This window comes from Leptodactylus fuscus, chromosome 8, assembly GCF_031893055.1.
Source record: "Leptodactylus fuscus isolate aLepFus1 chromosome 8, aLepFus1.hap2, whole genome shotgun sequence".
NCBI lineage: Eukaryota > Metazoa > Chordata > Amphibia > Anura > Leptodactylidae > Leptodactylus > Leptodactylus fuscus.
The window spans coordinates 26,082,669-26,154,757 of NC_134272.1; positions in this window are offsets into that span (position 1 = coordinate 26,082,669).

Sequence of the window (72,089 nt, forward strand, 5' to 3'; positions counted from 1 at the left end):
TATATAAGTGTGTGCAGCACATAGGCTAAGTGTATATATAAGTGTGTGCAGCACATAGGCTAAGTGTATATATAAGTGTGTGCAGCACATAGGCTAAGTGTATACAGTATATAAGTGTGTGCAGCACATAGACTAAGTGTATATATAAGTGTGTGCAGCACATAGACTAAGTGTATATATAAGTATGTGCAGCACATAGGCTAAGTGTATATATAAGTGTGTGCAGCACATAGGCTAAGTGTATATATAAGTGTGTGCAGTACATAGGCTAAGTGTATATATAAGTGTGTGCAGCACATAGGCTAAGTGTATATATAAGTGTGTGCAGCACATAGGCTAAGTGTATATATAAGTGTGTGCAGTACATAGGCTAAGTGTATATATAAGTGTGTGCAGCACATAGGCTAAGTGTATATATAAGTGTGTGCAGCACATAGGCTAAGTGTGTATATAAGTGCGTGCAGCACATAGGCTAAGTGTATATATAAGTGTGTGCAGCACATAGGCTAAGTGTATATATAAGTGCGTGCAGCACATAGGCTAAGTGTATATATAAGTGTGTACAGCACATAGGCTAAGTGTATATATAAGTGTGTGTAGCACATAGACTAAGTGTATATATAAGTGTGTGCAGCACATAGGCTAAGTGTATATATAAGTGTGTGCAGCACATAGGCTAAGTGTATATATAAGTGTGTGCAGCACTTAGGCTAAGTGTATATATAAGTGTGTGCAGCACATAGGCTAAGTGTATACAGTATATAAGTGTGTGCAGCACATAGACTAAGTGTATATATAAGTGTGTGCAGCACATAGGCTAAGTGTATATATAAGTGTGTGCAGCACATAGGCTAAGTGTATATATAAGTGTGTGCAGCACATAGGCTAAGTGTATATATAAGTGTGTGTAGCACATAGGCTAAGTGTATATATAAGTGTGTGCAGTACATGCACTAAGTGTATATATAAGTGTGTGCAGCACATAGACTAAGTGTATATATAAGTGTGTGCAGCACATAGGCTAAGTGTATATATAAGTGTGTGCAGCACATAGGCTAAGTGAATATATAAGTGTGTGCAGCACATAGGCTAAGTGTATATATGTGTGTGCAGCACATAGGCTAAGTGTATATATAAGTGTGTGCAGCACATAGGCTAAGTGTATATATGTGTGTGCAGCACATAGGCTAAGTGTATATATAAGTGTGTGCAGCACATAGGCTGAGTGTATATATAAGTGTGTGCAGCACATAGACTAAGTGTATATATAAGTATGTGCAGCACATAGGCTAAGTGTATATATGTGTGTGCAGCACATAGGCTAAGTGTATATATAAGTGTGTGCAGCACATAGGCAAAGTGTATATATAAGTGTGTGTAGCACATAGGCTAAGTGTATATATAAGTGTGTGCAGCACATAGGCTAAGTGTATACAGTATATAAGTGTGTGCAGCACATAGACTAAGTGTATATATAAGTGTGTGCAGCACATAGGCTAAGTGTATATATAAGTGTGTGCAGCACATAGGCTAAGTGTATATATAAGTGTGTGCAGCACATAGGCTAAGTGTATACAGTATATAAGTGTGTGCAGCACATAGACTAAGTGTATATATAAGTGTGTGCAGCACATAGACTAAGTGTATATATAAGTATGTGCAGCACATAGGCTAAGTGTATATATAAGTGTGTGCAGCACATAGGCTAAGTGTATATATAAGTGTGTGCAGTACATAGGCTAAGTGTATATATAAGTGTGTGCAGCACATAGGCTAAGTGTATATATAAGTGTGTGCAGCACATAGGCTAAGTGTATATATAAGTGTGTGCAGTACATAGGCTAAGTGTATATATAAGTGTGTGCAGCACATAGGCTAAGTGTATATATAAGTGTGTGCAGCACATAGGCTAAGTGTATATATAAGTGCGTGCAGCACATAGGCTAAGTGTATATATAAGTGTGTGTAGCACATAGGCTAAGTGTATATATAAGTGCGTGCAGCACATAGGCTAAGTGTATATATAAGTGTGTGCAGTACATGGACTAAGTGTATATATAAGTGTGTGCAGCACATAGACTAAGTGTATATATAAGTGTGTGCAGCACATAGGCTAAGTGTATATATAAGTGTGTGCAGCACATAGGCTAAGTGTATATATAAGTGTGTGCAGCACATAGGCTAAGTGTATATATAAGTGTGTGCAGCACATAGGCTAAGTGTATACAGTATATAAGTGTGTGCAGCACATAGACTAAGTGTATTTATAAGTGTGTGCAGCACATAGGCTAAGTGTATATATAAGTGTGTGCAGCACATAGGTAAGTGTATATATAAGTGTGTGCAGCACATAGGCTAAGTGTATATATAAGTGTGTGCAGCACTTAGGCTAAGTGTATATATAAGTGTGTGCAGCACATAGGCTAAGTGTATATATAAGTGTGTGCAGCACATAGGCTAAGTGTATATATAAGTGTGTGCAGCACATAGGCTAAGTGTATATATAAGTGTGTGTAGCACATAGGCTAAGTGTATATATAAGTGTGTGCAGTACATGCACTAAGTGTATATATAAGTGTGTGCAGCACATAGACTAAGTGTATATATAAGTGTGTGCAGCACATAGGCTAAGTGTATATATAAGTGTGTGCAGCACATAGACTAAGTGTATATATAAGTGTGTGCAGCACATAGGCTAAGTGTATATATAAGTGTGTGCAGCACATAGGCTAAGTGTATATTTAAGTGTGTGCAGCACATAGACTAAGTGTATATATAAGTGTGTGCAGCACATAGACTAAGTGTATATATAAGTGTGTGCAGCACATAGGCTAAGTGTATATATAAGTGTGTGCAGCACATAGGCTAAGTGTATATATAAGTGTGTGCAGCACATAGGCTAAGTGTATATATAAGTGTGTGCAGCACATAGGCTAAGTGTATATATAAGTGTGTGCAGCACATAGGCTAAGTGTATATATAAGTGTGTGCAGCACATAGGCTAAGTGTATATATAAGTGTGTGCAGCACATAGGCTAAGTGTATATATAAGTGCGTGCAGCACATAGGCTAAGTGTATATATAAGTGTGTGCAGCACATAGGCTAAGTGTATATATAAGTGTGTGCAGCACATAGGCTAAGTGTATATATAAGTGCGTGCAGCACATAGGCTAAGTGTATATATAAGTGTGTGCAGCACATAGGCTAAGTGTATATATAAGTGTGTGCAGCACATAGGCTAAGTGTATATATAAGTGTGTGCAGCACATAGGCTAAGTGTATATATAAGTGTGTGCAGCACATAGGCTAAGTGTATATATATATATAGCACATAGGCTAAGTGTATATATATATATAAGTGTATATATAAGTGTGTGCAGCACATAGGCTAAGTGTATATATAAGTGTGTGCAGCACATAGGCTAAGTGTATATATCTCATCTCTTCTCTCTCCAGCAACCCTAAAAGGCTTTTTGAAACCTTTCACTCCTTACTCACACCCAAGGTGCAGACGCCATTCACAGACCTTAGTGCTGATGACCTGGCCATGTATTTCCATGATAAAATTGATAAGATCCGTCAGGAAATTACTGCCCAAGCCCCAGGTGGCATTGACTCCCACACCTACGATAGTACTGATCCCCTCACCAGCCGCACTTTAGACTGTCCATTCTCATCTTTTGAACCTGTCACAGAAGAGGAAGTTTCCCAGCTACTTTCTTCATCTCGCCCCACAACCTGCAGTAGTGACCCCTTCCCCTCACACCTTCTCCAATCTCTGTCCCCTGCTGTCACTACTTACCTTACTAAAATATTTAACCTCTCTCTCTCTTCTGGAATCTTCCCATCCTCCCTCAAGCATGCTGTTATAATCCCGCTACTGAAAAAACCCTCCCTGGACCCATCCTGTGCTGCTAACTATCGACCCGTCTCTAACCTCCCCTTCATCTCTAAACTTTTGGAACGCCTGGTTTATTCTCGGTTAATCCGTTATCTCTCTGCTAACTCTCTGCTTGACCCCTTACAATCTGGTTTCCGCGCTCTGCACTCTACTGAAACAGCTCTCACAAAAGTCTCTAATGATCTACTAAAGGCTAAATCCAATGGTGACTTCTCTCTTCTTATTCTTCTGGACCTCTCTGCAGCTTTTGACACTGTTGACCATCAACTTCTCCTCACTATGCTCCGCTCAGTTGGCCTCAATGACACTGCGCTCTCCTGGTTCTCCTCTTATCTCTCAGGCCGCACTTTCAGTGTATCATTTGCGGGCTCTGTTTCCTCTCCTCTTTCCCTTGCTGTTGGGGTTCCTCAGGGCTCGGTCCTCGGCCCCCTGCTCTTTTCTCTCTACACAGCCCCCATTGGACAAACCATCGCCAGATTTGGCTTCAGGTACCATCTTTATGCTGATGACACCCAATTATACACATCTTCCCGTGACATCACCCCTGCACTCATTCAGAACACCAGTGACTGTCTCTCTGCTGTCTCTAATATCATGTCCTCGCTCTATCTGAAACTAAATCTCTCTAAGACTGAACTGCTACTGTTTCCACCATCTAACAGATCTGTCCCTGATATATCCATTGCAGTCTCAGGCCTTACTATAACTCCTAGGCAGCATGCCCGCTGCCTTGGGGTCATATTTGACGCAGACCTTTCCTTCACCCCTCATATTGAATCACTCGCACGTTCATGTCACCTCCACCTCAAAAACATCTCCAGAATACGCCCTTTCCTTACCAGAGATACACTAAAGACACTTATTGTCTCTCTGATTCATTCTCGCCTTGACTACTGTAATTCCTTACTAATCGGTCTTCCCCTCACTAAACTCTCTCCTCTACAATCTATTCTGAATGCAGCGGCCAGGCTCATCTATCAGGCTAGACGCTACAGCGATGCCTCCGGTCTGTGCCAGTCGCTACATTGGCTGCCTATTCATTATAGAATAAAATATAACGTTATTACTCTCATCCACAAGGCTCTCCATAATGCCGCACCTCCCTACATTTCTTCCCTCATCTCTGTCTACCGCCCAACCCGTGCTCTCCGCTCACTCAATGACCTAACACTTACATCCTCTATTATCAGAACCTCCCATGCTCGTATACAAGACTTCTCCCGAGCTGCACCACTTCTCTGGAATGCTCTACCCCGGACAATCAGATTAACTCCCAACTTCTACAGTTTCAAACGCAAACTAAAGACGCATCTTTTCAGACAAGCCTATCACAATTCCTAATGCACAAAATTGTCTGAACACTGTATAAGCAATGCCGCCCCTGCTACCTCTTGTGTCACCCTCTCTACCTCATAGATTGTAAGCTCTTTTGAGCAGGGCCCTCAGTCCCATTGTGTGAAATGACGTTCTTTGTTATGTATGTCTGTATCTGAACCCTATAAATTGTACAGCGCTGCGGAGTATGTTGGCGCTATATAAATAAAATGTATTATTATTATTATTATTATTATATTAAGTGTATATATAAGTGTGTGCAGCACATAGACTAAGTGTATATATAAATGTGTGCAGCACATAGGCTAAGTGTATATATAAGTGTGTGCAGCACATAGGCTAAGTGTATATATAAGTGTGTGCAGCAAATAGGGTAAGTGTATATATAAGTGTGTGCAGCACATAGGCTAAGTGTATATATAAGTGTGTGCAGTACATAGGCTAAGTGTATATATAAGTGTGTGCAGCACATAGGCTAAGTGTATATATAAGTGTGTGCAGCACATAGGCTAAGTGTATATATAAGTGTGTGCAGCACATAGGCTAAGTGTATATATAAGTGTGTGCAGCACATAGACTAAGTGTATATATAAGTGCGTGCAGCACATAGGCTAAGTGTATATATAAGTGTGTGCAGCACATAGGCTAAGTGTATATATAAGTGTGTGCAGCACATAGGCTAAGTGTATATATAAGTGTGTGCAGCACATAGACTAAGTGTATATATAAGTGCGTGCAGCACATAGGCTAAGTGTATATATAAGTGTGTGCAGCACATAGACTAAGTGTATATATAAGTGCGTGCAGCACATAGACTAAGTGTATATATAATTGTGTGCAGCACATAGGCTAAGTGTATATATAAGTGCATGCAGCACATAGGCTAAGTGTATATATAAGTGTGTGCAACACATAGGCTGAATATATATATATATATATGTGTGTGCAGCACATAGACTAAGTGTATATATAAGTGCATGCAGCACATAGGCTAAGTGTATATATAAGTGTGTGCAGCACATAGACTAAGTGTATATATAAGTGTGTGCAGCACATAGACTAAGTGTATATATAAGTGTGTGCAGCACATAGGCTAAGTGTATATATAAGTGTGTGCAGCTCATAGGCTAAGTGTATATATAAGTGCATGCAGCACATAGGCTAAGTGTATATATAAGTGCGTGCAGCACATAGGCTAAGTGTATATATAAGTGTGTGCAGCACATAGGCTAAGTGTATATATAAGTGTGTGCAGCACATAGACTAAGTGTATATATAAATGTGTGCAGCACATAGGCTAAGTGTATATATAAGTGTGTGCAGTACATAGGCTAAGTGTATATATAAGTGTGTGCAGCACATAGGCTAAGTGTATATATAAGTGTGTGCAGCACATAGGCTAAGTGTATATATAAGTGTGTGCAGTACATAGGCTAAGTGTATATATAAGTGTGTGCAGCACATAGGCTAAGTGTATATATAAGTGTGTGCAGCACATAGGCTAAGTGTATATATAAGTGTGTGCAGCACATAGGCTAAGTGTATATATAAGTGTGTGCAGTACATAGGCTAAGTGTATATATAAGTGTGTGCAGTACATAGGCTAAGTGTATATATAAGTGTGTGCAGCACATAGGCTAAGTGTATATATAAGTGTGTGCAGCACATAGACTAAGTGTATATATAAGTGCGTGCAGCACATAGGCTAAGTGTATATATAAGTGTGTGCAGCACATAGACTAAGTGTATATATAAGTGTGTGCAGCACATAGACTAAGTGTATATATAATTGTGTGCAGCACATAGGCTAAGTGTATATATAAGTGCATGCAGCACGTAGGCTAAGTGTATATATAAGTGCGTGCAGCACATAGGCTAAGTGTATATATAAGTGTGTGCAGCACATAGACTAAGTGTATATATAATTGTGTGCAGCACATAGGCTAAGTGTATATATAAGTGCATGCAGCACGTAGGCTAAGTGTATATATAAGTGTGTGCAGCACATAGGCTAAGTGTATATATAAGTGTGTGCAACACATAGACTAAGTGTATATATAAGTGCGTGCAGCACATAGGCTAAGTGTATATATAAGTGCGTGCAGCACATAGGCTAAGTGTATATATAAGTGTGTGCAGCACATAGACTAAGTGTATATATAAGTGTGTGCAGCACATAGGCTAAGTGTATATATAAGTGTGTGCAGCACATAGGCTAAGTGTATATATAAGTGTGTGCAGTACAAAGGGTAAGTGTATATATAAGTGTGTGCAGCACATAGGCTAAGTGTATATATAAGTGTGTGCAGCACATAGGCTAAGTGTATATATAAGTGTGTGCAGCACATAGGCTAAGTGTATATATAAGTGTGTGCAGCATATAGGCTAAGTGTATATATAAGTGTGTGCAGCACATAGGCTGAGTGTATATATAAGTGTGTGCAGCACATAGACTAAGTGTATATATAAGTGCGTGCAGCACATAGACTAAGTGTATATATAAGTGTGTGCAGCAAATAGGGTAAGTGTATATATAAGTGTGTGCAGCACATAGGCTAAGTGTATATATAAGTGTGTGCAGTACATAGGCAAAGTGTATATATAAGTGTGTGCAGTACATAGGCAAAGTGTATATATAAGTGTGTGAAGCACATAGGCTAAGTGTATATATAAGTGTGTGCAGCACATAGGCTAAGTGTATATATAAGTGTGTGCAGCAAATAGGCTAAGTGTATATATAAGTGTGTGCAGCACATAGTCTAAGTGTATATATAAGTGTGTGCAGTACATAGACTAAGTGTATATATAAGTGTGTGCAGCACATAGGCTAAGTGTATATATAAGTGTGTGCAGCACATAGACTAAGTGTATATATAAGTGTGTGTAGCACATAGGCTAAGTGTATATATAAGTGTGTGCAGTACATAGGCAAAGTGTATATATAAGTGTGTGAAGCACATAGGCTAAGTGTATATATAAGTGTGTGCAGCACATAGGCTAAGTGTATATATAAGTGTGTGCAGCACATAGGCTAAGTGTATATATGAATATGTGCAGCTCATAGGGTAATTCTATATCACAGTTTGTGCAGCAGATAGAGCAGTTGTATATAAGAGTGTGCAGCACATAGGGTAAGTGTATATGTGTATCTGCTGCACTTAGAATAAGGATATGTATTCTCTTCGCTGTCCAAAGTGTAAGCTTGTCTATTAATGTGTACAGCACGTAAGTTAAGTTCTTGTTTGTTTTCAGCACATAGGTTAAGTCAAATCAAATCAAATCAAAAAGCTTTATTGGCACGTCCGAATAGATATTTGGCATTGCCAAAGCTAGTAAAGTGTGTGTGTGTGGGGGGGGAGTTGGACTCGGGTGGGTGAGTGGTGGGTATGGTGGGGGTGGGGGGTGGTTTGGGGTATAACAGTCCGTGGAGTCTCATCTTCCTCTTCGTTGGTGACCGCTATATGGGGAGGTGGGGTGGGGCGGGGCAGTTGGTTTGGGGTATAACAGTCCGTGGAGTCTCATCTTCCTCTTCGTTGGTGACTGTTATATGGGGAGGTGAGGTCGGGTGGGGCGGGGCAGTTGGTTTGGGGTATAACAGTCCGTGGAGTCTCATCTTCCTCTTCGTTGGTGACTGCTATATGGGGAGGTGGGGGTGGGGTGGGGAGGGTGTGTTGGTATAAATATAACAGTCCGTGGAGTCTCATCTTCCTCTTGCTTGGTGTCAGATGGACACGTATTGGGCAGCGATCGCCACAGTGGCCTCTTCTTCTCCCAGTAGGATGTAGAGTTTCCTCTTCTCGTCTGCAGATATGAAGTCTGGGATGTGGGCAGAGAGTCTTTGGTAGTAGACGGCCCTCACAGCTGAGTATTTGGTGCAGTGTAGCAGGAAGTGGGTCTCGTCTTCTAGGGCCCCCTGGTCACAGTGCTGGCACAGTCTGTTCTCCCGTGGCTTGTACGTCTGCCTGTATCGCCCCGTCTCTATCTCTAGGTTGTGGGCGCTCAGTCTGTACCGGCTCAGGGTCTGTCTGTGTTTGGGGTGGCGTATTCTCTCCAGGTAGGTGGCCATGGTGTAGTCCCTTGGTAGGGATTGGTACACGGTGAGTTTCTTGGAGTTATTTATATCGTTTCTCCATTCTTCAGTGTACCGCTCTCTGTTTGCCTCTGTGGTCACCTTTATTTCGGCCTTGGTTATCATCTGTTGGTGTTTTTGGTTTGGTGGTTGGCTGTTGTTTGGTTGGGGGGTGTCTGGTTTGCTCAGGTGGCTTAGCCAAGCTTGGTGGTGGTAGGAGTCATGCTTGCTCCCCTGCATGTGTGCCTGGAAAGCTAGCGCCCTCTTCTGTATGGTGAGCCATAGGGGGAGTCTGCCTAGCTCTGCCCTGCAGGCCATGTTGGAGGTATTGCGATGGACATTAAGCAGGTATTTGCAAAACTCCAGGTGGAAGTTCTCTGTTGGGCTGGAATCCCACTTTGATTGGTCTGGGTAGGAGGCTGGGCCCCAAACCTCGCTGCCATAGAGAAGGATCGGGGAGATGACTGCGTCAAATATCTTCAGCCAGACCCTCACCGGTGGTTTGAGATGGTACAGTTGTCTTCTGATGGCGTAGAAGGTTCTACAGGCTTTTGCTTTCGGTTTCTATTGCTGCTTTGAAGCTTCCTGATTGGCTGAGCTCCAGCCCCAGGTAGGAATTGTGGGGTGGAGGCTTTATTGTGGCCCTTCTTCTGAAATACCATGACTTTGGTCTTCTTGTGGATGATGGGTAGGGCCCAAGTTTATGTATGAGTGTGTGCAGTACATAGGGTAATTGTATGCGCAGCACATTGGATACGTTTATATATAGGTGTGTGCTCTACATAGGTAACTGTATACATGACTGTGTACTGCATATGATGTAAGTGTATATACAGGGCCGGCGTCAGCGCACGGCATAGTCGGGCAAGTGCCGGGGCCCACAGAGCCTCTGGGGGCCCCCCGGCACTTGCCTGTCACGATTCCAGCTCATCGGCGTCCGTCCGCCGATGAGCTGGAATACATACACGATGCAGGAGCTGTGAGATCAGCTCCTGCTTTAAAGCTCCGGCCCGGCTTGCGTGTGTAGGCGTGATGACGTCATCGCATCACGCCTACACACGCAAGCCGGTCCGGAGCTAAGCAGGAGCTGATCTCACAGCTCCTGCATCGCGTATGTGATTGGAGGGAGAGAGAGAGGAGCGTCGGGGGAACGATGGAAGGTGAGTGATAGAAGGTGAGTGTAAGTGTTTGTTTTGTATTACATATTAAGGTGAAACATAATGAAGGGGGCCCATGAAACTGGGGGGCAAATGAAGGGGAGGGGGGGAACGGCATGACACTGGAGAAGATGAAGGGGGTGGGGAGAGAACGGCATGAAACTGGGGACAGAGATGGAGGGGGCCCAAAGAAACTGGGGGCAAATGAAGGGGGGGGGAGAACGGCATGACACTGGGGAAGATGAAGGGGGTGGGGAGAGAACGGCATGAAACTGAGGACAGAGATGGAGGGGGCCCAATGAAACTGAAGGGGCAAATGAAGGGGAGGGGGGGAACGGCATGACACTGGGGCAGAGACGGGGGACATGAAACTGTGGGCAGATGAAGGGGGAGAACGTGATGAAACTGGGGACAGAGATGGAGGGGGGACATATAATTTACAGGTGACTGTAGGAGGATTATACTGTGTGGGAGCACATAATAAATGAATGAGAATGGGTGGAATCAACATAAAAGTGGGTGGAGCTAAATTTGCAGCGGCGCGCAGAGCGCGCCGCACATTTTACCCCTCTTTCTGCTCTTTAAAAGATTGGGAGGTATGGCGTTGGTGACGCCACACTCCTGCATGACGTCACTCGCTTCATCTGCAACGCACAGTGTCTCGACTCCCCCACCTCCTTTACAAGGGGGCCCACTGAGGCTCTGTCGCCCAAGGGCCCATAAAAACCTGGAGCCGGCCCTGTGTATATAAGAATGTATATAAGAGTGCGTGCAGTGCATAAAGAATTGTATATAAGAGTGTGTGCTGCACATAGGGTAACTATATATGAGTTTATGCTGTAAATATGTGAAGTGTATATATGACTGTGTGCGGCACATAAAATAAATGTATATATTAGTGTGTGCAGCCCATATAGTAAGTGTTTATGGGAGTATCTGCGGCACTTAGAGTAAGTGTATTTTTCATCAGGTATGTGAGTCTGTGCAACACATAAGTTAAGAGTTTTTAGGTGTTCAGCACGTAGGGTAAGAGTATATAGGAGTGTGTACCGAACATAGAGTAAATGGATATATGAGTATATACAGTTCATAGATAAAAGCGTATGTAGGAAACTTTGCAGCATGTAGATTAAGTGTATATATGGATGTGTGCAGTTCATAATTGTATATATATATATAATATAATTGTATACATGGGTATGCGCAGCAGATATGGTAAGTATATATATGAATGTGTGCTGCACATCGATTAAAAAATCGTTAGAGCACAATTTTTACTTTATACATAGGGCTAGAGATAATGTTCTAACATATTCATTGTTACAGTGCAGTCTGTACTATCTTGATCTCTGGGGTCTTGTCTATAGGGGGAGTATAACCTTTCCTATATACATATAGTCTTAGTGTAGGGACCCATCTGAATGAGGTCGCCGTGACGTGGCAGATGGGCTCGCACAATTCATAAAACTGTGCGCTAAGAACCTCACATTATCTATGACAATAAAGCTCAGTGGAAGTACAAGCAAGGGGTTTGGCGGTGTTGTGTGAGGGGTCTCCCATGTTTCTCAAACGTGTCTCTGGGAAAGCTGATAGTATCCTATAGCTAACCATGTTTACTAGGCTGCAGGGGTGTAACTACCGGGGTAGCAGCGGTAGCGGCTGCCACAGGGCCCGGGAAACTAGGGGGCGCGGTGGCAGCTACTACCGCTGCAGACTTTTTTTTTTAATAGTCCATTACCCTCTGGAGTAACTCTAGCAGGTAACGGGCCCTACTTAATCTAACTCCACTCTCTTCTACTTTGACTCTATTCCCATCTATTTCTCTTTGTGCCCTCACACAGTATAATGGTGGGTTAGTATAGGTGACGTTCCGTTCCCCGCTTCTGGGGACATGGAATTGGAAAATGTGCCTGGGGCGGACACATGAAAGCCCCGATGATCTTGGTAACTATTGATTTTTAATACCCTAAGTAGTTTAGAAGGTAGGCGTGGGGAAGGAGGGGGTTCGCATAAATTAGAGAGATCAATTTACCACAGACAACTCCTTTAATATACTCCTGCATCTGTCTCCAGTTTACTGTCTCTTTCTAGTTGCCCCCAGTTTAATGTTCCCCTTCATCTACCACCTGGTTAATGTCTTCCTCCAGTTGTCCCGACTTTACTGTACCCTCCAGCTGCCCTCAGCTTAATGTCCCCCTCTTGCTGTCCCCAGTTTAATGTTCCCCTCTGGCTCCCTCCGCAGTGACTGTCCCTGAGATGAAGCTGGAAATACCTCTGGCTGACCAGGACAGCAGACAGGACCCGGAATCCCAGCCTGTCCCACTGAATATGGGTCGGTTGGGAGGTACGGGATACTGAGTCCAAAATGACATGTAGGCATTATGAGGAGTGCTGATCTTATATCCTGGTGGTTACACATGTTATATAGGAGGAGGAGGACTACAAGTCCCAGCAGTTCTATCACCTCATCCACGATATGGAGTCCAGGAAGACATGCAGGCAGTGTGGGGTGTGCTGATACATGATATTGTGTGATATAAGAGGCAGTATGGTCTATGTCCAGCCTGTTGTCTCCAGTATATATACAGTCCTATGAAAAAGTTTGGGCACCCCTATTAATCTTAATCATTTTTAGTTCTAAATATTTTGGTGTTTGCAACAGCCATTTCAGTTTGATATATCTAATAACTGATGGACACAGTAATATTTCAGGATTGAAATGAGGTTTATTGTACTAACAGAAAATGCGCAATATGCATTAAACCAAAATTTGACCGGTGCAAAAATATGGGCACCTCAACAGAAAAGTGACATTAATATTTAGTACATCCTCCTTTTGCAAAGATAACAGCCTCTAGTCGCTTCCTGTAGCTTTTAATCAGTTCCTGGATCCTGGATGAAGGTATTTTGGACCATTTCTTTCTACAAAACAATTCAAGTTCAGTTAAGTTTGATGGTCGCCGAACATGGACAGCCCGCTCTCAAATGATCTGAAAACAAAGATTGTTCAACATAGTTGTTCAGGGGAAGGATACAAAACGTTGTCTCAGAGATTTAACCTGTCAGTTTCCACTGTGAGGAACATAGTAAGGAAATGGAAGACCACAGGGACAGTTCTTGTTAAGCCCAGAAGTGGCAGGCCAAGAAAAATATCAGAAAGGCAGAGAAGAAGAATGGTGAGAACAGTCAAGGACAATCCACAGACCACCTCCAAAGAGCTGCAGCATCATCTTGCTGCAGATGGTGTCACTGTGCATCGGTCAACTATACAGCGCACTTTGCACAAATAGAAGCTGTATGGGAGAGTGATGAGAAAGAAGCCGTTTCTGCACGTACGCCACAAATAGAGTTGCCTGAGGTATGAAAAAGCACATTTGGACAAGGCAGCTTCATTTTGGAAACAAAAATTGAGTTGTTTGGTTATAAAAAAAGGCGTTATGCATGGCGTCCAAAAAGAAACAGCATTCCAAGAAAAACACATGCTACCCACTGTAAAATTTGGTGAAGGTTCCATCATGCTTTGGGGCTGTGTGGCCAATGCCGGCATCGGGAATCTTGTTAAAGTTGAGGGTCGCATGGATTCCACTCAGTATCAGCAGATTCTTGAGAATAATGTTCAAGAATCAGTGACGAAGTTGAAGTTATGCCGGGGATGGATATTTCAGCAAGACAATGATCCAAAACACCGCTCCAAATCCTCAGGCATTCATGCAGAGGAACAATTACAATGTTCTGGAATGGCCATCCCAGTCCCCAGACCTGAATATCATTGAACATCTGTGGGATGATTTGAAGCGGGCTGTCCATGCTCGGCGACCATCTAACTTAACTGAACTTGAATTGTTTGTCCAAAATACCTTTATCCAGGATCCAGGAACTGATTAAAAGCTACAGGAAGCGACTAGAGGCTGTTATCTTTGCAAAAGGAGGATCTACTAAATATTAATGTCACTTTTCTGTTGAGGTGTCCATACTTTTGCACCGGTCAAATTTTGGTTTAATGCATATTGCACATTTTCTGTTAGTACAATAAACCTTATTTCAATCCTGAAATATTACTGTGTCCATCAGTTATTAGATATATCAAACTGAAATGGCTGCTGCAAACACCAAAATATTTAGAACTAAAAATGATTAAGATTAATAGGGGTGCCCAAACTTTTTCATAGGACTGTATATAGGTAGTGTGGAGATGTATAAGACTTATATACTGGTAATAATGAACAGACGAATTTAATTGAGAAAAATATATCTAAATATTTATTTGTAATAATTGAAATAGTAAAGCCAATTGTATGATGAGATCCTAAAAGGACCAGTAATATCCCAACCCCTGACTCACTAAGAGTCATCCACCAGCACTCAGGAGAGGAAAAACCCCCTGTGGAGGAAACCTCTGGGGAACCATGGCTGACGGACTGCCCTTCCCTCTGGGCATTAGGGGGTTGGAGAAAACAAACAGACAAACTGGTTTATAGCAGCCAATGTTAGAGATGGTAGAGCATAAACTTGTATAAGCTTTCTGAGACAGCCTTCCCAAACCCCTCCTAAGTGACTGTCTGAGACAGCCTTCCCAAACGCCTCCTCAGTGACTGTCCGAGACAGCCTTCCCAAACGCCTAGTAAGTGACTGTCTGAGACAGCCTTCCCAAACGCATTTTTAGTGACTGTCCGAGACAGCCTTCCCAAACATCTCCTAAGTGACTGTCCGAGACAGCCTTCCCAAACACCTCCAAAGTGACTGTCTGAGACAGCCTTCCCAAACGCCTCCTCAGTGACTGTCCGAGACAGCCTTCCCAAACGCCTAGTAAGTGACTGTCTGAGACAGCCTTCCCAAACGCATTTTTAGTGACTGTCCGAGACAGCCTTCCCAAACATCTCCTAAGTGACTGTCCGAGACAGCCTTCCCAAACACCTCCAAAGTGACTGTCTGAGACAGCCTTCCCAAACGCCTCCTCAGTGACTGTCCGAGACAGCCTTCCCAAACACCTCCAAAGTGACTGTCTGAGACAGCCTTCCCAAACGCCTCCTCAGTGACTGTCCGAGACAGCCTTCCCAAACGCCTCCAAAGTGACTGTCTGAGACAGCCTTCCCAAACATCTCCTAAGTGACTGTCCGAGACAGCCTTCCCAAACGCCTCCTCAGTGACTGTCCGAGACAGCCTTCCCAAATGCCTCCTCAGTGACTGTCCGAGACAGCCTTCCCAAATGCCTCCTCAGTGACTGTCCGAGACAGCCTTCCCAAATGCATTATTAGTGACTGTCCGAGACAGCCTTCGCAAACACCTCCGCAGTGACTGTCCGAGACAGCCTTCGCAAACGCCTCCTCAGTGACTGTCCGAGACAGCCTTCCCAAACGCCTCTGCCGTGACTGTCTGAGACAGCCTTCCCAAACCCCTCCTAAGTGACTGTCTGAGACAGCCTTCCCAAACGCCTCCTCAGTGACTGTCCGAGACAGCCTTCCCAAATGCATTTTTAGTGACTGTCCGAGACAGCCTTCCCAAACACCTCCGCAGTGACTGTCTGAGACAGCCTTCCCAAACGCCTCCTAAGTGACTGTCCGAGACAGCCTTCCCAAACGCCTAGTAAGTGGCTGTCTGAGACAGCCTTCCCAAACGCGTTTTTAGCGACTGTCCGAGACAGCCTTCCCAAACGCATTTTTAGTGACTGTCCAAGACAGCCTTCCCAAACGCCTCCAAAGTGACTGTCTGAGACAGCCTTCCTAAACGCCTCCGCAGTGACTGTCCAAGACAGCCTTTCCAAACGCCTTCTTAGTGACTGTCTGAGACAGCCTTCTGAAACTCCTCCTCAGTGACTGTCTGAGACAGCCTTCCCAATTTCCTCTGCAGTGACTGCCCAAGACAGCCTTCCCAAACGCCTCCTCAGTGACTGTCCGAGACAGCCTTCCCAAATGCCTAGTAAGTGACTGTCTGAGACAGCCTTCCCAAACGCATTTTTAGTGACTGTCCGAGACAGCCTTCCCAAACACCTCCGCAGTGACTGTCCAAAACAGCCTTCCCAAACGCCTTCTCAGTGACTGTCTGAGACAGCCTTCTGAAACTCCTCCTCAGTGACTGTCTGAGACAGCCTTCCAAAATGCCCCTTCAATGACTGTCCAAGACAGCCTTCCCAAACGGCTCATCAGTTACTGTCCGAGACAGCCTTCCCAAACGCCTTTTTAGTGACTATCCGAGACAGCCTTTCCACACTCCTCCTTAGCGACTGTCCGAGACAGCCTTCCCAATTTCCTCTGCAGTGACTGCCCAAGACAGACTTCCCAAACGTCTCCTCAATGACTGTCCGAGACAGCCTTCCCAAACACCTGCGCAGTGACTGTCCAAGACAGCCTTCCCAATTGCCTCCACAGTGACTGTCTGAGACAGCCTTCCCAAACGTCTCCGTAGTGACTGTCCGAGACAGCCTTTCCAAAATGTCTACACAGTGACTGTCCGAGACAGCCTTCCCAAACGTCTCCATAGTGACTGTCCGAGACAGCCTTCCCAAACGCCTCCTAAGTGACTGTCTGAGACAGCCTTCCCCAACGCCTCCTCAGTGACTGTCCGAGTCAGCCTTCCCAAACCCCTCCTAAGTGACTGTCTGAGACAGCCTTCCCAAACACCTCCTCAGTGACTGTCCGAGACAGACTTCCCAAATGCCTCCTCAGTGACTGTCCGAGACAGCCTTCCCAAATACATTTTTAGTGACTGTCCAAGACAGCCTTCCCAAACGCCTCCTCAGTGACTGTCCGAGACAGCCTTCCCAAACGCCTAGTAAGTGACCGTCTGAGACAGCCTTCCCAAACGACTACAGTGACTGTCCAAAACAACCTTCCCCAACGCCTCCTCAGTGACTGTCCGAGACAGCCTTCCCAAATGCCTCCTCAGTGACTGTCCGAGACAGCCTTCCCAAATACATTTTTAGTGACTGTCCGAGACAGCCTTCCCAAACGCCTCCTCAGTGACTGTCCGAGACAGCCTTCCCAAAAGCCTAGTAAGTGACTGTCTGAGACAGCCTTCCCAAACGCATTTTTAGTGACTGTCCGAGACAGCCTTCCCAAATGCCTCCTCAGTGACTGTCTGAGACAGCCTTCCGAAACACCTCCGCAGTGACTGTCTGAGACAGCCTTCCCAAACGCCTCCTAAGTGACTGTCTGAGACAGCCTTCCCAAACGCCTCCTAAGTGACTGTCTGAGACAGCCTTCCCAAACGCCTCCAAAGTGACTGTCTGAGACAGCCTTCCCAAACGCCTCCTCAGTGACTGTCCGAGACAGCCTTCCCAAACCCCTCCTAAGTGACTGTCTGATACAGCCTTCCCAAACGCCTCCTCAGTGACTGTCCGAGACAGCCTTCCCAAATGCCTCCTCAGTAACTGTCCGAGACAGCCTTCCCAAATGCCTCCTCAGTGACTGTCCGAGACAGCCTTCCCAAATGCATTTTTAGTGACTGTCCGAGACAGCCTTCGCAAACACCTCCGCAGTGACTGTCCGAGACAGCCTTCGCAAACGCCTCCTCAGTGACTGTCCAAGACAGCCTTCCCAAACGTCTCCATAGTGACTGTCCGAGACAGCCTTCCCCAACGCCTCCTCAGTGACTGTCCGAGTCAGCCTTCCCAAACCCCTCCTAAGTGACTGTCTGAGACAGCCTTCCCAAACACCTCCTCAGTGACTGTCCGAGACAGCCTTCCCAAATGCCTCCTCAGTGACTGTCCGAGACAGCCTTCCCAAATACATTTTTAGTGACTGTCCAAGACAGCCTTCCCAAACGCCTCCTCAGTGACTGTCCGAGACAGCCTTCCCAAACGCCTAGTAAGTGACCGTCTGAGACAGCCTTCCCAAACGACTACAGTGACTGTCCAAAACAACCTTCCCCAACGCCTCCTCAGTGACTGTCCGAGACAGCCTTCCCAAATGCCTCCTCAGTGACTGTCCGAGACAGCCTTCCCAAATACATTTTTAGTGACTGTCCGAGACAGCCTTCCCAAACGCCTCCTCAGTGACTGTCCGAGACAGCCTTCCCAAAAGCCTAGTAAGTGACTGTCTGAGACAGCCTTCCCAAACGCATTTTTAGTGACTGTCCGAGACAGCCTTCCCAAATGCCTCCTCAGTGACTGTCTGAGACAGCCTTCCGAAACACCTCCGCAGTGACTGTCTGAGACAGCCTTCCCAAACGCCTCCTAAGTGACTGTCTGAGACAGCCTTCCCAAACGCCTCCTAAGTGACTGTCTGAGACAGCCTTCCCAAACGCCTCCAAAGTGACTGTCTGAGACAGCCTTCCCAAACGCCTCCTCAGTGACTGTCCGAGACAGCCTTCCCAAACCCCTCCTAAGTGACTGTCTGATACAGCCTTCCCAAACGCCTCCTCAGTGACTGTCCGAGACAGCCTTCCCAAATGCCTCCTCAGTAACTGTCCGAGACAGCCTTCCCAAATGCCTCCTCAGTGACTGTCCGAGACAGTCTTCCCAAATGCATTTTTAGTGACTGTCCGAGACAGCCTTCGCAAACACCTCCGCAGTGACTGTCCGAGACAGCCTTCGCAAACGCCTCCTCAGTGACTGTCCGAGACAGCCTTCCCAAACGCCTCCTAAGTGACTGTCCGAGACAGCCTTCCCAAACGCCTAGTAAGTGGCTGTCTGAGACAGCCTTCCCAAACGCGTTTTTAGCGACTGTCCGAGACAGCCTTCCCAAACGCATTTTTAGTGACTGTCCGAGACAGCCTTCCCAAACGCCTCCAAAGTGACTGTCTGAGACAGCCTTCCTAAACGCCTCCGCAGTGACTGTCCAAGACAGCCTTTCCAAACGCCTTCTTAGTGACTGTCTGAGACAGCCTTCTGAAACTCCTCCTCAGTGACTGTCTGAGACAGCCTTCCCAATTTCCTCTGCAGTGACTGCCCAAGACAGCCTTCCCAAACGCCTCCTCAGTGACTGTCCAAGACAGCCTTCCCAAACGTCTCCATAGTGACTGTCCGAGACAGCCTTCCCAAATGCCTCCTAAGTGACTGTCTGAGACAGCCTTCCCCAACGCCTCCTCAGTGACTGTCCGAGACAGCCTTCCCAAACCCCTCCTAAGTGACTGTCTGAGACAGCCTTCCCAAACACCTCCTCAGTGACTGTCCGAGACAGCCTTCCCAAATGCCTCCTCAGTGACTGTCCGAGACAGCCTTCCCAAAAGACTACAGTGACTGTCCAAAACAACCTTCCCAAACGCCTCCTCAGTGACTGTCCGAGACAGCCTTCCCAAACGCCTCCTCAGTGACTGTCCGAGACAGCCTTCCCAAACGACTACAGTGACTGTCCAAAACAACCTTCCCAAACGCCTCCTCAGTGACTGTCCGAGACAGCCTTCCCAATTTCCTCTGCAGTGACTGCCCAAGACAGACTTCCCAAACGTCTCCTCAATGACTGTCCGAGACAGCCTTCCCAAACACCTGCACAGTGACTGTCCAAGACAGCCTTCCCAAACGTCTCCATAGTGACTGTCCGAGACAGCCTTCCCAAACGCCTCCTAAGTGACTGTCTGAGACAGCCTTCCCCAACGCCTCCTCAGTGACTGTCCGAGACAGCCTTCCCAAATGCCTCCTCAGTGACTGTCCGAGACAGCCTTCCTAAATACATTTTTAGTGACTGTCCGAGACAGCCTTCCCAAACGCCTCCTCAGTGACTGTCCGAGACAGCCTTCCCAAACGCCTAGTAAGTGACCGTCTGAGACAGCCTTCCCAAACGACTACAGTGACTGTCCGAGACAACCTTCCCAAACGCCTCCTCAGTGACTGTCCGAGACAGCCTTCCCAAACGCCTAGTAAGTGACTGTCTGAGACAGCCTTCCCAAACGCATTTTTAGTGACTGTCCGAGACAGCCTTCCAAAACACCTCCGCAGTGACTGTCTGAGACAGCCTTCCCAAACGCCTCCTAAGTGACTGTCTGAGACAGCCTTTCCAAACGCCTCCTAAGTGACTGTCTGAGACAGCCTTCCCAAACGCATTTTTAGTGACTGTCCGAGACAGCCTTCCCAAACACCTCCGCAGTGAATGCCAAGACAGCCTTCCCAAACGCCTCCAAAGTGACTGTCTGAGACAGCCTTCCCAAACGCCTCCGCAGTGACTGTCCAAGACAGCCATCCCAAACGCCTCCTCAGTGACTGTCCGAGACAGCCTATCCAAATGCCTATGAGACAGCCTTCCCAAACCCCTCCTAAGTGACTGTCTGAGACAGCCTTCCCAAACCCCTCCTAAGTGACTGTCTGAGACAGCCTTCCCAAACATCTTCTAAGTGACTGTCCGAGACAGCCTTCCCAAACGCCTCCTAAGTGACTGTCTGAGACAGCCTTCCCAAATGCCTCCTCAGTGACTGTCTGAGACAGCCTTCCCAAATGCCTCCTCAGTGACTGTCCGAGACAGCCTTCCCAAACGCATTTTTAGTGACTGTCCGAGACAGCCTTCCCAAACGCCTCCTCAGTGACTGTCTGAGACAGCCTTCCCAAATGCCTCCTCAGTGACTGTCCGAGACAGCCTTCCCAAACGCATTTTTAGTGACTGTCCGAGACAGCCTTCCCAAACGCCTCCTCAGTGACTGTCTGAGACAGCCTTCCCAAACGCCTCCTCAGTGACTGTCTGATACAGCCTTCCCAAACGCATTTTTAGTGACTGTCCGAGACAGCCTTCCCAAACGCCTCCTCAGTGACTGTCTGAGACAGCCTTCCCAAACGCATTTTTAGCGACTGTCCGAGACAGCCTTCCCAAACGCCTCCTCAGTGACTGTCCGAGACAGCCTTCCCAAACGTCTCCTAAGTGACTGTCAGAGACAGCCTTCCCAAACCCCTCCTAAGTGACTGTCCGAGACAGCCTTCCCAAATGCATTTTTAGTGACTGTCCGAGACAGCCTTCCCGAACGCCTCGGTAGTGACTGACCTTTTCTTAGGTCACATACTGTGTTCTTATCTAATAGTGAAGATCTCTTGTGTCTTCCTAGTGATCTTAGTGTCCTCCCGTCCTTGTGATTATCTGAAATATAGAATGACAGGTTACAATATTACATTCAGTTTAGTAGAATTCTGTCTGGTAATATATACAGTGATTCTAGGATCTCATTGTTCCATATACAGCTACTATACTGGTTGTTTATGTTCAGAACCACAGCTATTATGTCACACTGTTGTAACAAAGAGTTCCATGCTTGTCATCGCAACCAGTCACACCAATGCTTTATCTAAACAGCTGTCCTCAGAAAGTAATGCTGGATTCTGATTGGTCGCTATAATACAGGGACATTTTCTTACACCAGTATTTACACTTTTGACAATATTTTACTTAATTACAATGTTTATCTGATGGTAAATGGTAAAAGTCATAAACACTGAATTCCCAGTAAGGGAGTCAAGACTCGGGGTCCAGCCCTAAGATTTTTTATAGACTTCAGTAGATAATGACCCCTCAGGAGATCCACTATCCACAGGCCCCATGTGAATGACCAGACCCGAGGTCACATCTGTAGGGTTGGGAGGAAGCGAATACGGAGCTGTATCTAAACGTTCCTGCACTGGGACTAAAGATGGATTCCACCTCCCTAACCCTCTGCCTAAATATTCTGACCAGTGGACTGTTACTTTCTGCCCTCACTGTCTACCTGGCAGCCACTAGCCCGGGCACATGAACTGAAAGCCCCACTTATTCCTTCACCTATTTCATATTCTTTAGTTTACTTACCTCGCGTTCCTCACTATATTTGGGGATATCTCGGCCCTTGTATGTGAATTTGGATGGATCACAGGAACAGCAGCTGAAGGGTGCGCATCTCTGTGCCATCAGGAGAAGACTGCAGCAGGTGCACTGTGCGTGTGGAATACAAGTGGTGGCATTATGACATCACAGCATGACCTCACAGTTGATCATGTTCTTAGTAGCTGAGCTCTGATTGGTCACTGTGAGCAGTATTCTCTTCTTAACTGAGCTCTGATTGGTCACTGGGAGCAGTATACACTTCTTAGCCGAGCTCGGATTGGTCTTTGCAGACCCCCGAGTATAATGATCGGTGGACTGGGAGAGGTATTAGGCTGTATTCACACAGAGTAACGCCAGCCGTTTTTTGTGTGCTTTTTGCACATAGCACCGCGTTAACGCCGCGTATATGCCGCGTTAATTCCGGGCAACGCCACCGCTAAATAGCACGGCGTTAACGCGGCGCTATGTGCAAAAAGCACACAAAAAACGGCTGGCGTTACTCTGTGTGAATACAGCCTTAAACATAAAAAATACAGTTACTTACCTCTCCACGATCCTGCCAGGCCTCCTTCCTGATGTCCTTTCTGACGTCTCTGACGTCACATGAACCCAGCCTGCGTCCCTGGTCATGTGACGTCTGACGTCATTTCAGAAGAACGGCAGTGGAGAAGACAGCATAGGAGCCGGGGACAGGTAAGAAACAGTAATTTTTTATGTTTTTATTCCCCCGGGTCTCCGATTATTATACTCTGGGGTCTGAAAAGGGGGGGGGACCATGTCAAAAGTTCGCCATGGGGCCCCGCCGTTCCTAGTTACGCCACTGTTCCATACGTGTAAGGAGTCGCACTACTACATGGATTATTGAGATATTTACTCAAAACTTTATTATAGACTTATTTGGTAACAAATCGGGCAATCTTCAGCATTCTCTTTTTCACCTGTGTGGGAATGGCAGGCATTAGTACATGTAAATCTGATGCAGTGACAGACGGTAGTGGTGGTACTTGTAGTCCGCCGCCTGATTTGTCAATAATAGGAGGTCCAATCAGAAATAAACGTGGTCCAAATGGAGTTTTCACCTTCCAGTACGAGCGTTTAGCGTCCCAGACAACAGAATAAATTTCCATATTGGAAGTAAAAAGCCAGATCTGTAAGCCACAGTCCCCTTTTTGAAGCCCAAAAATCTTTGGTGGAGAATCCGATGTATTTGCATGGTTAATGCGCTCCCATATCATCATTATTGGCCAACAAGCCTCTTGAAACTCTGCAATTGGCAATCCATCCATCTCTTTATTGGTAGCCAACATGGAATCTTCTTTCCACAAAGTCTTTTGAATCGTAGGCCCAAAACTGAAACTTTCTATAGTGGCGATAAATCTGAAACATAGAACAGAATTCACATTTACAACATGTGTTATGTACGGGGACCAGAAAGCAGGCATACTATTCCAAACATGCAATGAAATATATGATGGGACAATCCTGTTCCACTCAGGCTAACGTACATAAATCGGAACATCTCACCCAGTCTGGATATGTTTCTCTTGGGTACATGCGGTTTTATATACTGCTAGAAAGCCGACAGTGTCCGGAATTCAGTTCACTATCGGCTTTCACGATCTGTGCCCCCGGTGAAGAGCTATTGGATGCCGGCACTGTAGCTCTTCACCGTCAGAAGGGCGTTCCTGACAATCAGGAACGCCCTTCCTCACAGCAGCGCTTATGGCACTGTACTGTGAGCGTACAAGAGATATCGGTGCCTTTACCATATCTCTATATATCCTCAAGATCATGTGACAGGATTTATAGGATATAAATAGACAAAATTAGGTTTTCATAAAACACAATATAATAAATGTCGTAAATAACTATAGCTTTGCAGCAAACACAAAAGCGTATCTTTTACCTCTGTGATAGAAATATGGTTGTTAAACAAGCATGGAAGAGGAACAAACACAGAGAATGGAAGTGAAGGGGGGAGAGGAAGGAGAAGTAGTATAAGGGAGGATGAGGAAAGCAGGATATGATGTGTATCTATGTATTCATTATACAGTAGATCTGATAGATGGGATTGAAAGCTTCATCCACTGTATAGCTGCCCGCCATCTTCACTGCAGCTCAGCTCCCACTGACTTCAATAAGTGCTGAGATGAAGTGAAGGTGCCGGCTGATATACAGTAGACAGAGCTTTGGGATCAGCAGATGGGTTTGAGGGCTGGGTGTCGCCCCCTACAGATCAGTTATGTATGGCCTATCATGAGAATAAACCATAAAAAATATGCCTGGACAACCCCTTTAATATAATCCCTAATGCCCCACACTTTAAGGGTATGTTGACATGGCGGATAATGGATTCCACGTGTGAACATACCGCGCACCGGCATAATACATAATAGTACACATGTACAGAAGAAAACACAGAAAAACACTCATATGCTGGATATACTAAGGTCCGATTCACATCTGTATTCATTAATCTGTTCGGGGAGTCCGCATGGTGACCCCCCCACACACACAGAATACCAAACGCATTGACAAGCGGTGAGCTTATGAAAGCACACGGACACCATAGACTATACTGGGGTCTGTGTGTTTTCCATGGGGGGTCCGCCGCATCGAACATGCATGGAACATGCGGACAGAAAAGTACTTCATGTTCTACTTACCTCTCTGACTTGTGCGGACACCGCATGGAAAGCACATGGAGCCCATTATAGTCTATGGGGTCTGTGTGTTTTCATTGCCCACCACTTGTCAATGTGTTTGGTATTCTGTTCGGTGGAGTCTCCATGTAGACTCCCCTAATGGATTACCGAATGTAGATGTGAACCAGGCCTTAGACATATACCATATATTTACACACACATACATTCATATACAATATATACACACACACCTGTCTACAAATAGAGCTGATTCAAATACAAGATTCGAATACCTCGCTCCATAGGAAGGCATGTTAGCATTAGCTATTTGCTCATCTCTGTCTACAAACATACAGGACTCATACAATATACAAGACACTGTAAACAAATATACACATATTAAATATACATATTTTACCCCAAAATGTACTTACATTTGGCTGAATTGTTGGGTGCACTGGACATGGAGAAAACACGTCAGCTCTGTCTGGCAGTAGAGGAAGCAACTACAAGGCAGCAGCCAGCAGACTTCTCCCTGCACACTACGATCTGTGTGGAGGAGGGGAAGGGGCAGCACAGCTCCTTAATATTGTTATGCTAAATACTATACTCTGGAATGACCTGCTCCTTATCAGTGACAGTATTTAGCCCGCTCAGTGTGAACTATTTCCCATTACAGGTCAGGACCTTTTGCCCCCTAGTGGTCGGGTCCTTAACTGAAGTAGTATTTGGCCAGCTCACAGAGAATTGACTAAATCCCCCACTCCAGAAGGACCAGGTCCTCACCAGAGATAGTGTGTGTATATATATATATATATATATATATATATATATATATATATATATATATATGGAAAATGTTTGTTTTGGTACCGTGTTAGCCAGTGGTTATGAAATATAAAAAACAAAAAAACTTTGCAAGTCTTCAGTAGGTGATACCTTTTTAATGGCTAACTCATAATGATGACAGAATATGACGTTTCGAAGCTTCCTCTGAGCTCCTTTTTCAGATATATCCATATATATATATATATATATATATATATATATGAAGATATATATATGATATATATATATATCTGAAGAAGGAGCTCAGAGGAAGCTTCGAAACGTCATATTCTGTCATCATTATGAGTTAGCCATTAAAAAGGTATCACCTACTGAAGACTTGCAAAGTTTTTTTGTTATATATATATATATATATATATATATATATATATACAGCCAGGTCCTAACAGAGACAGTATTTAGCCAACTCTATGTGAGCCGTCTATTTCCCATCATTTGTAGGGACCATTTCTGCCCCCTATTGGTAGGTCCTGATCTCTTATGATGTGTCGCCGCTCAAAACCGTTCAGTGCTTCATATCAGCTAGTAGCAGCCGAGTGAGGAACCAGCTCGGCATCAGATCGCTGAGCAGCACATAGTGATGTCACTTACGGTTAGCGGACCCCCCACCTTCACAGTGGGCCCAGGGCTGCCACCCCCTTGCCCTCCGCTTGCTACGCCTCTTCCACTACAGCGAGCAGCAGATTTCTTCACAGTATGGTCACATTATCATTACCTGTCCCCGTTGCTAGCCATCAGTATCAGAAACCAGATCACTGCACTGACCCTTTTAATGAAATGAATATGTTATAAAGCAGGCAAACAAGGCAACATGTACATGACTACATAAATGGCAGAATGGCTGTTGTCTCACATTGCACTCCCTAGAAAGAGTTAATAAACGTTCCTCAGTAAGTAATATGGACGTCATCCTGCAATAAACAATCTGCATACAGCAATGTCTATGGAACATGTCACCATGCTAACTGCATCCACCTGCAACCAATAGGATTGCTGGATCTGACTGTGAAATGACAGTTGTCTGACGTCAGTTACTTGTCAGTGATGGCGGGAGAAGATGGACATGTGTGTGCGGATCTGCAGCAGTGATACCTTCAGTAAGTGAGCGGGATCTCATCTATATACTGAAGAACTTAAGACATGACTGATCATTACACAGACATGTGATTGTGTAATAGGAGCCGAAATCTATGCACTTGTGAGGAATATAGTCTCATGCAATGGAAACATCTACCAGAGGTTTATGTCAGACATGTATATATTGTAATGTGAATAGAGACTAACCACCGGTAATTTTGGCCTCCCACTGACGGGGACTGCTGGACGGGACCCACAATCCAGGACTGTCCCGCAGAATCCAGGATGGTTGGGAGGTATGGTTATAGGGCCAGTGCAGACTATATTCTCTATGGCACAAAGACTGATCATTCTTGATCCTTCCAACACCTGACCCTGATAGAAATGATGAGTTTATAGTTTATTATATCTCATTATATTACTTTTTTAAATAATAAAGTACAATGTCACTTTGGGATCTGTGAGCCCACTGGAGAAAATTATTCTCAATGCATATTTACTATGACTTCTATCATAAACCTTGTTATTATCTAACTTACACAGTATTAATTTTATATCTACACAGGAAGACATGGAATGAAAGAATCAGATGCATTGAGGTGCCATGTATGAAGTGTCCATGTGTAATGTCTTTATATAATGTGCTATATATATATATATACACGTCTGTAATTAGTGACTACTAAAGAACTTACTAAATATGTGATCAGCCTGTGATGTTGTGTTGCACTACCAGGCAGTTCATGTGAATTACTGAATAGTCCTTACATGTGATTGAATTGCAGGGTCATATTGTGCCAACTTTAAGTTACACTTGATCTTAAAGAGGATGTAAAAATCATTGTGCGCTTCGCATGGTGTAAGCATATCTATGAGTGTGTGCTGCACATTGAGTAAGCGTATCTATGAGTGTGTGCTGCACATTGAGTAAGCGTATCTATGAGTGTGTGCTGCACATTGAGTAAGTGTATCTATGAGTGTGTGCTGCACATTGAGTATGTGTATATATAAGTGAGTGATGCACATAGGAAAATGTGTATAAAGATTTGTGCACCTCATAGTTCAAGAGTATGTGTGAGTATGTGCAGGATATCTGGTAAGTTTATATAAGTGGGTGTTCTTCATATATGGTAAGTGTATATATGAGTAAACACTAGCTCATAGTTTAAGTGTATATATGGGTATGTGTAGCACATACAGTAACATAAGTACCCGCTCGACCGATTTGGCTGAAAGTTTCCACAAACATAGTTAATACACCCAATTGCGCAATAGGCTACTTTTCGTCGCAATAGCACACATACGTTTGTGCCAGGATCCCCGCAAAACCCAAACTCACATCACCATCTCTGCAATCTCACACAGTTTGGACCATAGCAAGCCCCAAAATTCATATTGCCCTCTACAGCCTAGCCCCTAACCCCACACAATCACATATACAAATACTTTACCACTTTGCCCCTCACCTTAACGATACTCCAGGGGGCTCTCTTTAACGCTCCGGAGCAGCCATGTTTGCCGACCCCCACTGCTCTGACAATCCGCGACACCGCCCACCCATGTCAATACCCCTAGGAGGTCTAATAAATGCAAAAACAAAAAAAAAGTAAAAAAAAAAAAAAAGTATTACAAATTCAAATCCCCCCATTTCCCTAGAACACATATAAAAGTAGTTAAATACACATACATGGTAGGTATCCCTGTGTCCGAAATCGCCCGCTCTACAAAGCTATACAAATATTTTGCCTGGACGCTTAACGCCGTAGCGGCAAGCATACTGAAAAGTCCAAAACTGCTGTTTTTTCACTATTTTCATTATCATACAAATATCAATCAAATGTGATCAAACCAATAGCATTTCCCGAAAATGCAACAACTAAAAACTACACCCGGCCCCGCAAAAAAACACAACCCCCCACACAGACAAATAAAAAAGTGACTGCTGTCAGAATATGGAAACTTTTAAAAGCAAAAAAAGGTCAACACACTACTGGCAGAAAATAACAAAGCATACAATGTCGTGTATCGAGGTATCTTAACTTGAAATACCTCTGTCCCAAAGACACTATGTACAGTTTATACCAACACCGTACAGCAGCTCAAATACAAATTAACTTCAACACAAAAGTCTCATGTGCTCTCAGAATTACAGCAAAAACAAGATACAAAGTTACATTTAATATCCCATACCTTATACACAGTACGAAAACCTTACCCGCGCCTGTATTTACACACTACAATCACCGCAGACGAAGTTGTGGGTACCAGCTAGTTGTATATATACGTGTGTGGAGCACATAGCATAAGTGTATATATCAATGTGTGATGCACATAGGAAAATGTGTATAAAATGTTTGCACCTCATAGGTCAGTATTATGTACGAGTATGTGCAGGATACATGGGAAGTTTATATATGTGGGTGTGCTTCATGTATGGTAACTGTATATATGAGTGTTTGTAGCTCATAGCTAAAGTGTATATATGGGTATGTGCAGCACACGACGTAAGTAGATATGAGGTTATTCAGCACAAAGGGTAAGTATATGTATAAGTGTGTACTGCACATAGATAAAATGTACTGTATATACTCGAGTATAAGCTGACTCGAATATAAGCCGAGGCTGCTAATTTTACCACAAAAAACTGGGAAAACTTATTGACTCGAGTATAAGCCAAGGGGGGAAATGCAGCAGCTACTGGAAAATTTCAAAAATTAAAGTGGTTGGAGTTTTTGGGTGCAGTAGTTGCTGGGGAAGGGGAGGGGGTGTTTTGGTTGTCTATATGCCCCTTCCCTGAGCTTGAAGGCAGGGGTTTTTTGTTCCCCCACTTGGAATTGAGCCTGGCTGAATATAGGGGATCTGCAGTGCTCCTATTAACCCCTTCCCGACAGAACAGGAGCACTGCAGATCCCCTATATTCAGTAGACCGGGCACTGTCAGACACAGGGATACCTAATGTGTTTGTGTTTCACAGTCATTTTCTACGATTATATGTATTCTAGGGAAAGGAAGGATTTAGAACTTTTATTTATTTTATTGTTTTTATTATATTTCTTTAAAGCTTTTTCCCTATTTTATGGGAGATTCTATACATTACTATTACGGCTGGTTATAGACACCCCCACCAAAAAAAAAATAAATAAAAACTTGGCTTATACTTTGTGCAATTATATATATATATATATATATATATATATATATATATATATATATGTGTGTGGAGCACATAGCAGAAGTGTATATATGAGTGTGTGTGATGTACATAGAGTAAGTTTATATATGAGTATCTGCTGTAGCTAGAATAAACGCGCTCGTCGGGTGAGAGCCGGCGGCTCCTTGTAGTGTTCTTCCTTCCTTGTCCTCATTTATTACTCCATCATGGGTAAGCCCTATTTTGTGCTATGAGTGTTGCTTGATTAACATTTGTGTGGCTGTACATTGTTCTATAAATTTCTTTGAGCTGATTTTTTAATGGTACGTGTACACACGTTATGTGACAAATCTTTTTACTTCCTGCTCAATAATACTGTACGTATGTAGGATTGGCCACAACTTATTGCGATTTACATGAGGACTAGTGCACTATTTGCTAGCCATTTCTATTGTGTGCAGCACATAGACTAAGTGTATATATAAGTGTGTGGAGCACATAGGCTAAGTGTATATATAAGTGTGTGCAGCACATAGACTAAGTGTATATATAAGTGTGTGCAGCACATAGACTAAGTGTATATATGTGTGTGCAGCTCATAGGCTAAGTGTATATATAAGTGTGTGCAGCACATAGACTAAGTGTATATATAAGTGTGTGCAGCACATAGACTAAGTGTATATATGTGTGTACAGCTCATAGGCTAAGTGTATATATAAGTGTGTGCAGCACATAGGCTAAGTGTATATATAAGTGTGTGCAGCACATAGGCTAAGTGTATATATAAGTGTGTGCAGCACATAGGCTAAGTGTATATATAAGTGTGTGCAGCACATAGGCTAAGTGTATATATAAGTGTGTGCAGCACATAGGCTAAGTGTATATATAAGTGTGTGCAGCACATAGGCTAAGTGTATATATAAGTGTGTGCAGCACATAGGCTAAGTGTATATATAAGTGTGTGCAGCACATAGGCTAAGTGTATATATAAGTGTGTGCAGCACATAGGCTAAGTGTATATATAAGTGTGTGCAGCACATAGGCTAAGTGTATATATAAGTATGTGCAGCACATAGACTAAGTGTATATATAAGTATGTGCAGCACATAGGCTAAGTGTATATATAAGTGTGTGCAGCAGATAGGCTAAGTGTATATATAAGTATGTGCAGCACATAGGCTAAGTGTATATATAAGTGTATGCAGCACATAGGCTAAGTGTATATATAAGTGTGCGCAGCACATAGGCTAAGTGTATATATAAGTGTGTGCAGCACATAGACTAAGTGTATATATAAGTGTGTGCAGCACATAGGCTAAGTGTATATATAAGTGTGTGCAGCACATAGGCTAAGTGTATATAAAAGTGTGTGCAGCACATAGGCTAAGTGTATATATAAGTGTGTGCAGCACATAGGCTAAGTGTATATATAAGTGTGTGCAGCACATAGGCTAAGTGTATATATAAGTGTGTGCAGCACATAGGCTAAGTGTATATATAAGTGTGTGCAGCACATAGGCTAAGTGTATATATAAGTATGTGCAGCACATAGGCTAAGTGTATATATAAGTGTGTGCAGCACATAGGCTAAGTGTATATATAAGTGTGTGCAGCACATAGGCTAAGTGTATATATAAGTATGTGCAGCACATAGGCTAAGTGTATATATAAGTGTGTGCAGCACATAGGCTAAGTGTATATATAAGTGTGTGCAGCACATAGACTAAGTGTATATATAAGTGTGTGCAGCACATAGGCTAAGTGTATATATAAGTGTGTGCAGCACATAGACTAAGTGTATATATAAGTGTGTGCAGCACATAGGCTAAGTGTATATATAAGTGTGTGCAGCACATAGACTAAGTGTATATATGTGTGTGCAGCACATAGGCTAAGTGTATGTATAAGTGTGTGCAGCACATAGACTAAGTGTATATATAAATGTGTGCAGCACATAGGCTAAGTGTATATATAAGTGTGTGCAGCACATAGACTAAGTGTATATATAAGTATGTGCAGCACATAGGCTAAGTGTATATATAAGTGTGTGCAGCACATAGGCTAAGTGTATATATAAGTGTGCGCAGCACATAGGCTAAGTGTATATATAAGTGTGCGCAGCACATAGGCTAAGTGTATATATAAGTGTGTGCAGCACATAGACTAAGTGTATATATAAGTGTGTGCAGCACATAGACTAAGTGTATATATAAGTGTGTGCAGCACATAGGCTAAGTGTATATATAAGTGTGAGCAGCACATAGGCTAAGTGTATATATAAGTGTGTGCAGCACATAGGCTAAGTGTATATATAAGTGTGTGCAGCACATAGGCTAAGTGTATATATAAGTGTGCGCAGCACATAGGCTAAGTGTATATATAAGTATGTGCAGCACATAGGCTAAGTGTATATATAAGTGTGTGCAGCACATAGGCTAAGTGTATATATAAGTGTGCGCAGCACATAGGCTAAGTGTATATATAAGTGTGCGCAGCACATAGGCTAAGTGTATATATAAGTGTGTGCAGCACATAGACTAAGTGTATATATAAGTGTGTGCAGCACATAGACTAAGTGTATATATAAGTGTGTGCAGCACATAGGCTAAGTGTATATATAAGTGTGAGCAGCACATAGGCTAAGTGTATATATAAGTGTGTGCAGCACATAGGCTAAGTGTATATATAAGTGTGTGCAGCACATAGGCTAAGTGTATATATAAGTGTGCGCAGCACATAGGCTAAGTGTATATATAAGTATGTGCAGCACATAGGCTAAGTGTATATATAAGTATGTGCAGCACATAGGCTAAGTGTATATATAAGTGTGTGCAGCACATAGGCTAAGTGTATATATAAGTGTGCGCAGCACATAGGCTAAGTGTATATATAAGTGTGTGCAGCACATAGGCTAAGTGTATATATAAGTGTGTGCAGCACATAGGCTAAGTGTATATATAAGTGTGTGCAGCACATAGGCTAAGTGTATATATAAGTGTGCGCAGCACATAGGCTAAGTGTATATATAATCAAATCAAATAAAAAATGCTTTATTGGCACGTTCGAATAGGTATTTGGCAATGCCAAAGCTAGTAAAGTGGGCGGTGGGGGGAGGGAGTTGGGTTCGGGTGGGTGGGTGGGTGGTGGGTATGGGGGGGTGGTTTGGGTTATAACAGTCCATGGAGTCTCATCTTCCTCTTCGTTGGTGACCGCTATATGGGGGGGTGGGGTTGGAGGTGGGGGTGGGGTGGGGCGGGTGTATTGAGATAAATATAACAGTCCATGGAGTCTCATCTTCCTCTTCGTTGGTGACTGCTATATAGGGGGGTGGGGTTGGAGGTGGGGTGGGGCGGGTGTATTGGGATAAATATAACAGTCCGTGGAGTCTCATCTTCTCCTCATTTGGTGACAGCTGGACATGTATTGGGCAGCGATCTCCACAGTGGCCTCTTCTTCTCCCAGTAGGATGTAGAGTTTCCTCTTCTCGTCTGCAGATATGAAGTCTGGGATGTGGGCAGAGAGTCTTTGGTAGTAGACGGCCCTCACAGCTGAGTATTTGGTGCAGTGTAGCAGGAAGTGGGTCTCGTCTTCTAGGGCCCCCTGGTCACAGTGCTGGCACAGTCTGTTTTCTCATGGCTTGTACGTCTGCCTGTATCGCCCCGTCTCTATCTCTAGGTTGTGGGCGCTCAGTCTGTACCGGCTCAGGGTCTGTCTGTGCTTGGGGTGGCGTATTCTCTCCAGGTAGGTGGCCATGGTGGAGTCCCTTTGTAGGGATTGGTACACGGTGAGTTTCTTGGAGTTAATTATTTCATTTCTCCATTCTTCAATGTACCGCTCTCTGTTTGCCTCTGTGGTCACCTTTATTTCGGCCTTGGTTATCAACTGTTGGTGTTTTTGGTTTGGTGGTTGGCTGTTGTTTGGTTGGTGGGTGTCTGGTTTGCTCAGGTGGCTTAGCCATGCTTGGTGGTGGTAGGAGTCATGATTGTTCACCTGGATGTGTGCCTGGAAAGCTAGCGCCCTCTTCTGTATGGTGAGCCATAGGGGGAGTCTGCCTAGCTCTGCCCTGCAGGCCATGTTGGTGGTGTTGCGATGGACATGGAGCATGTATTTGCAGAACTCCAGGTGGAAGTTCTCTGTTGGGCTGGAATCCCACTTTAGCTGGTCTGGGTAGGTGGCTGGGCCCCAAACCTCGCTGCCATAGAGAAGGATCGGGGAGATGACTGCGTCAAATATCTTCAGCCAGACCCTCACCGGTGGTTTGAGGTGATACAGTTGTCTTCTGATGGCGTAGAAGGTTCTGCAGGCTTTTGCTTTCAGGGTTTCTATTGCTGCTTTAAAGCTTCCTGATTGGCTGAGCTCCAGCCCCAGGTAGGTGTAGCTGTTGGTTTTCTCCAGTGTGGAGCCATTCAGTGTGAATTGTGGGGTGGTGGAGGCTTTATTGTGGCCCTTCTTCTGAAATACCATGACTTTGGTCTTCTTCTGGTTGATGGGTAGGGCCCATGTGGCGCTGAATTTTTCCAGCACTGACAGGCTTTCTTGGAGGTCTTTCTCGGTGGGGGACAGGAGTAGGAGGTCATCGGCGTATAGCAGGAACTTCACCTCTCGATTGTTCAGGGTGAGGCCTGGGGTTGGTGAAGCCTCCAGGGCTGTAGCCAGTTCATTGATATAGATGTTGAAGAGCGGAGCGTTGGGCTCAGGCTACAGCCTTGTCTGACCCCTCGGGCCTGTTGGAAGTATGCTGTCCTTTTCCCATTCACCTTCACACTGCACTGGTTTCCGGTGTAGGAGCTCTTGATGACGTCGTACGTTCTTCCTCGTATTCCACTCTCTAGGAGTTTTAGGAGTAGGCCTATATAAGTGTGTGCAGCACATAGGCTAAGTGTATATATAAGTGTGTGCAGCACATAGACTAAGTGTATATATAAGTGTGTGCAGCACATAGACTAAGTGTATATATAAGTGTGTGCAGCACATAGGCTAAGTGTATATATAAGTGTGTGCAGCACATAGGCTAAGTGTATATATAAGTGTGTGCAGCACATAGGCTAAGTGTATATATAAGTGTGTGCAGCACATAGGCTAAGTGTATATATGTGTGTGCAGTACATAGACTAAGTGTATATATAAATGTGTGCAGCACATAGACTAAGTGTATATATAAGTGTGTGCAGCACATAGGCTAAGTGTATATATGTGTGTGCGGCACATAGACTAAGTATATATACAAGAGTGTGCAGCACATAGGCTAAGTGTATATATGTGTGTGCGGCACATAGACTAAGTATATATATAAGAGTGTGCAGCACATAGGCTAAGTGTATATATGTGTGTGCGGCACATAGACTAAGTGTATATATAAGTGTGTGCAGCACATAGACTAAGTGTATATATAAGTGTGTGCGGCACATAGACTAAGTGTATATATAAGTGTGTGCAGCACATAGACTAAGTGTATATATAAGTGTGTGCAACACATAGACTAAGTGTATATATAAGTGTGTGCAGCACATAGACTAAGTGTATATATAAGTGTGTGCAGCACATAGGCTAAGTGTATATATAAGTGTGTGCAGCACATAGACTAAGTGTATATATAAGTGTGTGCAGCACATAGACTAAGTGTATATATAAGTGTGTGCAGCACATAGGCTAAGTGTATATATAAGTGTGTGCAGCACATAGACTAAGTGTATATATAAGTGTGTGCAGCACATAGACTAAGTGTATATATTAGTGTGTGCAGCACATAGGCTAAGTGTATATATTAGTGTGTGCAGCACATAGGCTAAGTGTATATATAAGTGTGTGCAGCACATAGGCTAAGTGTATATATAAGTGTGTGCAGCACATAGACTAAGTGTATATATAAGTGTGTGCAGCACATAGGCTAAGTGTATATATAAGTGTGTGCAGCACATAGACTAAGTGTATATATAAGTGTGTGCAGCACATAGGATAAGTGTATATATAAGTGTGTGCAGCACATAGGCTAAGTGTATATATAAGTGTGTGCAGCACATAGGCTAAGTGTATATATAAGTGTGTGCAGCACATAGACTAAGTATATATACAGTATAAGTGTGTGCAGCACATAGACTAAGTGTATATATAAGTGTGTGCAGCACATAGGCTAAGTGTATATATAAGTGTGTGCAGCACATAGGCTAAGTGTATATATAAGTGTGTGCAGCGCATAGACTAAGTGTATATATAAGTGTGTGCAGCACATAGGCTAAGTGTATATATAAGTGTGTGCAGCACATAGGCTAAGTGTATATATAAGTGTGTGCAGCGCATAGACTAAGTGTATATATAAGTGTGTGCAGCACATAGGCTAAGTGTATATATAAGTGTGTGCAGCACATAGGCTAAGTGTATATATAAGTATGTGCAGCACATAGACTAAGTGTATATATAAGTATGTGCAGCACATAGGCTAAGTGTATATATAAGTGTGTGCAGCAGATAGGCTAAGTGTATATATAAGTATGTGCAGCACATAGGCTAAGTGTATATATAAGTGTATGCAGCACATAGGCTAAGTGTATATATAAGTGTGCGCAGCACATAGGCTAAGTGTATATATAAGTGTGTGCAGCACATAGACTAAGTGTATATATAAGTGTGTGCAGCACATAGGCTAAGTGTATATATAAGTGTGTGCAGCACATAGGCTAAGTGTATATATAAGTGTGCGCAGCACATAGGCTAAGTGTATATATAAGTATGTGCAGCACATAGGCTAAGTGTATATATAAGTGTGTGCAGCACATAGGCTAAGTGTATATATAAGTATGTGCAGCACATAGGCTAAGTGTATATATAAGTGTGTGCAGCACATAGGCTAAGTGTATATATAAGTGTGCGCAGCACATAGGCTAAGTGTATATATAAGTATGTGCAGCACATAGGCTAAGTGTATATATAAGTGTGTGCAGCACATAGGCTAAGTGTATATATAAGTATGTGCAGCACATAGGCTAAGTGTATATATAAGTGTGTGCAGCACATAGGCTAAGTGTATATATAAGTGTGCGCAGCACATAGGCTAAGTGTATATATAAGTGTGTGCAGCACATAGGCTAAGTGTATATATAAGTGTGTGCAGCACATAGGCTAAGTGTATATATAAGTGTGTGCAGCACATAGGCTAAGTGTATATATAAGTGTGCGCAGCACATAGGCTAAGTGTATATATAATCAAATCAAATAAAAAATGCTTTATTGGCACGTTCGAATAGGTATTTGGCAATGCCAAAGCTAGTAAAGTGGGCGGTGGGGGGAGGGAGTTGGGTTCGGGTGGGTGGGTGGGTGGTGGGTATGGGGGGGTGGTTTGGGTTATAACAGTCCATGGAGTCTCATCTTCCTCTTCGTTGGTGACCGCTATATGGGGGGGTGGGGTTGGAGGTGGGGGTGGGGTGGGGCGGGTGTATTGAGATAAATATAACAGTCCATGGAGTCTCATCTTCCTCTTCGTTGGTGACTGCTATATAGGGGGGTGGGGTTGGAGGTGGGGTGGGGCGGGTGTATTGGGATAAATATAACAGTCCGTGGAGTCTCATCTTCTCCTCATTTGGTGACAGCTGGACATGTATTGGGCAGCGATCTCCACAGTGGCCTCTTCTTCTCCCAGTAGGATGTAGAGTTTCCTCTTCTCGTCTGCAGATATGAAGTCTGGGATGTGGGCAGAGAGTCTTTGGTAGTAGACGGCCCTCACAGCTGAGTATTTGGTGCAGTGTAGCAGGAAGTGGGTCTCGTCTTCTAGGGCCCCCTGGTCACAGTGCTGGCACAGTCTGTTTTCTCATGGCTTGTACGTCTGCCTGTATCGCCCCGTCTCTATCTCTAGGTTGTGGGCGCTCAGTCTGTACCGGCTCAGGGTCTGTCTGTGCTTGGGGTGGCGTATTCTCTCCAGGTAGGTGGCCATGGTGGAGTCCCTTTGTAGGGATTGGTACACGGTGAGTTTCTTGGAGTTAATTATTTCATTTCTCCATTCTTCAATGTACCGCTCTCTGTTTGCCTCTGTGGTCACCTTTATTTCGGCCTTGGTTATCAACTGTTGGTGTTTTTGGTTTGGTGGTTGGCTGTTGTTTGGTTGGTGGGTGTCTGGTTTGCTCAGGTGGCTTAGCCATGCTTGGTGGTGGTAGGAGTCATGATTGTTCACCTGGATGTGTGCCTGGAAAGCTAGCGCCCTCTTCTGTATGGTGAGCCATAGGGGGAGTCTGCCTAGCTCTGCCCTGCAGGCCATGTTGGTGGTGTTGCGATGGACATGGAGCATGTATTTGCAGAACTCCAGGTGGAAGTTCTCTGTTGGGCTGGAATCCCACTTTAGCTGGTCTGGGTAGGTGGCTGGGCCCCAAACCTCGCTGCCATAGAGAAGGATCGGGGAGATGACTGCGTCAAATATCTTCAGCCAGACCCTCACCGGTGGTTTGAGGTGATACAGTTGTCTTCTGATGGCGTAGAAGGTTCTGCAGGCTTTTGCTTTCAGGGTTTCTATTGCTGCTTTAAAGCTTCCTGATTGGCTGAGCTCCAGCCCCAGGTAGGTGTAGCTGTTGGTTTTCTCCAGTGTGGAGCCGTTCAGTGTGAATTGTGGGGTGGTGGAGGCTTTATTGTGGCCCTTCTTCTGAAATACCATGACTTTGGTCTTCTTCTGGTTGATGGGTAGGGCCCATGTGGCGCTGAATTTTTCCAGCACTGACAGGCTTTCTTGGAGGTCTTTCTCGGTGGGGGACAGGAGTAGGAGGTCATCGGCGTATAGCAGGAACTTCACCTCTTGATTGTTCAGGGTGAGGCCTGGGGTTGGTGAAGCCTCCAGGGCTGTAGCCAGTTCATTGATATAGATGTTGAAGAGCGTTGGGCTCAGGCTACAGCCTTGTCTGACCCCTCGGGCCTGTTGGAAGTATGCTGTCCTTTTCCCATTCACCTTCACACTGCACTGGTTTCCGGTGTAGGAGCTCTTGATGACGTCGTACGTTCTTCCTCGTATTCCACTCTCTAGGAGTTTTAGGAGTAGGCCTATATAAGTGTGTGCAGCACATAGGCTAAGTGTATATATAAGTGTGTGCAGCACATAGACTAAGTGTATATATAAGTGTGTGCAGCACATAGACTAAGTGTATATATAAGTGTGTGCAGCACATAGGCTAAGTGTATATATAAGTGTGTGCAGCACATAGGCTAAGTGTATATATAAGTGTGTGCAGCACATAGACTAAGTGTATATATAAGTGTGTGCAGCACATAGACTAAGTGTATATATAAGTGTGTGCAGCACATAGGCTAAGTGTATATATAAGTGTGTGCAGCACATAGGCTAAGTGTATATATAAGTGTGTGCAGCACATAGGCTAAGTGTATATATAAGTGTGTGCAGCACATAGACTAAGTGTATATATAAGTGTGTGCAGCACATAGGCTAAGTGTATATATATAAGTGTGTGCAGTACATAGACTAAGTGTATATATAAATGTGTGCAGCACATAGACTAAGTGTATATATAAGTGTGTGCAGCACATAGGCTAAGTGTATATATAAGTGTGTGCAGTACATAGACTAAGTGTATATATAAGTGTGTGCAGCACATAGGCTAAGTGTATATATAAGTGTGTGCAGCACATAGACTAAGTGTATATATAAGTGTGTGCAGCACATAGGCTAAGTGTATATATAAGTGTGTGCAGCACATAGGCTAAGTGTATATATATAAGTGTGTGCAGTACATAGACTAAGTGTATATATAAGTGTGTGCAGCACATAGGCTAAGTGTATATATAAGTGTGTGCAGCACATAGACTAAGTGTATATATAAGTGTGTGCAGCACATAGACTAAGTGTATATATAAGTGTGTGCAGCACATAGGCTAAGTGTATATATATAAGTGTGTGCAGTACATAGACTAAGTGTATATATAAGTGTGTGCAGCACATAGGCTAAGTGTATATATAAGTGTGTGCAGCACATAGACTAAGTGTATATATAAGTGTGTGCAGCACATAGGCTAAGTGTATATGTAAGTGTGTGCAGCACATAGGCTAAGTGTATATATAAGTGTGTGCAGCACATAGGCTAAGTGTATATATGTGTGTGCAGTACATAGACTAAGTGTATATATAAATGTGTGCAGCACATAGACTAAGTGTATATATAAGTGTGTGCAGCACATAGGCTAAGTGTATATATGTGTGTGCGGCACATAGACTAAGTATATATACAAGAGTGTGCAGCACATAGGCTAAGTGTATATATGTGTGTGCGGCACATAGACTAAGTATATATATAAGAGTGTGCAGCACATAGGCTAAGTGTATATATGTGTGTGCGGCACATAGACTAAGTGTATATATAAGTGTGTGCAGCACATAGACTAAGTGTATATATAAGTGTGTGCGGCACATAGACTAAGTGTATATATAAGTGTGTGCAGCACATAGACTAAGTGTATATATAAGTGTGTGCAACACATAGACTAAGTGTATATATAAGTGTGTGCAGCACATAGACTAAGTGTATATATAAGTGTGTGCAGCACATAGGCTAAGTGTATATATAAATGTGTGCAGCACATAGACTAAGTGTATATATAAGTGTGTGCAGCACATAGACTAAGTGTATATATAAGTGTGTGCAGCACATAGGCTAAGTGTATATATAAGTGTGTGCAGCACATAGACTAAGTGTATATATAAGTGTGTGCAGCACATAGGCTAAGTGTATATATAAGTGTGTGCAGCACATAGACTAAGTGTATATATAAGTGTGTGCAGCACATAGGATAAGTGTATATATAAGTGTGTGCAGCACATAGGCTAAGTGTATATATAAGTGTGTGCAGCACATAGGCTAAGTGTATATATAAGTGTGTGCAGCACATAGACTAAGTATATATACAGTATAAGTGTGTGCAGCACATAGACTAAGTGTATATATAAGTGTGTGCAGCACATAGGCTAAGTGTATATATAAGTGTGTGCAGCACATAGGCTAAGTGTATATATAAGTGTGTGCAGCGCATAGACTAAGTGTATATATAAGTGTGTGCAGCACATAGGCTAAGTGTATATATAAGTGTGTGCAGCACATAGGCTAAGTGTATATATAAGTGTGTGTAGCGCATAGACTAAGTGTATATATAAGTGTGTGCAGCACATAGGCTAAGTGTATATATAAGTGTGTGCAGCACATAGGCTAAGTGTATAAATAAGTGTGTGCAGCACATAGACTAAGTGTATATATAAGTGTGTGCAACACATAGGCTAAGTGTATATATAAGTGTGTGCAGCACATAGACTAAGTGTATATATAAGTGTGTGCAGCTCACAGGGTAATTCTATATCACAGTTTGTGCAGCAGATAGAGCACTTGTATATAAGAGTGTGCAGCACATAGGGTAAGTGTATATGTGTATCTGCTGCGCTTAGAATAAGGATATGTATTCTTTTCGGCTGTCCAAAGTGTAAGCTTGTCTATTAATGTGTACAGCACGTAAGTTAAGTTCTTGTTTGTTTTAAGCACATAGGTTAAGTTTATATATAGGTGTGTGCTGTACATAACGGTAACGGTATACATGAGTATATGCTGCATATGATGTAAGTATATATAAGAGTGTGTGCAGTGCTTTCTGCTTTCACGTGTCTGTATGATGTATGTGGCAAGCCGTGTTGCTGTATAAACCTCGGGAAAAGCCAACAAATCTATATGAATGTGTGCTGCACATCGATAATATTTTAGTAATAGTTACAAAAAAAAAAGTTCTAGCACAATTTTTAGCTGCCATTTTTGATCCCATCCACCACTTCTTGGTCTTATTACGATGGTCCCTACACTAACACTTTATACATAGGGCTAGAGATAATGTTCTAACATATTCATTGTTACAGTGCAGTCTGTACTATCTTGATCTCTGGGGTCTTGTCTATAGGGGGAGTATAACCTTTCTTATATACATATAGTCTTAGTGTAGGGACCCATCTGAATGAGGTCGCCGTGACGTGGCAGATGGGCTCGCACAATTCACAAAACTGTGTGCTAAGAACCTCACATTATCTATGACAATGAAGCTCAGTGGAAGTACAAGCAAGGGGTTTGGCGGTGTTGTGTGAGGGGTCTCCCATGTTTCTCAAACGTGTCTCTGGGAAAGCTGATAGTATCCTATAGCTAACCATGTTTACTAGGCTGCAGGGGCGTAACTACCGGGGTAGCAGTGGTAGCGGCTGCCACAGGGCCCGGGAAACTAGGGGGCGCGGTGGCAGCTACTACTGCTGCAGATTTTATTTTTAATAGTCCATTACCCTCTGGAGTAACTCTAGCAGGTAACGGGCCCTATTTAATCTAACTCCACTCTCTTCTACTTTGACTCTATTCCCATTATTCCTCTTTGTGCCCTCACACAGTATAATGGTGGGTTAGTATAGGTGACGTTCCGTTCCCCGTTTCTGGGGACATGGAATTGGACAATGTGCCTGGGGCGGACACATGAACGCCCCGGTGATCTTGGTAACTATCAATTTTTAATACCCTAAGTAGTTTAGAAGGTAGGCGTGGGGAAGGAGGGGGTTCACATAAATTAGAGAGATCAATTTACCACAGACAACTCCTTTAATATACTCCTGCATCTGTCTCCAGTTTACTGTCTCTTTCTAGTTGCCCCCAGTTTAATGTTCCCCTTCATCTACCACCTGGTTAATGTTCCCCTTCATCTACCACCTGGTTAATGTCTTCCTCCAGTTGTCCCGACTTTACTGTACCCCTCCAGCTGCCCTCAGCTTAATGTCCCCCTCTTGCTGTCCCCAGTTTAATGTTCCCCTCTGGCTCCCTCCGCAGTGACTGTCCCTGAGATGAAGCTGGAAATACCTCTGGCTGACCAGGACAGCAGACAGGACCCGGAATCCCAGCCTGTCCCACTGAATATGGGTCGGTTGGGAGGTACGGGATACTGAGTCCAAAATGACATGTAGGCATTATGAGGAGTGCTGAGCTTATATCCTGGTGGTTACACATGTTATATAGGAGGAGGACTACAAGTCCCAGCAGTTCTATTACCTCATCCACGATATGGAGTCCAGGAAGACATGCAGGCAGTGTGGGGTGTGCTGATACATGATATTGTGTGATATAAGAGGCAGTATGGTCTATGTCCAGCCTGTTGTCTCCAGTATATATATATATGTATATATATATATATATATATATATATATATATATATATATATATATATATATGTAGTGTGGAGATGTATAATACTTATATACTGGTAATAATGAACAGACGCATTTTATTGAGAAGAATATATCTAAATATTTATTTGTAATAATTGAAATAGTAAAGCCAATTGTATGATGAGATCCTACAAGGACCAGTAATATCCCAACCCCTGACTCACTAAGAGTCATCCACCAGCACTCAGGAGAGGAAAAACCCCCCTGTGGAGGAAACCTCTGGGGAACCATGGCTGACGGACTGCCCTTCCCTCTGGGCATTAGGGGGTTGGAGAAAACAAACAGACAAACTGGTTTATAGCAGCCAATGTTGCCTTTGTTAGAGATGGTAGAGCATAAACTTGTATAAGCTTTCTGAGACAGCCTTCCCAAACCCCTCCTAAGTGACTGTCCGAGACAGCCTTCCCAAACGCCTTCACAGTGACTGTCCAAGACAGTCTTCCCAAACACCTCCTCAGTGACTGTCCGAGACAGCCTTCCCAAATATCTCCACTCGACTGTCCGAGACAGCCTTCCAAACCCCTCCTAAGTGACTGTCCGAGACAGCCTTCCCAAATATCTCCACAGCGACTGTCCAAGACAACCTTCCCAATTGCCTCCTCAGTGACTGTCCGAGACAGCCTTCCCAAATGCATTTTTAGTGACTGTCTGAAACAGCCTTCCCAAACACCTCCAAAGTGACTGTCCGAGACAGCCTTCCCAAATGCATTTTTAGTGACTGTCTGAGACAGCCTTCCCAAACGCCTCCTAAGCGACTGTCTGAGACAGCCTTCCCAAACGCCTCCTAAGTGACTGTCTGAGACAGCCTTCCCAAATGCATTTTTAGTGACTGTCTGAGACAGCCTTCCCAAACACCTCCGCAGTGACTGTCCAAGACAGCCTTCCCAAACACCTCCTAAGTGACGGTCTGAGACAGCCTTCCCAAACGCCCCCTAAGTGACTGTCTGAGACAGCCTTCCCAAACGCCTACTAAGTGACTGTCTGAGACAGCCTTCCCAAACGCCTCCTAAGTGACTGTCTGAGACAGCCTTCCCAAACCCCTCCTAAGTGACTGTCAGAGACAGCCTTCCCAAACGCCTCCTAAGTGACTGTCTGAGACAGCCTTCCCAAACGCCTCCTCAGTGACTGTCTGAGACAGCCTTCCCGAATGCATTTTTAGTGACTGTCCGAGACAGCCTTCCCAAACACCTCCGCAGTGACTGTCCGAGACAGCCTTCCCAAATGCCTCTGCAGTGACTGTCTGAGACAGCCTTCCCAAACACCTCCGCAGTGACTGTCCAAGACAGCCTTCCCAAACGTCTCCTAAGTGACTGTCGGAGACAGCCTTCCCAAACGCCGCTAAAGTGACTGTCTGAGACAGCCTTCCCAAATACCTCCACAGTGACTATCTGAGACAGCCTTCCCAAACGCCTCCTCAGTGACTGTCTGAGACAGCCTTCCCAAACATCTCCTAAGTGACTGTCCGAGACAGCCTTCCCAAATGCATTTTTAGTGACTGTCCGAGACAGCCTTCCCAAACATCTCCTAAGTGACTGTCTGAGACAGCCTTCCCAAATGCCTCCTGAGTGACTGTCTGAGACAGCCTTCCCAAACATCTCCTAAGTGACTGTCCGAGACAGCCTTCCCAAATGCATTTTTAGTGACTGTGCGAGACAGCCTTCCCAAATGCATTTTTAGTGACTGTCCGAGACAGCCTTCCCAAACATCTCCTAAGTGACTGTCTGAGACAGCCTTCCCAAATGCCTCCTGAGTGACTGTCCGAGACAGCCTTCCCAAACGCCCCCTCATTGACTGTCTGAGACAGCCCTCCCAAATGCATTTTTAGTGACTGTCCGAGACAGCCTTCCCAAATACCTCTGCAGTGACTGTCCGAGACAGCCTTCCCAAACCCCTCCTAAGTGACTGTCTGAGACAGCCTTCCCAAACGCCTCCTAAGTGACTAAGACAGCCTTCCCAAACGCCTCCTAAGTGACTGTCTGAGACAGCCCTCCCAAACGCATTTTTAGTGACTGTCCGAGACAGCCTTCCCAAACACCTCCGCAGTGACTGTCCGAGACAGCCGTCCAAAATGCCTCAGCAGTGACTGTCTGAGACAGCCTTCCCAAACACCTCCGCAGTGACTGTCCAAGACAGCCTTCCCAAACACCTCCGCAGTGACTGTCCAAGACAGCCTTCCCAAACTCCTCCTAAGTGACTGTCAGACACAGCCTTCCCAAACGCCGCTAAATTGACTGTCCGAGACAGCCTTCCCAAACCCCTCCTAAGTAACTGTCTGAGACAGCCTTCGCAAACCCCTACTAAGTGACTGTCTGAGACAGCCTTCCCAATTGCCTCCTCATTGACTGTCCGAGACAGCCTTCCCAAACGCCTCCTAAGTGACTGTCTGAGACAGCCTTCCCAAACGCCTCCTAAGTGACTGTCTGAGACAGCCTTCTCAAACGCCTCCTCAGTGACTGTCGGAGACAGCCTTCCCAAACATCTCCTAAGTGACTGTCCGAGACAGCCTTCCCAAACGCCTCCTCAGTGACTGTCTGAGACAGCCTTCCCAAATGCATTTTTAGTGACTGTCCGAGACAGCCTTCCCAAACACCTCCAAAGTGACTGTCTGAGACAGCCTTCCCAAACGCCTCCTAAGTGACTGTCTGAGACAGCCTTCCCAAACGCCTCCTAAGTGACTGTCTGAGACAGCCTTCCCAAACACCTCCGCAGTGACTGTCCAAGACAGCCTTCCCAAACGTCTCCTAAGTGACTGTCTGAGATAGCCTTCCCAAATGCATTTTTAGTGACTGTGCGAGACAACCTTCCCAAATGCATTTTTAGTGACTGTCCGAGACAGCCTTCCCAAACGCCTCCTAAGTGACTGTCTGAGACAGCCTTCCCAAACTCCTCCTAAGTGACTGTCTGAGACAGCCTTCCCAAACGCCTCCTAAGTGACTGTCTGAGACAGCCTTCCCAAACGCCTCCTCAGTGACTGTCGGAGACAGCCTTCCCAAACATCTCCTAAGTGACTGTCCGAGACAGCCTTCCCAAACACCTCCAAAGTGACTGTCTGAGACAGCCTTCCCAAACACAGCCGCAGTGACTGTCCAAGACAGCCTTCCCAAACGTCTCCCAAGAGTCTGTCAGAGACAGCCTTCCCAAACGCCGCTAAAGTGACTGTCTGAGACAGCCTTCCCAAACCCCTCCTAAGTGACTGTCTATGACAGCCTTCCCAAACGCCTCCTCAGTGACTGTCCGAGACAGCCTTCCCAAACCCCTCCTAAGTAACTGTCTTAGACAGCCTTCCCAAACCCCTCCTAAGAGACTGTCAGAGACAGCCTTCCCAAACCCCTCCTAAGTGACTGTCTGAGACAGTCTTACCAATTGCCTCCTCATTGACTGTCCGAGACAGCCTTCCCAAACGCCTCCTAAGTGACTGTCTGAGACAGCCTTCCCAAACGCCTCTGCAGTGACTGTCTGAGACAGCCTTCCCAAACGCCTCCTAAGTGACTGTCTGAGACAGCCTTCCCAAACGCCTCCTCAGTGACTGTCTGAGACAGCCTTCCCAAACATCTCCTAAGTGACTGTCCGAGACAGCCTTCCCAAACGCCTCCTCAGTGACTGTCTGAGACAGCCTTCCCAAATGCATTTTTAGTGACTGTCCGAGACAGCCTTCCCAAACACCTCCAAAGTGACTGTCCGAGACAGCCTTCCCAAACGCCTCCTCAGTGACTGTCTGAGACAGCCTTCCCAAATGCATTTTTAGTGACTGTCCGAGACAGCCTTCCCAAACACCTCCGCAGTGACTGTCCGAGACAGCCTTCCCAAATGCCTCTGCAGTGACTGTCTGAGACAGCCTTCCCAAACACCTCCGCAGTGACTGTCCAAGACAGCTTTCCCAAACGTCTCCTAAGTGACTGTCAGAGACAGCCTTCCCAAACGCCGCTAAAGTGACTGAGACAGCCTTCCCAAACGCCTCCTAAGTGACTGTCTGAGACAGCCTTCCCAAACGTCTTCTCAGTGACTGTCTGAGACAGCCTTCCCAAACATCTCCTAAGTGACTGTCAGAGACAGCCTTCCCAAACATCTCCTAAGTGACTGTCAGAGACAGCCTTTCCAAACGCCGCTAAAGTGACTGTCCGAGACAGCCTTCCCAAACCCCTCCTAAGTGACTGTCTGAGACAGCCTTCCCAATTGCCTCCTAAGTGACTGTCTGAGACAGCCTTCCCAAATGCCTCTGCAGTGACTGTCTGAGACAGCCTTCCCAAACATTTCCTAAGTGACTGTCTGAGACAGCCTTCCCAAACGTCTCCTAAGTGACTGTCAGAGACAGCCTTCCCAAACGCCGCTAAAGTGACTGTCTGAGACAGCCTTCCCAAACCCCTCCTAAGTGACTGTCTGAGAAAGCCTTCCCAAACCCCTCCTAAGTGACTGTCTGAGACAGCCTTCCCAATTGCCTCCTAAGTGACTGTCTGAGACAGCCTTCCCAAACATTTCCTAAGTGACTGTCTGAGACAGCCTTCCCAAACCCCTCCTAAGTGACTGTCTGAGACAGCCTTCCCAAACGCCTCCTCAGTGACTGTCCGAGACAGCCTTCCCAAACGCCTCCTCAGTGACTGTCCGAGACAGCCTTCCCAAATACCTCTGCAGTGACTGTCTGAGACAGCCTTCCCGAACGCCTCGGTAGTGACTGACCTTTTCTTAGGTCACATACTGTTTTCTTATCTAATAGTGAAGATCTCTTGTGTCTTCCTAGTGATCTTAGTGTCCTCCCGTCCTTGTGATTATCTGAAATATAGAATGACAGGTTACAATATCACATTCAGTTTAGTAGAATTCTGTCTGGTAATATATACAGTGATTCTAGGATCTCATTGTTCCATATACAGCTACTATACTGGTTGTTTATGTTCAGAACCACAGCTATTATGTCACACTGTTGTAACAAAGAGTTCCATGCTTGTCATCGCAACCAGTCACACCAATGCTTTATCTAAACACCTGCCCTCAGAAAGTAATGCTGGATTCTGATTGGTTGCTATAATACAGGGACATTTTCTTACACCAGTATTTACACTTTTGACATTCTGTAAAAAAAGGTTTTATTTAATTACAATTTTTTATTCTAATGGTAAATTTGAAGTCATAAACACTGAAGTCCCAGTAAGGGAGTCAAGACTCTGGGTCCAGCCCTAAGATTTTTCATAGACTTCAGTAGAAAATGACCCCTCAGGAGATCCACTATCCACAGGCCCCATGTGAATGACCAGACCCGAGGTCACATCTGTAGGGTTGGGAGGAAGCGAATACGGAGCTGTATCTAAACGTTCCTGCACTGGGACTAAAGATGGATTCCACCTCCCTAACCCTCTGCCTAAATATTCTGACCAGTGGACTGTTACTTTCTGCCCTCACTGTCTACCTGGCAGCCACTAGCCCGGGCACATGAACTGAAAGCCCCACTTATTCCTTCACCTATTTCATATTCTTTAGTTTACTTACCTCGCGTTCCTCACTATATTTGGGGATATCTCGGCCCTTGTATGTGAATTTGGATGGATCACAGGAACAGCAGCTGAAGGGTGCACATCTCTGTGCCATCAGGAGAAGACTGCAGCAGGTGCACTGTGCGTGTGGAATACAAGTGGTGGCATTATGACATCACAGCATGACCTCACAGTTGATCATGTTCTTAGTAGCTGAGCTCTGATTGGTCACTGTGAGCAGTATTCTCTTCTTAACTGAGCTCTGATTGGTCACTGGGAGCAGTATACACTTCTTAGCTGTATTCGGATTGGTCTTTGCAGACCCCCGAGTATAATGATCGGTGGACTGGGAGAGGTATTAGGCTGTATTCACACAGAGTAACGCCAGCCGTTTTTTGTGTGCTTTTTGCACATAGCACCGCGTTAACGCCGCGTATACGCCGCGGTAATGCCGGGCAACGCCATCGCTAAATAGCGCGGCGTTAACGTGGCGTACACGCGGCGTTAACGCGGCGCTATGTGCAAAAAGCACATAAAAAACGGCTGGCGTTACTCTGTGTGAATACAGCCTTAAACATAAAAAATACAGTTACTTACCTCTCCACGATCCTGCCAGGCCTCCTTCCTGATGTCCTTTCTGACGTCTCTGAAGTCACATGAACCCAGCCTGCGTCCCTGGTCATGTGATGTCTGACGTCATTTCAGAAGAACGGCAGTGGAGAAGACAGCATAGGAGCCGGGGACAGGTAAGAAACAGTAATTTTTTTATGTTTTTATTCCTCCGGGTCTCCGATTATTATACTCTGGGGTCTGAAAAGACCCCAGAGTATAATAATCGTTTATGTGTGTCCACTATGGGGTATAATACTGTGTGCAGGGGCGACTATGGGGGACAATACTGTGCGCAGGAGCCACTATGGGGGATAATACTGTGTGCAGGGGCCACTAAGGGGCATAATACTGTGTGCAGGGGCCACTAAGGGGCATAATACTGTGTGCAGGGGCCACTATGGGGGATAATACTGTGTGCAGGGGCCACTATGTGACATAATACTGTGTGCAGGGGCCACTAAGGGACATAATACTGTGTGTAGGGGCCACTAAGGGACATAATACTGTGTGCAGGGGCCACTATGGGGGATAATAGAGTGCGGAGGAGGGGGTCGGTCGTGGTCTTCGACGTTGGTGTCGGTTGGAGGGGGGGGGCCATGTCAAAAGTTCGCCATGGGGCCCCGCCATTCCTAGTTACGCCACTGTTCCATACGTGTAAGGAGTCGCACTACTACATGGGTTATTGAGATATTTACTCAAAACTTTATTATAGACTTATTTGGTAACAAATCGGACAATCTTCAGCATTCTCTTTTTCACCTGTGTGGGAATGGCAGGCATTAGCACATGTAAATCTGATGCAGTGACAGACAGTAGTGGTGGTACTTGTAGTCCTCCGCCTGATTTGTCAATAATCAGAGGTCCAATCAGAAATAAACATGGTCCAAATGGAGTTTTCACCTTCCAGTACGAGCGTTTATTGTCCCAGACAACAGAATAACTTTCTATATTGGAAGTAAAAACCCACCACTGAAAGCCATAGTCCCCTTTTTGAACCCCAAAAATCTTTGGTGGAGAATCCGATGTATTTGCATGGTTAATGCGCTCCCATATCATCATTATTGGCCAACAAGCCTCTTGAAACTCTGGCATTGGCAATCCATCCATCTCTTTATTGGTAGCCAACATGGAATCTTCTTTCCACAAAGTCTTTTGAATCGTAGGCCCAAAACTGAAACTTTCTATAGTGGCGATAAATCTGAAACATAGAACAGAATTCACAGTTACAACATGTGTTATGTATGGGGACCAGAAAGCAGGCATACTATTCCAAACATGCAATGAAATATATGATGGGACAATCCTGTTCCACTCAGGCTAACATGTACAAAACTAGGAACATCTCACCTAGTCTGGATATGTTTCTCTTGGGGCACATGCGGTTTTATATACCACTAGAAAGCCGACAGTGCGCTATTTATTGTCGCATAAAGTGACAAATGTCAATTTTGAAAATTGAGGTCTGGTCTTTAAGGTACTTTTAGCTCCAGTCCTTAAAGAGGACCTTTCATGTCCTTGGACACCTGTGGCTTTATATACAGAAAGCCGATAGTGGACTGAATTCACTATTGGTTTTCCCGTTATGTGCCCCGGTACAAGAGATATCGGTGCCTTTACCATATCTATAAATCCTCAAGATCATGTGACAGGATTTATAGGATATAAACAGATTCGATCGAATATCAGGTTGTTCGGGATGTTCGATTACAATCCAATACAAGGCCGCAAACGCAGTAAAAATTCGTATCCCCTCCCACCTTCCCTGGCGCGTGTTTTGCACCAATAACTACGCAGGGAAGGTGGGACAGGAACTACGACAACGTAGGCAGTGAAAAAAAATCGGAAAAAGGAATTGGCAGCCGGAAACAGGTAACCACCAATTTAGATGAATGGTGGATTTACCATTCGACTAATTTGGGACTGTGAAGTATGTGACTGTGAGACAGGGACAGATCTACAGGCAGGGTAAGCTAGGGATTACCTTTATTTAGGGGGGAAATGTTACTCACACCGCTCTTTGGGGCTCCATCTCGTCGGGATCCCTGTCAGCTTGCGATATGCGCGAGCTGACTTGTTCCCATAGGAATGCATTGACCAGCATTGATTGGCCGAATGCCATACAGAAGTACAGCATTTGGCCAATCAACGCTGGTCAATGCATTCCTATGCCGAGATGAAGCAGAGCTGAACCTGCTACACACTCAGCTGTACCGATGTAGCAATCCGATGCAGTAGCGCTGAGTGTGTAGCAGGTCCAGCTCTGCTACATTGGACATTGCTACATCATCAGCACTTAGGGTTGAGCTGATGTTGACATTTCAGGATCGTTATTAAAATCCAATTCCCGATTATTCGGAGATTGGATTTTAAAAACGATCCTATTCACTACACAGCATGTAGTCCAAAAATTGTTGGACCCCACGCTGTGTAGTGATTAACCCCCCACCATCACCACCACCATTGTCCACTTACCTGCATAGCTGCAGCTCCCAGCTCTTATTGGTCCGGTCCTCTGTCCACTTGTCTTCAGAGTCTTCTGACGTCTCCCCGCCCACACTATTCCTGCCGCACTAAGCCCCACCTACTCCCTGCATCTCTACAATACTAGTCTAGGGAGGCGGGGTCCTCTGTCCTCTTCAGAGCGCCCTGCGCCCCGCCTCCCTAGACTAGTATTGTAGAGATGCAGGGAGTAGGCAGGGCTTAGTAGGCGGGGCATCACTTTCGTCTCCCCTCCCAGTACCCGCCCACACTCTAAGCCCCACCCCTCTCCACGACTAGTATTATAAAGAAGGTGGGGCTTAGGAGAGTGTCGGCGGGGAGACCCACCGCCGAAGACCTCGACCGACCCCCTCCTACACATTTCTGTGCATTCTATTATCCCACATAGTGGCCCCTTAACACAGTATTATGTCCCTTAGTGGCCCCTGCACACAGTATTATCCCCCATTGTGGCTCCTGCATACAGCATTATGCCCCATAGTGGCTCCTGCACACAGTATTATCCCCCATAGTGGCCCCTGCACACAGTATTATGTCCCATAGTGGCTCCTGCACACAGTATTATCCCCATAGTGGCCCCTGCACACAGTATTATGCCTCATAGTGGCCCCTGCACACAGTATTATCCCCCATAGTGGCCCCTGCATACAGTATTATCCCCCATAGTGGCCCCTGCACACAGTATTATGTCCCTTAGTGGCCCCTGCACACAGTATTATCCCCCATAGTGGCCCCTGCACACAGTATTATGCCCCATAGTGACCCCTGCACACAGTATTATGTCCCTTAGTGGCCCTGCAAACAGTATTATCCCCCATAGTGGCTCCTGCACACAGTATTATCCCCCATAGTGGCCCCTGCACACAGTATTATACCCCATAGTGGCCCCTGCACACAGTATTATCCCCCATAGTGGCTCCTGCACACAGTATTATGTCCCACTGTGGACACCCATAAACAATTATTATACTCTGGGGTCTTTTCAGACCCCAGAGTATAATAATCGGAGACCCGTAGGAATAAAAACATAAAAAAGTCTTCTCCACTGCCTTATCCACTGCCGTCCTTGTTCAATGACATCGGACGTCACATGACCCTGGACGCAGGCCGGGTTCATGTGACGTCAGAGACGTCAGGAAGGAGGCCTGGCAGGATCGTGGAGAGGTAAATAACATGTTTTTTTTATGTTTCTTACCTCTCCTGGTCCGACAATCATTATACTCGGGGGTCCAAAAAAAAACCCGAGTATAATGAAAGCAGCGGCTGACACCGGGCCCCTAATGTCCCAGGCCCTGTGGCAGCTGCCTCTGCTGCTATGGCGGTAGTTACGCCACTGAGTAACGCCACTGGTTGTATATAACTATAGCTTTGCAGCAAACACAAAAGCGTATCTCTTACCTCTGTGATAGAAATATGGTTGTTAAACAAGCATGGAAGAGGAACAAACACAGAGAACGGAAGTGAAGGGGGGAGAGGAAGGAGAAGTAGTATAAGGGAGGATGAGGAAAGCAGGATATGATGTGTATCTATGTATTCATTATACAGTAGATCTGATAGATGGGATTGAAAGCTTCATCCACTGTATAGCTGCCCGCCATCTTCACTGCAGCTCAGCTCCCACTGACTTCAATAAGTGCTGAGATGAAGTGAAGGTGTCGGCTGATATACAGTAGACAGAGCTTTGGGATCAGCAGATGGGTTTGAGGGCTGGGTGTCGGCCCCCTACAGATCAGCGTTATGTATGGCCTATCTTGACAATAAACCATAAAAAATATGCCTGGACAACCCCTGTAATATAACCCCTAATGCCCCACACTTTAAGGGTATGTTGACATGGCGGATAATGGATTCCGCGTGTGAACATACCGCGCACCGGCATAATACATAATAGTACACATGTACAGAAGAAAACACAGAAAACCACTCATATGCTGGATATACTAAGGTCCGATTCACATCTGCAGTCATTAATCCGTTCGGGGTGTCCGCATGGGGACCCCCGCCACACACACACACACAGAATACTCAACGCATTGATAAGCGGTGAGCTTATGAAAGCACACGGACACCATAGACTATACAGGGGTCCATGTGTTTTCCATGTGGTGTCTGCCGCATGGAACATGCATGGAACATGCGGACAGAAAAGTACTTCATGTTCTACTTACCTCTCTGCATGACTTGTGCGGACACCGCATGGAAAGCACATGGAGCCCATTATAGTCTATGGGGTCTGTGTGTTTTCATTGCTCACCACTTGTCAATGTGTTTGGTATTCTGTTCGGTGGGGTCTCCATGTAGACTCCCCAAATGGATTACCGAATGTAGATGTGAACCAGGCCTTAGACATATACCATATATTTACACACACATACATTCATATACAATATATACACACACACCTGTCTACAAATAGAATTGATTCAAATACAAGATTCGTATACCTCGCTCCATAGGAAGGCATGTTAGCAGCTGGTGCTTAACCCCTTGCTGTTTGGCCGCACCCATTCCTACGGGAGCGAGGTATTCGAAACTCCAGTTTTGAATACTATTCGCTCATCTCTATCTACAAACATACAGGACTCATACAATATACAAGACACTGTAAACAAATATACACATATTAAATATACATATTTTACCCCAAAATTAACCTACATTTGGCTGAATTGTTGGGTGCACTGGACATGGAGGAACCAGCAGCCAGCAGACTTCTTCCTTGCACACTACGATCTGTGTGGAGGAGGGGAAGGGGCAGCACAGCTCCTTAAAAATTTTACACTAAATACTTTACTCTGGAATGACCTGCTCCTTATCAGTGACAGTATTTAGCCCGCTCAGTGTGACCTGTCTATTTCCCATTACTGGTCAGGACCTTTTTGCCCCCTAGTGGTCGGGTCCTTAACTGAAGTAGTATTTGGCCAGCTCACAGAGAATTGGCTAAATCCAGGGGCGTAACTACCATAGAGGCAGGAGAGGCGGCTACCACAGGGCCCGGGCCATTAGGGGGCCTGGTGACAGCCGCTACCGCTACATTTTTTTTTTTTTTGTAAATAGGCTGTTACGGCCCCTGGGCCAGGATCGGCAAGTGTCACCGCAGGCCCCACAAATGCTATCATTATACTCGGGGGTCTTTGCAGACCCCCGAGTATAATGATCGGCGGATCAGGAAAGGTAAGGGAACATAACAAACAGTGTTACTTACCTCTCCACGATCCTGCCAGACCTCCTTTCTAACGTCTCTGACGTCACATGAACCCGGCCTGCGTCCCGGGTCATGTGACGTCTGACGTCATTTCATAAGTACGCCAGCGGAGAAGACAGCGTAAGAGCCAGAGGCACGTAAGAAACAGTAATTTTTTTGTTTTTATTTTATAAGTTTTTTTGTTTTTTATATATATATATATATATATATATATATATATATATATATATGTACAGCCAGGTCCTCACCAGAGATAGTGTATGTGAGCCGTCTATTTCCCATCATTTGTAGGGACCATTTCTGCCCCCTATTGGTAGGTCCTGATCTCTTATGATGTGTCGCCGCTCAAAACCGTTCAGTGCTTCATATCAGCTAGTAGCAGCCGAGTGAGGAACCAGCTCGGCATCAGATCGCTGAGCAGCACATAGTGATGTCACTTACGGTTAGCGGACCCCCCACCTTCACAGTGGGCCCAGGGCTGCCACCCCCTTGCCCTCCGCTTGCTACGCCTCTTCCACTACAGCGAGCAGCAGATTTCTTCACAGTATGGTCACATTATCATTACCTGTCCCCGTTGCTAGCCATCAGTATCAGAAACCAGATCACTGCACTGGCCCTTTTAATGAAATGAATATGTTATAAAGCAGGCAAACAAGGCAACATGTACATGACTACATAAATGGCAGAATGGCTGTTGTCTCACATTGCACTCCCTAGAAAGAGTTAATAAACGTTCTCAGTAAGTAATATGGACGTCATCCTGCAATAAACAATCTGCATACAGCAATGTCTATGGAACATGTCACCATGCTAACTGCATCCACCTGCAACCAATAGGATTGCTGGATCTGACTGTGAAATGACAGTTGTCTGCCGTCAGTTACTTGTCAGTGATGGCGGGAGAAGATGGACATGTGTGTGCGGATCTGCAGCAGTGATACCTTCAGTAAGTGACCGGGATCTCATCTATATACTGAAGAACTTAAGACGCGACTGATCATTACACAGACATCTTACAGATAGTGGATGGGGGGGACTGTTAGTAAATGTCCAGTATTGGTCTCTGTACACATGAGATTCTCTGCACATTATTCTGTTCCATCAGTCAGACAACATAACAATCTCTCCGCTCATTTCTACATGTTCTTTCTCTAACACCAAAGGCATCAGTTGTCATCAGTTGTCTCTGCTCAGTCAGGTCTGGGCTGTTATGGGGCAGGCAGGGTAGCGCAGTCAGCTCTGCTATTCTGCTGTGGCTATATAAGTAAGAAACTGACGCTCTGATGTTCTATTACTTCTATTATTATCAATGACATCTGCCTTCTATTTGCATCCATTAGGAACCAAAGTTATAGGCTTTCCTAAATTAGTATATGTTTATCTACAGCCTCCTATGGGGTCAACAGATGTCAAAACATGGCTGCCATATAGTAGTCAGTACATAGAGAGTACACGTATTCTCACTGTATAAGAGAGCACAGCCTGCAGTCAGAATGTATACTGCATTCTTGATACTTCCAACACCTGACCCTGATAGAAATGATTAGTTTATAGTTTATTATATCTCATTATATTACTTTTTTGAATAATAAAGTACAAAGTCACTTTGGGATCTGTGAGCCCACCGGAGAAAATTATTCTCAATGCATATTTACTATGACTAGAGATGAGCAAACAGTGTTCTATCGAACTCATGTTCGATCGGATATTAGGCTGTTCGACATGTTCGAATCGAATCGAACACCGCGTGGTAAAGTGCGCCATTACTCGATTCCCCTCCCACCTTCCCTGGCGCCTTTTTTGCTCCAATAACAGCGCAGGGTAGGTGGGACAGGAACTACGACACCGGTGACGTTGAGAAAAGTAGGCAAAACCCATTGGCTGCCGAAAACATGTGACCTCTAATTTAAAAGAACAGCGCCGCCCAGGTTCGCGTCATTCTGAGCTTGCAATTCACCGAGGACGGAGGTTTCCGTCCAGCTAGCTAGGGCTTAGATTCTGGGTAGGCAGGGACAGGCTAGGATAGGAAGGAGAAGACAACCAACAGCTCTTATAAGAGCTAAATTCCAGGGAGAAGCTTGTCAGTGTAACGTGGCACTGACGGGCTCAATCGCCGCAACCCAGCTTTCCCAGGATCCTGAATGGAATACACTGTCAGTGTATTCCCGTATACCCGATATATACCCCGATACCCGTTCCAACGGTGTGCCCCCCCACCTTCACCCCAGAAATACCCTGCAAGTCCCCTAGCAATAGAATTGGGGCTATATACACCCACAATTTTTACTACTGGTATACAGTGCCATTGTCTGACTGGGAATTCAAAGAATATATTGGGAATACAAATACCCTCATTTCTTGCTACTGCCATATAGTGCCAGTTTCTGACTGGTAATTCAAAGAATATATTGGGGTTACGTGCACCCACAATTTTTACTACTGGCATACAGTGCCATTGTCTGACTGGGAATTCAAAGAATATATTGGGAATACAAATACCCTCATTTCTTGCTACTGCCATATAGTGCCAGTTTCTGACTGGTAATTCAAAGAATATATTGTGGTTACGTGCACCCACAATTTTTACTACTGGTATACAGTGCCATTGTCTGACTGGGAATTCAAAGAATATATTGGGAATACAAATACCCTCATTTCTTGCTACTGCCATATAGTGCCAGTGTCTGACTGGGAATTCAAAGAATATATTGGGGTTACGTGCACCCACAATTTTTACTACTGGTATACAGTGCCATTGTCTGACTGGGAATTCAAAGAATATATTGGGAATACAAATACCCTCATTTCTTGCTACTGCCATATAGTGCCAGTTTCTGACTGGTAATTCAAAGAATATATTGTGGTTACGTGCACCCACAATTTTTACTACTGGTATACAGTGCCATTGTCTGACTGGGAATTCAAAGAATATATTGGGAATACAAATACCCTCATTTCTTGCTACTGCCATATAGTGCCAGTTTCTGACTGGTAATTCAAAGAATATATTGTGGTTACGTGCACCCACAATTTTTACTACTGGTATACAGTGCCATTGTCTGACTGGGAATTCAAAGAATATATTGGGAATACAAATACCCTCATTTCTTGCTACTGCCATATAGTGCCAGTTTCTGACTGGGAATTCAAAGAATATATTGGGGTTACGTGCACCCACAATTTTTACTACTGGTATACAGTGCCATATTGTCTGACTGGGAATTCAAAGAATATATTGGGAATACAAATACCCTCATTTCTTGCTACTGCCATATAGTGCCAGTTTCTGACTGGGAATTCAAAGAATATATTGGGGTTACGTGCACCCACAATTTTTACTACTGGTATACAGTGCCATTGTCTGACTGGGAATTCAAAGAATATATTGGGAATACAAATACCCTCATTTCTTGCTACTGCCATATAGTGCCAGTTTCTGACTGGGAATTCAAAGAATATATTGGGGTTACGTGCACCCACAATTTTTACTACTGGTATACAGTGCCATTGTCTGACTGGGAATTCAAAGAATATATTGGGAATACAAATACCCTCATTTCTTGCTACTGCCATATAGTGCCAGTGTCTGACTGGGAATTCAAAGAATATATTGGGGTTACGTGCACCCACAATTTTTACTACTGGTATACAGTGCCATTGTCTGACTGGGAATTCAAAGAATATATTGGGAATACAAATACCCTCATTTCTTGCTACTGCCATATAGTGCCAGTTTCTGACTGGTAATTCAAAGAATATATTGGGGTTACGTGCACCCACAATTTTTACTACTGGTATACAGTGCCATTGTCTGACTGGGAATTCAAAGAATATATTGGGAATACAAATACCCTCATTTCTTGCTACTGCCATATAGTGCCAGTGTCTGACTGGGAATTCAAAGAATATATTGGGGTTACGTGCACCCACAATTTTTACTACTGGTATACAGTGCCATTGTCTGACTGGGAATTCAAAGAATATATTGGGAATACAAATACCCTCATTTCTTGCTACTGCCATATAGTGCCAGTGTCTGACTGGGAATTCAAAGAATATATTGGGGTTACGTGCACCCACAATTTTTACTACTGGTATACAGTGCCATTGTCTGACTGGGAATTCAAAGAATATATTGGGAATACAAATACCCTCATTTCTTGCTACTGCCATATAGTGCCAGTTTCTGACTGGTAATTCAAAGAATATATTGTGGTTACGTGCACCCACAATTTTTACTACTGGTATACAGTGCCATTGTCTGACTGGGAATTCAAAGAATATATTGGGAATACAAATACCCTCATTTCTTGCTACTGCCATATAGTGCCAGTGTCTGACTGGGAATTCAAAGAATATATTGGGGTTACGTGCACCCACAATTTTTACTACTGGTATACAGTGCCATTGTCTGACTGGGAATTCAAAGAATATATTGGGAATACAAATACCCTCATTTCTTGCTACTGCCATATAGTGCCAGTGTCTGACTGGGAATTCAAAGAATATATTGGGGTTACGTGCACCCACAATTTTTACTACTGGTATACAGTGCCATTGTCTGACTGGGAATTCAAAGAATATATTGGGAATACAAATACCCTCATTTCTTGCTACTGCCATATAGTGCCAGTTTCTGACTGGTAATTCAAAGAATATATTGTGGTTACGTGCACCCACAATTTTTACTACTGGTATACAGTGCCATTGTCTGACTGGGAATTCAAAGAATATATTGGGAATACAAATACCCTCATTTCTTGCTACTGCCATATAGTGCCAGTGTCTGACTGGGAATTCAAAGAATATATTGGGGTTACGTGCACCCACAATTTTTACTACTGGTATACAGTGCCATTGTCTGACTGGGAATTCAAAGAATATATTGGGGTTATAAATACCCTCATTTCTTGCTACTGCCATATAGTGCCAGTTTCTGACTGGTAATTCAAAGAATATATTGTGGTTACGTGCACCCACAATTTTTACTACTGGTATACAGTGCCATTGTCTGACTGGGAATTCAAAGAATATATTGGGAATACAAATACCCTCATTTCTTGCTACTGCCATATAGTGCCAGTTTCTGACTGGTAATTCAAAGAATATATTGGGGTTACGTGCACCCACAATTTTTACTACTGGTATACAGTGCCATTGTCTGACTGGGAATTCAAAGAATATATTGGGAATACAAATACCCTCATTTCTTGCTACTGCCATATGGTGCCAGTTTCTGACTGGGAATTCAAAGAATATATTGTGGTTACGTGCACCCACAATTTTTACTACTGGTATACAGTGCCATTGTCTGACTGGGAATTCAAAGAATATATTGGGAATACAAATACCCTCATTTCTTGCTACTGCCATATAGTGCCAGTTTCTGACTGGTAATTCAAAGAATATATTGTGGTTACGTGCACCCACAATTTTTACTACTGGTATACAGTGCCATTGTCTGACTGGGAATTCAAAGAATATATTGGGAATACAAATACCCTCATTTCTTGCTACTGCCATATAGTGCCAGTTTCTGACTGGTAATTCAAAGAATATATTGTGGTTACGTGCACCCACAATTTTTACTACTGGTATACAGTGCCATTGTCTGACTGGGAATTCAAAGAATATATTGGGAATACAAATACCCTCATTTCTTGCTACTGCCATATAGTGCCAGTTTCTGACTGGTAATTCAAAGAATATATTGTGGTTACGTGCACCCACAATTTTTACTACTGGTATACAGTGCCATTGTCTGACTGGGAATTCAAAGAATATATTGGGAATACAAATACCCTCATTTCTTGCTACTGCCATATAGTGCCAGTGTCTGACTGGGAATTCAAAGAATATATTGGGGTTACGTGCACCCACAATTTTTACTACTGGTATACAGTGCCAATTTCTAACTAGGAATTCAAAATGCGCAAGGCTCCCGGAAAGGGACGTGGACGAGGCCGTGGGCGAGGTCGGGGGAATGGTTCTGGGGAGCAAGGTAGCAGTGAAGCCACAGGGCGTCCCGTGCCTACTCCTGTGGGGCAGCAAGCATTGCGCCACTCCACAGTGCCAGGGTTGCTTGCCACATTAACTAAACTGCAGGGTACAAACCTTAGTAGGCCCGAGAACCAGGAACAGGTCTTGCAATGGCTGTCAGAGAACGCTTACAGCACATTGTCCAGCAGCCAGTCAGACTCTGCCTCCTCTCCTCCTATTACCCAACAGTCTTGTCTTCCTTCCTCCCAAAATTCCGAAGCTTTACAGAACAATAACCCAAACTGTCCCTGCTCCCCAGAGCTGTTCTCCGCTCCTTTCATTGTCCCTCAACCTGCCTCTCCACGTCACGATTCCACGAACCTAACAGAGGAGCATCTGTGTCCAGATGCTCAAACACTAGAGTCTCCTCCATCTCCGTTCGATTTGGTGGTGGATGACCAGCAACCCACCCTCATCGACGATGATGTGACGCAGTTGCCGTCAGGGCATCCAGTTGACCGGCGCATTGTGCGGGAGGAGGAGATGAGACAGGAGTTGGAAGAGGAAGTGGTGGATGATGAGGACACTGACCCGACCTGGACAGGGGGGATGTCAAGCGGGGAAAGTAGTGTGGATGTTGAGGCAGGTGCAGCACCAAAAAGGGTAGCTAGAGGCAGAGGCAGAGGTCAGCAGCTTAGGCGAAGCCAGGCCACACCCGGAATCTCCCAAGATGTTCCAGTTCGTACCCAGCCCCGAAAAACTCCCACCTCGAGGGCACGTTTCTCGAAGGTGTGGAGTTTTTTCAAGGAATGCGCCGAGGACAGATATAGTGTTGTCTGCACAATTTGCCTCTCGAAATTGATTAGGGGCTCTGAGAAGAGCAACCTGTCCACCACTTCAATGCGCCGTCATTTGGAATCCAAGCACTGGAATCAGTGGCAGGCAGCAACGGCAGGACAAAGGCCGCCTGCCGTTCACGCCACTGCCACTGCCTCTGCCACTGCCTCTGCCTCTGCCACTGCCACTGCTGACTGTGCTGGCGATGCACTCCAGAGGACGAGCCAGGACACCACTTCATCTGCCTCCGCCACTTTGTTGACTTCTACCTCATCCTCCCCTGGTCCTGTCTTATCTCCTTCTCCTGCACCATCAAAGGCACCATCAGGCGTTTCTTTACAACAACCCACCATCTCTCAGACATTGGAGCGGCGGCAGAAATACACTGCTAACCACCCACACGCGCAAGCCTTGAACGCCAACATCGCTAAACTGTGGCCCAGGAGATGTTGGCGTTCCGGCTTGTTGAAACTCCCGCCTTCCTGGACCTGATGGCAACTGCGGCACCTCGCTATGCCGTCCCTAGCCGTCACTACTTCTCCCGGTGTGCCGTCCCCACCTTGCACCAGCACGTGTCACTCAACATCAGGCGGGCCCTTAGTTCCGCGCTTTGCACAAAGGTCCACTTGACCACCGACGCGTGGACAAGTGCATGCGGACAGGGACGCTACATTTCACTGACGGCACACTGGGTGAATGTAGTTGAGGCTGGGACTGCTTCCCAAACTGGCCCGGTGTACCTCGTCTCCCCGCCTAACATTCCTGGCAGGGACACGAGAAGAACACCCCCCTCCTCCTCCTCCTCTACCGCCTCCTCCTCCGCCACCGCCTCCTCCTCCTCCACCGCCTCCTCCTCCGCTGTTAGATTGACCCCAGCTACGAGTTGGAAACGTTGCAGCACTGGCGTTGGTAGACGTCAGCAGGCTGTGCTGAAGCTGATCAGCTTGGGGGACAGACAGCACACTGCCTCCGAGGTGAGGGATGCCCTCCTCGATGAGACGGCAATATGGTTTGAGCCGCTGCACCTGGGCCCAGGCATGGTCGTTTGTGATAACGGCCGGAACCTGGTAGCAGCTCTGGAGCTTGCCGGACTCCAACATGTTCCATGCCTGGCCCACATCTTCAACCTAGTGGTGCAACGTTTCCTAAAGAGCTACCCCAATGTTCCAGAGCTACTGGTGAAAGTGCGGCGCATGTGCACCCACTTTCGCAAGTCGACAGTAGCCGCTGCTAGCTTAAAATCTCTCCAGCAACGCCTGCATGTGCCACAACACCGGCTTTTGTGCGACGTCCCCACACGCTGGAACTCAACGTTTCAGATGTTGAATAGAGTGGTTGAGCAGCAGAGACCTTTGATGGAATACCAGCTACAAAACCCTAGGGTGCCACAAAGTCAGCTGCCTCAGTTTCACATCCATGAGTGGCCATGGATGAGAGACCTTTGTGACATCCTACGGGTCTTTGAGGAGTCCACAAGGAGGGTGAGCTCTGAGGATGCGATGGTGAGCCTTACAATCCCGCTCTTGTGTGTTCTGAGAGAATCCCTGATTGACATCAGGGATAACTCAGATCACACAGAGGAGTTAGGGATAGCATCCGATCCGTCACAGCTGGAGAGTAGGTCCACACATCTGTCCGCTTCACTGCGTTTAATGGAGGAGGAGGAGGAGGAGGAAGAAGAGTTGTCCGATGATGTGATGGTGATACAGGAGGCTTCCGGGCAACTTCGAATCGTCCCATTGTTGCAGCGCGGATGGGTAGACATGGAGGATGAGGAGGAAATGGAGATTGAACTTTCCGGTGGGGCCAGAGGAGTCATGCCAACTAACACTGTGGCAGACATGGCTGAGTTCATGTTGGGGTGCTTTACAACCGACAAGCGTATTGTCAAAATCATGGAGGACAACCAGTACTGGATCTTTGCTATCCTTGACCCCCGGTATAAAAACAACATCTCGTCTTTTATTCCGGTAGAGGGGAGGGCCAATCGCATCAATGCTTGCCACAGGCAATTGGTGCAGAATATGATGGAGATGTTTCCAGCATGTGACGTTGGCGGCAGGGAGGGCAGTTCCTCCAGTAGGCAACCAAGTTCTCACCGGTCCACACAAACGAGGGGCACACTGTCTAAGGTCTGGGACACCTTGATGGCACCCCCTCGCCAAAGTGTCGCCACGGAGGGTCCTAGTGTCACCAGGCGTGAGAAGTATAGGCGCATGTTGCGGGAATACCTTTCCGACCACAGCCCTGTCCTCTCCGACCCCTCTGCGCCCTACACGTATTGGGTGTCGAAGTTGGACCTGTGGCTTGAACTTGCCCTATATGCCTTGGAGGTGCTGTCCTGTCCTGCCGCCAGCGTCCTATCTGAGAGGGTGTTCAGTGCAGCCGGTGGCATCATCACTGACAAGCGCACCCGTCCGTCAGCTGAGAGTGCCGACCGGCTCACTTTGATAAAAATGAACCACCACTGGGTAGAGCCGTCATTTTTGTGCCCACCTGTGTAAAGCACCCCAACATGAAACTCCATGTCTGTACTCAACCTCTCCAATTCCTCCGCATCCTCATACTCATCCACCATAAGCGTTGCACAATTCTGCTAATACTAGGCTCCCTCCACCCTGATTTCCCCCAACTCTGCTGGTTAGAGGCTCCCTCCACCCTGATTTCCACCAACTCTGCTGGTTAGAGGCTCCCTCCACCATGAATTTGCCCAAACTGGGCTGTTTAGAGGCTCCCTCCACCGTGAATTGGTCCAAACTGGGGTTCTTAGAGGCTCCCTCCACCATGAATTGGTCCAAACTGGGCTGTTTAGCGGCTCCCTCCACCATTAATTGGTCCAAACTTGGCTGTTTAGAGGCTCCCTCCACCATTAATTGGTCCAAACTGGGCTGGTTAGAGGCTCCCTCCACCATGAATTGGTCCAAACTGGGTTTTTTAGAGGCTCCCTCCACCATGAATTGGTCCAAACTGGGGTTTTTAGAGGCTCCCTCCACCATGAATTGGTCCAAACTGGGCTGTTTAGCGGCTCCCTCCACCATTAATTGGTCCAAACTGGGCTGGTTAGAGGCTCCCTCCACCATGAATGTGCCCAAACTGGGCTGTTTAGAGGCTCCCTCCACCATGAATTTGCCCAAACTGGGCTGGTTAGAGGCTCCCTCCACCATGAATTGGTCCAAACTGGGGTTTTTAGAGGCTCCCTCCACCATGAATTGGTCCAAACTTGGCTGTTTAGAGGCTCCCTCCACCATTAATTGGTCCAAACTGGGCTGGTTAGAGGCTCCCTCTACCATGAATTGGTCCAAACTGGGTTTTTTAGAGGCTCCCTCCACCATGAATTGGTCCAAACTGGGGTTTTTAGAGGCTCCCTCCACCATGAATTGGTCCAAACTGGGCTGTTTAGCGGCTCCCTCCACCATTAATTGGTCCAAACTGGGCTGGTTAGAGGCTCCCTCCACCATGAATGTGCCCAAACTGGGCTGTTTAGAGGCTCCCTCCACCATGAATTTGCCCAAACTGGGCTGGTTAGAGGCTCCCTCCACCATGAATTGGTCCAAACTGGGGTTTTTAGAGGCTCCCTCCACCATGAATTGGTCCAAACTTGGCTGTTTAGAGGCTCCCTCCACCATTAATTGGTCCAAACTGGGCTGGTTAGAGGCTCCCTCCACCATGAATTTGCCCAAACTGGGCTGGTTAGAGGCTCCCTCCACCATGAATTGGTCCAAACTGGGGTTTTTAGAGGCTCCCTCCACCATGAATTGGTCCAAACTGGGCTGTTTAGCGGCTCCCTCCACCATTAATTGGTCCAAACTTGGCTGTTTAGAGGCTCCCTCCACCATTAATTGGTCCAAACTGGGCTGGTTAGAGGCTCCCTCCACCATGAATTGGTCCAAACTGGGTTTTTTAGAGGCTCCCTCCACCATGAATTTGCCCAAACTGGGCTGTTTAGAGGCTCCCTCCACCATGAATTTGCCCAAACTGGGCTGTTTAGAGGCTCCCTCCACCATGAATTGGTCCAAACTGGGGTTTTTAGAGGCTCCCTCCACCATGAATTGGTCCAAACTGGGCTGTTTAGCGGCTCCCTCCACCATTAATTGGTCCAAACTTGGCTGTTTAGAGGCTCCCTCCACCATTAATTGGTCCAAACTGGGCTGGTTAGAGGCTCCCTCCACCATGAATTGGTCCAAACTGGGGTTTTTAGAGGCTCCCTCCACCATGAATTGGTCCAAACTTGGCTGTTTAGAGGCTCCCTCCACCATTAATTGGTCCAAACTGGGCTGGTTAGAGGCTCCCTCCACCATGAATTTGCCCAAACTGGGCTGGTTAGAGGCTCCCTCCACCATGAATTGGTCCAAACTGGGGTTTTTAGAGGCTCCCTCCACCATGAATTGGTCCAAACTTGGCTGTTTAGAGGCTCCCTCCACCATTAATTGGTCCAAACTGGGCTGGTTAGAGGCTCCCTCCACCATGAATTGGTCCAAACTGGGTTTTTTAGAGGCTCCCTCCACCATGAATTTGCCCAAACTGGGCTGTTTAGAGGCTCCCTCCACCATGAATTTGCCCAAACTGGGCTGTTTAGAGGCTCCCTCCACCATGAATTGGTCCAAACTGGGGTTTTTAGAGGCTCCCTCCACCATGAATTGGTCCAAACTGGGCTGTTTAGCGGCTCCCTCCACCATTAATTGGTCCAAACTTGACTGTTTAGAGGCTCCCTCCACCATTAATTGGTCCAAACTGGGCTGGTTAGAGGCTCCCTCCACCATGAATTGGTCCAAACTGGGTTTTTTAGAGGCTCCCTCCACCATGAATTGGTCCAAACTGGGGTTTTTAGAGGCTCCCTCCACCATGAATTGGTCCAAACTGGGCTGTTTAGCGGCTCCCTCCACCATTAATTGGTCCAAACTGGGCTGGTTAGAGGCTCCCTCCACCATGAATGTGCCCAAACTGGGCTGTTTAGAGGCTCCCTCCACCATGAATTTGCCCAAACTGGGCTGGTTAGAGGCTCCCTCCACCATGAATTGGTCCAAACTGGGGTTTTTAGAGGCTCCCTCCACCATGAATTGGTCCAAACTTGGCTGTTTAGAGGCTCCCTCCACCATTAATTGGTCCAAACTGGGCTGGTTAGAGGCTCCCTCCACCATGAATTTGCCCAAACTGGGCTGGTTAGAGGCTCCCTCCACCATGAATTGGTCCAAACTGGGGTTTTTAGAGGCTCCCTCCACCATGAATTGGTCCAAACTTGGCTATTTAGAGGCTCCCTCCACCATTAATTGGTCCAAACTGGGCTGGTTAGAGGCTCCCTCCACCATGAATTGGTCCAAACTGGGTTTTTTAGAGGCTCCCTCCACCATGAATTTGCCCAAACTGGGCTGTTTAGAGGCTCCCTCCACCATGAATTTGCCCAAACTGGGCTGTTTAGAGGCTCCCTCCACCATGAATTGGTCCAAACTGGGGTTTTTAGAGGCTCCCTCCACCATGAATTGGTCCAAACTGGGCTGTTTAGCGGCTCCCTCCACCATTAATTGGTCCAAACTTGGCTGTTTAGAGGCTCCCTCCACCAATAATTGGTCCAAACTGGGCTGGTTAGAGGCTCCCTCCACCATGAATTGGTCCAAACTGGGGTTTTTAGAGGCTCCCTCCACCATGAATTGGTCCAAACTTGGCTGTTTAGAGGCTCCCTCCACCATTAATTGGTCCAAACTGGGCTGGTTAGAGGCTCCCTCCACCATGAATTTGCCCAAACTGGGCTGGTTAGAGGCTCCCTCCACCATGAATTGGTCCAAACTGGGGTTTTTAGAGGCTCCCTCCACCATGAATTGGTCCAAACTTGGCTGTTTAGAGGCTCCCTCCACCATTAATTGGTCCAAACTGGGCTGGTTAGAGGCTCCCTCCACCATGAATTGGTCCAAACTGGGTTTTTTAGAGGCTCCCTCCACCATGAATTTGCCCAAACTGGGCTGTTTAGAGGCTCCCTCCACCATGAATTTGCCCAAACTGGGCTGTTTAGAGGCTCCCTCCACCATGAATTGGTCCAAACTGGGGTTTTTAGAGGCTCCCTCCACCATGAATTGGTCCAAACTGGGCTGTTTAGCGGCTCCCTCCACCATTAATTGGTCCAAACTTGGCTGTTTAGAGGCTCACTCCACCATTAATTGGTCCAAACTGGGCTGGTTAGAGGCTCCCTCCACCATGAATTGGTCCAAACTGGGTTTTTTAGAGGCTCCCTCCACCATGAATTGGTCCAAACTGGGGTTTTTAGAGGCTCCCTCCACCATGAATTGGTCCAAACTGGGCTGTTTAGCGGCTCCCTCCACCATTAATTGGTCCAAACTGGGCTGGATAGAGGCTCCCTCCACCATGAATGTGCCCAAACTGGGCTGTTTAGAGGCTCCCTCCACCATGAATTTGCCCAAACTGGGCTGGTTAGAGGCTCCCTCCACCATGAATTGGTCCAAACTGGGGTTTTTAGAGGCTCCCTCCACCATGAATTGGTCCAAACTTGGCTGTTTAGAGGCTCCCTCCACCATTAATTGGTCCAAACTGGGCTGGTTAGAGGCTCCCTCCACCATGAATTTGCCCAAACTGGGCTGGTTAGAGGCTCCCTCCACCATGAATTGGTCCAAACTGGGGTTTTTAGAGGCTCCCTCCACCATGAATTGGTCCAAACTGGGCTGTTTAGCGGCTCCCTCCACCATTAATTGGTCCAAACTTGCTGTTTAGAGGCTCCCTCCACCATTAATTGGTCCAAACTGGGCTGGTTAGAGGCTCCCTCCACCATGAATTGGTCCAAACTGGGTTTTTTAGAGGCTCCCTCCACCATGAATTTGCCCAAACTGGGCTGTTTAGAGGCTCCCTCCACCATGAATTTGCCCAAACTGGGCTGTTTAGAGGCTCCCTCCACCATGAATTGGTCCAAACTGGGGTTTTTAGAGGCTCCCTCCACCATGAATTGGTCCAAACTGGGCTGTTTAGCGGCTCCCTCCACCATTAATTGGTCCAAACTTGGCTGTTTAGAGGCTCCCTCCACCATTAATTGGTCCAAACTGGGCTGGTTAGAGGCTCCCTCCACCATGAATTGGTCCAAACTGGGGTTTTTAGAGGCTCCCTCCACCATGAATTGCTCCAAACTTGGCTGTTTAGAGGCTCCCTCCACCATTAATTGGTCCAAACTGGGCTGGTTAGAGGCTCCCTCCACCATGAATTTGCCCAAACTGGGCTGGTTAGAGGCTCCCTCCACCATGAATTGGTCCAAACTGGGGTTTTTAGAGGCTCCCTCCACCATGAATTGGTCCAAACTTGGCTGTTTAGAGGCTCCCTCCACCATTAATTGGTCCAAACTGGGCTGGTTAGAGGCTCCCTCCACCATGAATTGGTCCAAACTGGGTTTTTTAGAGGCTCCCTCCACCATGAATTTGCCCAAACTGGGCTGTTTAGAGGCTCCCTCCACCATGAATTTGCCCAAACTGGGCTGTTTAGAGGCTCCCTCCACCATGAATTGGTCCAAACTGGGGTTTTTAGAGGCTCCCTCCACCATGAATTGGTCCAAACTGGGCTGTTTAGCGGCTCTCTCCACCATTAATTGGTCCAAACTTGGCTGTTTAGAGGCTCCCTCCACCATTAATTGGTCCAAACTGGGCTGGTTAGAGGCTCCCTCCACCATGAATTGGTCCAAACTGGGTTTTTTAGAGGCTCCCTCCACCATGAATTGGTCCAAACTGGGGTTTTTAGAGGCTCCCTCCACCATGAATTGGTCCAAACTGGGCTGTTTAGCGGCTCCCTCCACCATTAATTGGTCCAAACTGGGCTGGTTAGAGGCTCCCTCCACCATGAATGTGCCCAAACTGGGCTGTTTAGAGGCTCCCTCCACCATGAATTTGCCCAAACTGGGCTGGTTAGAGGCTCCCTCCACCATGAATTGGTCCAAACTGGGGTTTTTAGAGGCTCCCTCCACCATGAATTGGTCCAAACTTGGCTGTTTAGAGGCTCCCTCCACCATTAATTGGTCCAAACTGGGCTGGTTAGAGGCTCCCTCCACCATGAATTTGCCCAAACTGGGCTGGTTAGAGGCTCCCTCCACCATGAATTGGTCCAAACTGGGGTTTTTAGAGGCTCCCTCCACCATGAATTGGTCCAAACTTGGCTGTTTAGAGGCTCCCTCCACCATTAATTGGTCCAAACTGGGCTGGTTAGACGCTCCCTCCACCATGAATTGGTCCAAACTGGGTTTTTTAGAGGCTCCCTCCACCATGAATTTGCCCAAACTGGGCTGTTTAGAGGCTCCCTCCACCATGAATTTGCCCAAACTGGGCTGTTTAGAGGCTCCCTCCACCATGAATTGGTCCAAACTGGGGTTTTTAGAGGCTCCCTCCACCATGAATTGGTCCAAACTGGGCTGTTTAGCGGCTCCCTCCACCATTAATTGGTCCAAACTTGGCTGTTTAGAGGCTCCCTCCACCATTAATTGGTCCAAACTGGGCTGGTTAGAGGCTCCCTCCACCATGAATTGGTCCAAACTGGGGTTTTTAGAGGCTCCCTCCACCATGAATTGGTCCAAACTTGGCTGTTTAGAGGCTCCCTCCACCATTAATTGGTCCAAACTGGGCTGGTTAAAGGCTCCCTCCACCATGAATTTGCCCAAACTGGGCTGGTTAGAGGCTCCCTCCACCATGAATTGGTCCAAACTGGGGTTTTTAGAGGCTCCCTCCACCATGAATTGGTCCAAACTTGGCTGTTTAGAGGCTCCCTCCACCATTAATTGGTCCAAACTGGGCTGGTTAGAGGCTCCCTCCACCATGAATTGGTCCAAACTGGGTTTTTTAGAGGCTCCCTCCACCATGAATTTGCCCAAACTGGGCTGTTTAGAGGCTCCCTCCACCATGAATTTGCCCAAACTGGGCTGTTTAGAGGCTCCCTCCACCATGAATTGGTCCAAACTGGGGTTTTTAGAGGCTCCCTCCACCATGAATTGGTCCAAACTGGGCTGTTTAGCGGCTCCCTCCACCATTAATTGGTCCAAACTTGGCTGTTTAGAGGCTCCCTTCACCATTAATTGGTCCAAACTGGGCTGTTTAGAGGCTCCCTCCACCATGAATTGGTCCAAACTGGGTTTTTTAGATGCTCCCTCCACCATGAATTGGTCCAAACTGGGGTTTTTAGAGGCTCCCTCCACCATGAATTGGTCCAAACTGGGCTGTTTAGCGGCTCCCTCCACCATGAATTGGTCCAAACTGGGCTGTTTAGCGGCTCCCTCCACCATTAATTGGTCCAAACTGGGCTGGTTAGAGGCTCCCTCCACCATGAATGTGCCCAAACTGGGCTGTTTAGAGGCTCCCTCCACCATGAATTTGCCCAAACTGGGCTGGTTAGAGGCTCCCTCCACCATGAATTGGTCCAAACTGGGGTTTTTAGAGGCTCCCTCCACCATGAATTGGTCCAAACTTGGCTGTTTAGAGGCTCCCTCCACCATTAATTGGTCCAAACTGGGCTGGTTAGAGGCTCCCTCCACCATGAATTTGCCCAAACTGGGCTGGTTAGAGGCTCCCTCCACCATGAATTGGTCCAAACTGGGGTTTTTAGAGGCTCCCTCCACCATGAATAGGTCCAAACTTGGCTGTTTAGAGGCTCCCTCCACCATTAATTGGTCCAAACTGGGCTGGTTAAAGGCTCCCTCCACCATGAATTGGTCCAAACTGGGTTTTTTAGAGGCTCCCTCCACCATGAATTTGCCCAAACTGGGCTGTTTAGATGCTCCCTCCACCATGAATTGGTCCAAACTGGGCTGGTTAGAGGCTCCCTCCACCATGAATTTCCCAAAACTTGGCTGTTTAGAGGCTCCCTCCACCATTAATTGGTCCAAACTGGGCTGGTTAGAGGCTCCCTCCACCATGAATTTGCCCAAACTGGGCTGTTTAGAGGCTCTCTCCACCATGAATTGGTCCAAACTGGGTTTTTTAGAGGCTCCCTCCACCATGAATTGGTCCAAACTGGGCTGTTTAGAGGCTCCCTCCACCATGAATTTGCCCAAACTGGGCTGGTTAGAGGCTCCCTCCACCATGAATTGGTCCAAACTGGGCTGGTTAGAGGCTCCCTCCACCATGAATTTGCCCAAACTGGGCTGTTTAGAGGCTCCCTCCACCATGAATTGGTCCAAACTGGGTTTTTTAGAGGCTCCCTCCACCATGAATTGGTCCAAACTGGGCTGTTTAGAGGCTCCCTCCACCATGAATTTGCCCAAACTGGGCTGGTTAGAGGCTCCCTCCACCATTAATTGGTCCAAACTGGGCTGGTTAGAGGCTCCCTCCACCATGAATTTGCCCAAACTGGGCTGGTTAGAGGCTCCCTCCACCATGAATTGGTCCAAACTGGGTTTTTTAGAGGCTCCC